At 42.7% G+C, this 58,860-nt stretch overlaps 1 protein-coding gene across 1 annotated transcript; it reads left to right on the forward strand.

Annotated features, from left to right (window-relative positions):
• Positions 1 to 15,935: 15,935 nt before the first annotated feature.
• Positions 15,936 to 54,002, forward strand: ITIH2 (inter-alpha-trypsin inhibitor heavy chain 2). Its single transcript, XM_068538365.1, has 21 exons — positions 15,936 to 16,111; positions 18,825 to 18,899; positions 21,834 to 21,866; positions 23,414 to 23,589; positions 26,735 to 26,839; positions 29,133 to 29,295; positions 30,919 to 31,026; positions 31,846 to 31,974; positions 33,371 to 33,487; positions 35,736 to 35,904; positions 36,871 to 36,996; positions 38,399 to 38,580; positions 39,461 to 39,646; positions 40,020 to 40,159; positions 41,980 to 42,149; positions 43,678 to 43,815; positions 48,875 to 48,988; positions 49,433 to 49,631; positions 50,189 to 50,361; positions 51,611 to 51,722; positions 53,696 to 54,002. The coding sequence occupies exons 1-21, from the start codon at positions 16,028 to 16,030 to the stop codon at positions 53,841 to 53,843; spliced, it is 2,847 nt and encodes a 948-aa protein (XP_068394466.1). The 5' UTR covers positions 15,936 to 16,027; the 3' UTR covers positions 53,844 to 54,002.
• The last annotated feature ends 4,858 nt before the right edge of the window (positions 54,003 to 58,860 follow it).

Raw genomic sequence — 58,860 nt, forward strand, 5'->3', positions numbered from 1 at the left:
TGAAGATGGAGAAGCCAGCAAAACTTGGAGTTCATCCACAGCATGAGTTTTCTCCCTGATGACCTGCTGGATCCTTTCCAGACAGATGTTGGGAGATGTCCAGAGAACTTCACTGAAAGCCACAGGTATGTCTTTGGAAGGGTTTTGACTAAAGCAAAACAGTGTTGGGTTTGTGGTTGATGCCAAGAGATAGATCGCACTCTCTGAAATCAAGACTTAACAACAGAGCTGTCATCGAGTTTTTTCTCCGGTGCTCACAGGCTTGCTGCCTGGCTGGTGAAGGAGAAATTCTCTTGTCTCTGGAACACATGCAGCAGGTTTGAATCTCACGGGTGCAGACTCGCTGAACCAAAATATGTAATCCTTTTTCCCCTGTATCTCAAGGTTTTCTCCATACTGAGTTCCCATCCTCCTGTGTAGAATGAACTTTACACTTGCCTATTCATGATAAACCATCCATATGCATCTTTTAAAAATCAAATTACTGTTTTCTTAGTCAATTTAGTGTTCTTTGCCTGCCTTCCTCTCCGTTGGATGGGTCCTAAGTTCCATCAAGTCATTAGGGAATGGATTGGGGGTATAAGGAAGGGTCCACTGGTCCTCAGTCATCACCTGTGTTATAGACTGAATGTTTGTGTCCACCTAAAATTCGTATGTTGGAGCCCTAACCCCCAATGTGATGGTATTTGGAGGTGGGGCCTTTGGGAGGTGATTAGGGTGAGATGAGGTCATAAGGGTGGGGTCTCCTCCTTATAAGAAGAGGAGGAGACACCAGAGCTCTCTCTCTGTCCACTCTATGAGGACACAGTGAGAAGGTGGCCGTCTTCAAGCCAGAAAGAGAGCTCTCACCAGGAACCACATCCGCCGGCACCTTGATCTTGGACTTCCAGCCTTCAGAACTTGAGAAATAAATGCCTGTTGTTTAAGCCCCCAGTCTGTGGAACTTTGTTACAGCAGCCTGAGCTGACTAATACACCCATTAATGTTGGCACGTGCATCATCCCATCTGGTTGCCAGGGTCTAGGGATGCAGGGAAGGGCTGAGCGATGGAGGGATTGGGTGTAACTATAAAGGAGTAACAATTCAAGGGAAATCTTTGTGGTGATGAAACTGTCCTGTATCGACTGTGGTGGTCGTTACACACGTCTACATGCGTGATATAATTGTAAAGAACTAATCCCCCTTCACACACACACACACACACACACACGTGTATATAAAACTGGTGAAATCTAAGTCTGTGGATCGGACCAATGACAATTTCCCTGATTTTGATCTTGTACTGTAATTATGTGAGATGTTACCAACAGGGAAGTCGAGTTCAGGGTATGTGGGACTCCACTCCCAGGGTACCCGCCTTAGGATACTGGCATATAGAAAGTATTCAGTAAATGTGCCTTGCTCGACTGGCTGATTAGTTTACAGTAAGTAATTATCCATATCTTCTGTTTTCTAAGTGCAGCTCCTGAATAAGACTTAGAAGTGAATCTCTCTTGGGTATTCATGAGTTTTATGTGTTGTATGTCAGGATCAGTATTTTTTTTTTTTTTTTAAGGACACCAATTGTACTTGAACATTTGTTACTTTTTTTAAAAAGTTAATTAATTTATTTATTTATTTTTGGCTGTGTTGGGCCTTCGTTTCTGTGCGAGGACTTTCTCTAGTTGCGGCGAGCGGGGGCCACTCTTCATCGCGGTGCGCGGGCCTTTCACTGTCATGACCTCTCTTGTTGCGGGGCACAGGCTCCAGACGCGCAGGCTCAGTAGTTGTGGCTCACGGGCCTAGTTGCTCTGTGGCATGTGGGATCTTCCCAGACCAGGGCTCGAACCCGTGTCCCCTGCATTAGCAGGCAGATTCTCAACCACTGCGCCACCAGGGAAGCCCAGGATCAATAATTTTAATACATGACGATGCCAGCGTTTTTGGAGGGAACACTGCATGGTTGACTGGTGATATTAGGCGTGTGCTTATGCAGTGCCACTACAGTAGAGCTCCTATGATTATTCTAGAATGACACGGGAGTTCGTTTCCACCCACTGCCTGGTCAGTGCTTTACTGTTCTTGGTCCCTATTTTGCCCAAGGGCCTTTGGATCACCTCAAAATAGGTGAGCACCTTGCGCCATCTAGTGGAGACACATATGAAAACATTTCCGGTTATTTACTGGCTGAGATTTGCAGATCCACACCTTCCAAAAGCCACTTTGGTTAGACTTAGGAATCGCGGTAAAAACAGAAACTTCGAATAAAACTAAAATCTTTTCCCCAGTAAGCAGGAGCTGTAAAATCATTCTTCCAGACTCTGCCAGACTGTTCTTCCTGATTTCGCACAGCAGCTTCCTACTGAAAACACCCCCTATGTGTCCTAGAAGAGACCACTTTGCTGATCATTTGACCCCAAAGATTTCTTTCCTTCACAGTGTGGTGAAGGGGCTCCTGGCAAAGTCAGCAGTGCTGCTGGGTGCCCAAGGGCGGGCTGCAGGGTGTGATGGGAAGTGCCAATTCCTGATTCCTGGTCACCCCTTGTCAGCTACTCACCTTTGCTGATTGAATGTGCTGTTCCATGCTTGATGGGAAGTTCAAGGGCCTCCCCAAATTTCTGCAAATTCTGGGCCTTATTCTTAGGGTAGTATCTACTTTTTATCCTGCTGAACCCCCAGTCTCAGTTCTAGCTTTCCTCTGCTGGTAGGCATTATTCTATACCAAAACCCAGCTTCCTTCTACTTCCAGGCATAAGGAAAGACTACAGTTCCCTGCCCCACTGAAATTAAGCCTAGCCATGTGCCTTCCTCTGGCCAGTGCACTATGGATGGAAATGACGTGTGTCACTTCCAGATAGAAACATCTAAACAATGTACTCCTCCTCACTTTTTCATTCTCCCTACCATTCCTCTTTCAGCAGGTTGTCTGAGTGAGGCAACAGGTAGCAGAGCCCTCTGCCCACCTGCAGTGGACAGGTAGTGAGTGTATCCATGAAGCACGCAAGATTTTGTTGCTTTAAGCTACGGAGATTTGGGGCTTGTTTGTTACCAAAACATAGCTTAGCCTATACTGACTAGTACACTCCCCAAAGCAATTCTCTCTCTTCTTCTCACTCTCTTTCTCTCTCTCTCTCCTTCTCTTCTGTACTGATCTATTCATGGAATATGTCTCCCTCTCTTTTTTAAAATTCACCAAAATGCCACTTATTAAAACCTTCCATGAGTATAGGGAACTTTTTAAAATAAAGCGTTATGTATTCTTGTTATTAAGGATTCTGTGTCCACTCTGTGGTGACCTAAATGGGAAGGAAGTCCAAAAAAGAGGGGAGATACGTATATGTATAGCGGATTCATTTTGCTATACAGTAGAAACTAACACAACATTGTAAAGCAACTATACGCCAGTAAAAATTAATTTTAAAAAGGGAATCAGGAAACATTTTTTAAAAAAGATTCTGTGTCCACACTCCCATCACTAGAACCATCCTTCCACCTTTTTCTCTTCTCCCCTCAACTCGTGCTGCACACACAGCACTTCAGCAATTCCTGTGTCTGTCTCCTTCTAAACCAATGGTTCTCAACTCTGGCAGATCCAGTATTCTGTCCTTTATAATAAACATTTTTAACACTCCCTTTATTATCTTGAAACAAAATTCATAGCTAATATAGCTTACCTACACACATGATTTTTAAAATTCAATATAAACTCTTCCCTGTAATAGAAGAGAGAAATAATCCATAATAAAATATGATTTTCAGTAAGTTCATGCTCAGAACCAACCACAGGAGAAGGTGTGAGGAAGGAGTCAGATCCTTGCACGCATATTGGTCACTGTGACCTTCACACTACGGAGTCAGGCTGATAAAGATACAGATTCCATAAGCACCATTGTCATCGATGATGCTGTTTTCCAAAATGGTGCAAACTTCTTGGTTCAAAGTACAATCATTCATTAATTTGCACAGTAGTTGCATTCCCACAAATTCAATTACATTAAAACATTTTTAAACTATCGTATGAAATAGAATTAGGTTGGAAGACCAAATAATTTTAAACATGCTTTTCACTTACACAAATGTCTGGTGGGGCATTCAAATGCCCTGTGGCCCTCACTGTCCTGTGCAAAGCAGGACACTTGTTATTCTTGACCTCACCCACCAATTGCTAGCAGCACCTTCCAATCATTAAGACAACCAAAAAGTGCCCCCACAAACTCCCAAAGTAGCCCCTGGTGGAGGCCCACTTCATGGTTCTAAAACGTTCCAAAGGGGGCCCCGTTTTTTACCATAAAGCAAGCTATTGTGTACATGTGTATGTGTGTGCATATTTATTTTTATTTTCATTTTTACACACACACAGAGGTGGTCCTCACTTTGCAACGTGAGACCATAAACATGACCCTAGATGCTGATACTGTGCAAACCAATCAATAATAAATGGGAAAAATGATGATTATTCCTTGACCTTTAAAATTTTTTTGTCAAAACATTAAAAACTCTCTTACTGTTGGTTACAAATGCATAGGAAAATTTAAAAAGAGTAAAACTAGTATTTATTGAATACACCATAAGTTCAGACATCAAAAACATTGAGAAAGTGTTTCACTTTTTGGCAAAAACTTAACCAATAGTAGTTGAACAGTGCTGGCTTTCTTTTTCCCGCTGTGTAACTTCTGACATTAAGTGAGCATCTTCTCTATGCCTCGGGGAATTGCCCTACCTCTTTCTAAGTTTGGGTTCGCTTCCAAAATTTCTTCCTTTGAGCTTTCAGTGCTGTGAAACACCTCCAAGGGTTTCTTTAAGTGTGTTTTTTTGGCAGTGTCACTTTCTCTAAGAGACATCCTTCTTTCCATCACGACTGCTTTCCTCATTTATGCAATAAATTCACCTTCACAGAATTTCTCTGGCTGCCCAGCTAGAGTGTCCACATCCCCCATGTCAGCTTTTCGTTGTGACTCCATTTACGTTCAAATCCAAATTCCACTCCCCAGCATGATTGCTTTTCATTTTCTTCCTGCACTTTCATCTTTTAGGCCAATTCTCCCTTTCGATCATCCATGTTTGTAAAATGTCACATGGGTTTATCACCGGGAGACAAGGAGGAAACACAAGTACATGCTTTGCTGTCTGTGTTTGAACCCAATAACAGATGCTTAGCGGCCAATCACAGAAAGACCGTGAAAGAAGTGATGTGATTGATCATTGATTATGATGCACCTGCTGTTTACAGAGTGGAATTCTTTCCCTTGAATCTGGGGAGACTGCAGACTCTCTTGACCCAGTAAAACGCAGCGGAAGTGTGACTGTGCAACTTCCATGGACGGGCCTTACCCATCTACAGCTCCCACTGTCACACACCAGGAATACTCCTGTGGAGGCCCCGCAGCCATGCAGGGAGAAGTGCAGGTCATGTGGGGAGGCCACAGAGAAGAGAGTCAAAACGCTCTGGTCAGCAGCCCCAGCTAAGCTCCAGCCAGCCACCAGCGCTGCCTGCCAGCCGTGTGATGAGCTATTGTGGATGTCATAGCCCAGCTGAGCCCCGGTCGACCGCGGCCCCAGCCAACACCGCATGGGGCAGAGTCCGCCCATCAGAACGCCGTCAACCCACAGACTCAGGAGAGAGATTAAACCCTTGTGCTAAAGCACTGGAACATTCCAGGTTCTGCCCTCTGGGAAGACAGTGATTCATCCATCTCCACAGGGCAGTTAGGTCCACTTTGCCACCAGCAGAACCTTGTCCTAACCCAATGAGTCCTGCTGAACGGTGCCTCCAGGGAACGTGCCCACAGGCGCTCAGTGGTCTTGGGGTCAGTTCCAGAATGGCCTAGCTCCATCCACTTGACCCTGCCTCTGCCCACAGCCTCCCTGGGGCAGGGTTGGTCTTGCTCATTCTCCTGCCCCAGAGATCGGCCACCTGCCCAGCTCCTTCCAGTTTGTTAATTCTTTTCCTGGGTTCTGAATTTTTCTCTCCATCTGGCATGGCGTCTCCGTAGAACAATAGCCCCATGAATGAACCTCCTCTCTGGCCAGCAGGCTTCAAACTTGGCAGCTGTCATATCCATGCCTTCGCCTCATTTTTGAGCAGCTCTTTTCCTAAATGATGTATAACATCAAGCTCTCTTATGACACAGTTTTCAAATCGCTAACAATCCTGGCTACCCTCCAGTGGTTTACCTTCCAATTTATTAGAATCCCTCATAATATTTCATTCAGATTTGAATGCAATATTCCAGGTAGAGTCTACATTGGTGAATGCACTGAGTCTTCACTGCTTCTGGAATTTATTTTGGCCTATCAAGATGTCTTTGAATTCTCGATCTGTCCTCCAGAATACTAGACATTCTTTCCAACAACCTGTCATCTGAAATTTTGTCCAGTGTTTCATTCAAGTCTACTTCAAATATATCTTATTTGAACAAGTTCTGTGAGTTTTATTTTTTATTTTATTTTTTAAATTTTATTTATTTATTTTTGGCTGCGTTGGGTCTTTGTTGCTGCCCACTGGCTTTCTCTAGTTGTAGTGAGCGGGGGCTACTCTTCGTTGCGGTGCGCGGGCTTCTCATTGCGGTGGCTCCTCTTGTTGCAGAGCACGGGCTCTAGGCGCACGGGCTTAGTTGCTCTGAGGCATGTGGGATCTTCCCGGACCAGGGCTCGAACTTGTGTCCCCTGCATTGGCAGGCGGATTCTTAACCACTGTGCCACCAGGGAAGTCCCTCTGTGAGTTTTAGAATGCTGTTTCTCACCACAAAATCCATTCCTTCAATTTAACATCAATCTATTCATCAAAGCTCTTCTGCTTGGATTTGTTCAAACAATGGGTTCTGTAATTAAGCAGTTGAAAGCTCATTCGTTTTCATTTTCCACCTCATCCATGATAAGCACACTGGAAACCATCTGTGCTTATAAGAAGTCTGGGTCTCTAGCGTAGAAACACTGGGGTAAAAAGAAGTGAAATTAGTTCAGTCAAGCACTGCATAATCACTGATCCTTTAGGCAGGAAATGGCCCTTTGCCATTCACAAGCTCACAAATCAAGGGGAAGAATTAGGCTATGATACACGGTACGGGCATGTTAATGGATTATGTGTGTGTGTTACCAGCCCCTGACTCTGCTGACAAATTAGTTTGCATCTCAGTGCCGGACTAAGCTTGGGCCCATACCTCGGGTTTCAACTCCAGCCAACATCAGCATGCACCTGAAGGTGGCTGGTTCCTCCTGCTTCCTGACCCTTGAGAAGGTCTTTACAGTACTCTTGCACCTTCCCGTGGTTTTCAGACTCCCCTTCTGCCTCCTGGGTGCCCACCTCCCAGGACTTCAGAGCCCAGGCTGTCTTCCTCTGCCATCTCTGGTCCGTCTACCCCCGAATCTCACATTGATTCCTCCCACTTTATTCCTATCCCATAGAATCTAGCGAGCCTTAGTCACCAAACCCCTTCCGCACACATGACTTTGTCAAAATGCTTCCTTTTCAAGAGTTCTCAAACCCTCTTTTGAATGGTTTCATTCATTCATACTTTTTCTAAAAAAAATAAAGTCAACCTCAAGCTCCCCAACCTATAATTTATAGAATCTAAATGGCTTCCTTTTTGGAAATTGAAGGAGCCAAATGAGCATCATTTACAAGCTCTTTCTCCAGAACTTCTTTTGGTTCCCTGGCATGTAATTAGTCTTGGGCCGAGACACGATTAATTTGAATTAGTTCAGTGCAACCTTATTACTGGTACATTCCTCCTGGGTTTTACCCATTGCTCATGCTACACCTTGCAGTTGATGATCCTATTCCAAGGAAAAACCAAGCTGAATAAACTCCCAGTTAACATTACCCCTTCTTTCCCCGGCTGTAGGCCTGGTATTGTTCTTCATTGTCCCCCACACGCTCCAAACACAGTTTTAAAGGTGCATTTTAGTGTTGGTATCTCTCACACATCCATTTATTCTTTTTTTTTTAAAATTTATTATTTATTTTATTTATTTATTTTTGGCTGTGTTGGGTCTTCGTTTCTGTGCGAGGGCTTTCTCTAGTTGCGGCGAGCGGGGGCCACTCTTCATCACGGTGCGCGGGCCTCTCACTGTCGCGGCCTCTCTTGTGGCGGAGCACAGGCTCCAGACGCGCAGGCTCAGTAGTTGTGGCTCACGGGCCTAGTTGCTCTGCGGCATGTGGGATCTTCCCAGACCAGGGCTCAAACCCGTGTCCCCTGCATTGGCAGGCAGATTCTCAACCACTGCGCCACCAGGGAAACCCTCTATTTATTCTTTTAGACTTCCCAGCACTGCTCTCACAAGTGTGCTGGTCCTCTTGACCCCTTCATTCCACCTCTCCTTCCAAGTCCCTTTCACCGTCCATCTCATTAGAAAAGAGGGTGAGAGTTTATCCTGTTGCCCCGACACCAAACTGCAAGAGGTACGTTAGGGATGAGAGTGAGGGAGGCTCATGAGGCCCCTCCTTGATGCAAGGCTAACAGGACAGCCTTTCTCCTTGGCTGTGTTCATTCCGTTTGAAATGCCCTTGAGACACCCTTGAGGAGACAAGAGATGTAACATGAAGAGAAAAAAAGCACCGATTACTTACCTGGAGATCAGAATTCCTTGGATTAAATGTGCTTTGATACCACTACTAATCATCGCTGACATTAACTGAGCACTTAATGTGTTGCAGGCACTGTTCTAGGCCCTTTACATATGCTCAGAGATGAGTACTATTTGTTATCCCCATTTTTCAGATGAGAACATGGAGGCACACAGAGAATTGCCCAAAGTCATGAAGACAGCTGGTGAGTTAGCAGGCTAGGGTTGGGGTTGGAGATGAGGAACCAGTCTGCCCAGTTCAGACACCATTGCCACTACTAGTCTGTCCCCCACCCTATATCACTCCTCTGTCCACGACCAGCTTGTATCACTCTAGCCCCGGACTTAGCTTCTCAAGCCTCACTTTCATCATCTTTTAAATTAGACTCTCAGCTAGATGACTTTGAGCATCCCTTGTGGCTCAGATACCCACATACTCCTTGCCCTATTTATACCTCAGAGGCAACCACAATAACTCATAAGGAGGTGCTTCCCAACCTGGGACAGCAATACCAGCTGTCAGTGTCATAGTGAGAGCAGCTTCCAGATGTGGTCCCTTCCCCGCCAGAAACACCCAGATTCCCTGGGAGGGATGCAGGAAGCCGCTACACTGGAATTGACCTATAACGTCTGGTCCGTCCCCAGGCACCCATGGACCCAACTGTCTCCCTTCTGGCAATGAGTTTGAATGCAAACTTCTGAGACAGGGAACACAGAGCAGAAAATAATGGGAACGACTCAACGGCAAAGCCAAGTTTTCGTGGCTCAAGAATTAACGAGGAATAGAAAACCATAATTTGAAAACATCATATGCACCCCAATGTTCACTGCAGCACTATTTACAGTAGCCAAGACATGGAAGCAACCTAAAGGTCCATCAACAGATGAATGGATAAAGAAGATGTGGTACATATACACAATGGACTATTACTCAGCCATAAAAAGAGAATGAACTAGGACTTCCCTAGTGGCGCAGTGGTTAAGAATCTGCCTGCCAATGCCTGGGACAAGGGTTCGAGCCCTGGTCCGGGAAGATCTCACATGCCTCGGAGCAACTAAGCCCGTGAGCCACAACTACTGAGCCCACGTGCCACAACTACTGAAGCCCACGTGCCTAAAGCCCGTGCTCTGCAACAAGAGAAGCCACCGCAATGAGAAGCCCGTGCACCGCAACAGAGAGTAGCCCTCGCTCACCGCCAACTAGAGAAAGCCCGTGCACAGCAACAAAGACCCAACGCAGCCAAAAATTTTTTAAAAAAAGAGAGAAAATGAAATAATGCCATTTGCAGCAACATGATGGATCTAGAGATGATCATACGAAGTGAAGTAAGTCAGACAAAGACAAATATCATATGATATCACTTATATATCGAATCTAAAAAAAAATAATATGAGCGAACTTATTTACAAAACGGAAACAGACTCACAGACTTAGAAAACAAACTTATGGTTACCAAAGGGGAAAGGTGCGGGGGAGAGATAAATTCGGAGTTTGGGATTAACATATACACACTACTATATAGAAAATAGATACTCAACAAGGACCTACTGTATAGCACTGAGAACTCTACTCAATACTCTGTAATAGCCTATATGGGAAGAGCATCTGAATCTGTATATATACATATATACGTATATATATATATATATATATATGACTGAATCACTTTGCTGTACACCTGAAACTAACACAACATTGTAAATCAACTATCCTCCAATATAAAATAAACAATTTTTTAAAAAGAATGAACAAGGAAATCAGCCCCCCACACTCTAACTTTGTGTTTTTGGCTCATGAAACCTCTACCCAATGTCTAACATTTTTCTTCTGAAATCTCTTTGTGTTCTGGTCCCAAATTACAGCAGCCCACACCTACACCTAAGAGAGAGGAAAAAAGATGTGACAGAATAATGGAATATCATCTTGAGAAATTAAAACAAATCATCTTTGAAGAACCTAAGACAGAACATCTTAACCTGACTACTCGAAGGAAGGTATGAGAGTTCAAATACGTGTAGACAACGGACCGGCTCCATATCACGCCCCACCTGAACTAGCGAAACAAGCAGGTAAGGGTCAGATACAGCTATTTGTACGTTAGCTCACCTTTGACTTTGGACTTTTAAAAATAGACTCTTCCACAATGATAGAACTAGAACTGGATTTTGTACATGTGCGATAGTTACCGCCTCACCGTTATCTAAGGCACCATGCCTTACACCCAGAGCCACAAATCCCAAGGGTATTGATATTCCCGAGAATTCTCATTGGGCACGAAATGAGTTGTTCTTTTATTTAAACATTATGAAGGGTACTGAAATTTTTTTCTCTTAGATTCCTACTGATTCTCACATCTGTGAAAGTGAATATTCTGGCAGCATTTGTGGTAGCGATTTCCATTGCTATAAATCGGGAGAATGTAAGTACCAACCGATACTTTCCATTCACCAGTGACAGCCGCCCAGGGCCAAGGCTGGTGGGAGGGCCCCAGGTGCAGGACCCCGTGACCTGAATACACACCTGCCCTGATAGGGAGCCTGGCGCTTCTGGACAGCAGGAGAGATCAAACGTGGTGGGTTTTTTTCCAAGACCTTGGAATTTGGAGATAGGCTATCAGCATAAAAAGAGAAGCGTGACCCAGGCTGCCCTTAGCTTGGCTTGTCCTGAGGTCATTCCAAATATCAGATAATAGTCATCAGAGATGAAATGACCAATGGAAGGGGCCAGAATATTGGAAATCATCCTTATATTTGCAAAACATGCCATAAGGTTTTTTTTTTTTATTAGACCAACAAAAATGTTCCACATTATCCTTGCCCACAGCCAACCACCGCCAACACACTAGAAATCTCAGAAAACAGCAAAATGTGCTAAGTAACTTTCTTTTAGACCATGTTAATTTTACTTTCTCAACTTCAGTATCCACAGTATACTATGGAATTTATTTCAACATTAATAACTGTTAAAGATATCCACTGAGAGATTATCTTAGACCTCTTAGTTGAGAAAAAAAAAGTTGTGAATGGTTTTGTTCAAATTTTGGAGATTCTGTTTGGTACTCAACCCATGCAAAGAGAATGCAAAGCTGTGACAGGGTTTTTCCGTGAGGGCTAGGCTGAGGCACCCACTGGGCTGGGAACTCCCCCAGCCCGTCCTACACAAGGGAGGGGAGGGGTGGTTTTCCCACTTCCGGTATCCAGAAGATACATTTTTCCAGAAGGTATAGCGCTGTGCAATTTCAAAGGCTGAAGGGAAAACTTAGGCAGAAAAATAGAGACAACTCTCAGTTATATGCCCTTGATTCTGTTTTACATTCCAAGCTGGTTTTCTTTTGCTGTTTAGAACAGGGACAGTAATGATACAAACACAGAACAGCCACTAGATTTGCGCCAGGCACCTATCTCGTTCTTCACTTACTCTTCCTCACAGCCGCCCTATGACGTGGATGGTATAGCCCCATCTTACAAGTGAAGAAACTGATTTACAGAGAGATGAAGTAACCTGCTGCAGTCACTAATCTAGTAAGAGGTAGACACTAGATTTTGAAGATGGCATTGAATATTATGTTCCATTATTGGGAGCTAAATAGCTCGATGTGAACATATTTTGAAAAGGACAATGTATGAAAGGAAAGAATTATTACTCTTGGGCCCAGGTCACCTTCCAACAGTGATTCAAGTCAGTGTTGATACTTAAGGGCCAGTTATGTTCAAAGGCACTATGGTGAGTACTGTCCGCAGTGCTGGGCACATAGTAGGCTGTCTATAAAGCGTGGGGTTTTTAGTTTATTTTATTGAAGTAGAGTTGATTTACAATGTTGTGTTAGTTTCTGATGTACAGCAAAGTGATTCAGTTATACATATATGCATTCTTTTTTAAAATATTCTTTTCCATTATGGTTTATCATAGGATATTGAATATAGTTCCCTGTGCTATACAGTAGGACCTTGTTGTTTATCCATTCTATATATAATAGTTTGCATCTGCTAATCCCAAACTCTGAATCCTTCTCTCTCCCACCCCCCTCCCCCTTGGCAACCACAAGTATGTTCTCTATGTCTGTGAGTCTGTTTCTGTTTTGTAGATAAGTTCATTTGTGTCATATTTTAGATTCTACACATAAGTGATATCATATGGTATTTGTCTTCCTCTATAAAGAGCGTTGAATGAAGGAGTGTGTGGTCTCTACACTGGAGAAAATGTAGCAAGGCATGGAGGTGTGTGTTGCAATTATGCCCCCAAATGACATGAATGATGAGTGTCAGCCAGAGGAATCTGCAAAATGTTGGTGACGGAAGTCGCAACTAAGACGGGCTTTGAAAGAGGGATGTGGTTTTAATAGAGAGACATTGGAGGAAAAGGTTGGAATTCCAGACAAGGGGAACTGTGTCAGGGAAAGCACTTGGTTGAAAGGTTTGGAGGTGAGCCAGTAATCTGGCTTTGTGGTGTGAAGGCTGGAGCTCAGGCTGAAAAGGTAGAGCACTGACCACCATGAATATCAGTCTTGGCCGGATCCTCTATAGAAAGAGAGTGAAAACTTTGGAGCAGGGAGTAAGCGCTTCACAGCTGCACTTGAATGCTGCTTCAGCCGTGGTGGGATAGATTCAGAAACAGCAGCCAAGACATCTCTGGAAAACATCGCTATCGTTCCAGAAAAATTCATGAGAGTAGTGACAGTGGGAATGGAGAGAAAGTACAATCCATATCGGTTGGTATGTCCCCAGAAATGCTTACCACGTTCACTCTTAGCTGAGACCAAGCATTTGGGGGGGGGGGGGGGAGGGGACATGTAAATTCACTACCCAAATCATGCAGTACACACTTAACAAAACCAAATCAACGTACACGATCCGAACCCACGTCATCTTCATTCGTAGCAAACGCCACTCTACCTTCAGTTAATAGATTTATTTGTTTAGCTTAGATCTCTATTCTATTTAAACAAAATTAGGTGGCACGTAAAACAAGGGATTTTCTTTATTCCACCAAGTTTACCTGTATTGCTTGCTGAAAATATTTTTAACTGATTTGAAACTGATTTTTTTTTTGCTCTTTAAATTGTTTTTAAAATGTTTAGTTATGAAGTATTTCAGAGAAAAGTTTAAAAATACACTTGTTTAACAGACGCAGCCTAAGTGTCCATAGCAGGATGAATGGATAAAGAAAATGTGATATATACATATGATAGACTATTATATTTAGCCTTAAATAAAGAAGGAAGTCCTGAGAGGCATTAACATGGATCGACCATGAGGACGTTATGCTAAGTGAAATAAGCCAGTCACAAAAGGACAAATACTGGATGATTCCACTTATATGATGTATGTAAAGTAATCATGCTCATAGAAAAAGAAAATAGAATGGTGGTTGCCAGGAGCTGGGGGAAGGCAGAACGGGGAATTATTGTTTAATGGGGAAAGGGTTTTAGTTTTGCAAGATGAACAATTTCTAGAGAGGTACTTCACAGCAATGTGCATACAATTAATAATCTTAGATTTAATTCTCTCTTCTGACTTTCTTTTTACTATTATTTGCTATGACATCTATTTTAACCCGATACCAACTTTGTAACCCCCATTTTCAAGTATTTGAAATAAATAAGACAGATTTTAATGCTATCTCAACTTTCAGTCTGTTTTTGTCTCTTGGAGATAAAGTGTAATTGTTAGAGACAGCATACAGTTGAACATTTTTAAAAAAATCATCAGTAACCCTTCATAATCTTACAGATAAATTTAATCTATTTGCATTTTATATTACATTTGAACCAGCACTTCCCGTTATTTGGGGCATGTGCCTGGATTTAACAAATAAATTTGTAGTTTTTTAAAGATCATTTTGCATATTTTAATATGTCAGTTTATCTTTTTTGGCACGGTTTTTGATTTCCTCTTTTCACTTGCATTGTTTTTGAAATAAACTTTAAACCGTGTCCCTTTGACCAAAATCAGAGGGCAATCTCAGAGAAGTGACCTATTTGTCCTGGGTTCACTGTAATCTTCAAGGTGAGCGTCTGAGATCCACAGAAACTAGCTGAGTCTGGTCGGCACGGATCTGGTGGAAACAGCCCTACATCACCAGGTTTCAAAGGCCATCGCAGACTTCCTGTTTGCATGTGGGTGCAAGTTCCCCTGTGGGAGTAAACTTTGAGAAAGTAGAGGTTTTTTCAGCAGCAAGACCCGGACCAGGTGATGGATCAGGGAACCTTGGGCAGGAAGCCGTAGTTCCATCCTGGCAAAGGAAACTGCCAGAAAAGACACGGGAGCTGGCCAAATTGGGGTCCACAGCATGGCCCTGTTCAAGCAGATGTCTGGAGTAGAGGGTCAAGGAAAAGTTTCATCAAGTACACTGGCCACCCAGCTTGGGAACTACAGGTAATTGTTAGTCTAAATTCACACTTGGAACACTGATCCCAGAGATGGACCCCAGGCTGCCTCTCCTGGACGTGGTCATGAACAACAAGGGATTTGAGGTCAGGCTGACCTTGAATTAAGTCTCCACGTGCTAACTATGAAATGTGGAATCAGTGATTGTTACTTAAACTTACTTTCCTCCATTGTGAATGAAGATAAATGTAGTACACATCTCACATGGCTCTTTTATAGTTGAAAAAAAAACAGGGGGTTAAAGTTAATGTAGGTAAAAGTGCATGACACCACAAAGGGCTCAATACATCCTAGTTAACATTGTTATTAGGATTCATGACCATGAGCGGGAAGGGATTCCAGGCTGGGCTGTCTCTGGTTCTGGGATGGGGAGAACTGATTTTCCGCTGACCTGAGTGAGGCTGACCAGGGGCAGCGGGAACAGACTCTGTTCGCTTAATCAAAGAGGTTCCTGAAATTTCCTTGCTGAAGGGGTGCCTAACCTCCCACACTGCTGCTTGCCCAGTTCTCTCGTGAAACAGGTTCTCGGTTTTCGAAGGGAGAGGGAGGAACACTGCCAGTGAGTGCTTTGCTCAGAAAACCGTGGGGCTTCTTCTCCCACTTTTCCTAAATCCCTCCTGCTTTCACTTAAACCAAAGGATTTTGTTTCCAGAAGCTTTTCACTTTAGCTTTTTCCTCTCTGACTCGATTTCTCAGTCACGTGCCTCACCTGGTCTTTCAAAGAAGATGATGCTGATCTTTAGGTCTCTCTGATTTTAAGATGAACAGAAATCAGCAAAAGGAAAAAAAAAAAAAAGCACTGCATATCTGTCCGACCCTGCCTTGCTCTCACAGCCCAGGGACTGCCCCCAGCTCTGCTGTTTGAATAACCTCTGGGTGTGTGATCCACCCCCCCACCCCAGCTTAAGTTTGAACTCCAGAACAAATATTTGTCCTGTTTTGGAGCAAAGTTTGAGAGCTCTCTTCTTCTCTTTTCTCTCAATTCTCTTTTTGAAAACCAACTGTACGGCTCTGTTGTCCCTCTGATCGTGGCTCAGGGAACAGTGAGCTCCTTCCAGACCCGGTGCTGGAGAGCTGGGCAGAGCAGCCTAGCACAATGAAGGGGCTCATGTGCTTTCTTGTCTGCTTCCTCCTTTCTGAATCACAGGGCTTCGAAATCCCCACCAATGGACTTTCAGAGGTAAGTGCTTCCAGAAGACTTCCTTGCTGTCGGCCCCATATGTTAGCTTGGTAAATAACTTGTTACCTGTTGCTATTCAAGGACGGTATTCTGTGTGGAATGGAAATTCACGATAAAATTAATCTGAGTAGACGTGTTCACTATTATAATTACTGGAACCTGTATTTACCCTTTTTTTGGTTCAATATTTGTATATATTGGAAAATGATCTCTACAATGTCTTTAATATCTCTCACATACATAGTTACAGTGTTTTCCCCTTGTGATAAGGATTTTTAACTTTTTATTTTATATGGCGTATAGTTGATTACCAGTGTTGTGATAGTTTCAGGCATACATCAAAGTGATTCAATTATACATGTATCTATTCTTTTCCAAATTCTTTTCCCATTTAGCTTGTTGTATAATATTGAGCAGAGTTCCCTGTGCTATACAGTAGGTCCCTGTTGGTTATCTGTTTTAAATATAGCAGTGTGTACATGTCAGTCCCAAACTCCCTAACTATCCCTTTCCCCCTCCCTTCCCCCCAGTAACCATAAGTTCTGGAACATATATTTACCCTTTAAAGCATTAACAGGTTTTGCATGAGAACCAAGTTCATAGCCCGGCCCCATAGTGTACCGTTTACGAAGTACAGCTGCCCCCTCCTTATCTAAAAAATTGGGGATAATAATTGATCTAACCCAAAGGGTTGTTATAAGAATTAAGTGACATATGTAAACTACCCAGCACAGTGCAAACCTGAGGAAGAACTTAATAATTATTAGCTCTCATAACTATTATTATGAAATATCATTATCACTCTTTTACTTAAGAGTATATAGAAAAGTCATTTTCAAAGCACTTTGTTTGTCATACCTAAGTGAAAATGATTTCCAAATTAAGGACACTTAATATTCCTGTTAAAGGGGAAGATAGGGCAAATGGACGGGCAGAGTGTAGGAATTACTCCTGGGGAGCTCAAGGTCTTCACTTCAGACCCTTGATCATCCCCAACATATTGCAAGTCTTGGACTGAAAGTCATATAAGAGCTTTTTTTTTTTTTTTTTATAAATTTATTTATTTATTTTTGGCTGCGTTGGGTCTTTGTTGCTGCACGCGGGCTTTCTCTAGTTGCGGGGAGCGGGAGCTACTCTTCGTTGCGGTACGTGGGCTTCTCATTGCGGTGGCTTCTCTTGTTGCGGAGCACGGGCTCTAGGCATGCGGGCTTCAGTAGTTGTGGCTCCCGGGCTCTAGAGTGCAGGCTCAGTATTTGTGGCTCATGGGCTTTGTTGCTCCGCGGGTTGGGTGGGGTCTTCCTGGACCAGGGTTCAAACCCGTGTCCCCTGCATTGGCAGGGGGATTCTTAACCACTGCGCCACCAGGGAAGCCCCAAGAGCTATTTTGATGCCAGAAAAGCAGCATGTATTCTGGGAATATCCTAGAAGGCGCAGCGGCTTGTGATACTTACAGAGTGGATTACCTACAAAGATGCCAAAGAACACGATGGCATATTTGCAAGAAAAAAAAAATCACCCTGTCTGCCTAGAAACTATCATATTTTCTAACACTTAAAAAACTACCAGAGTATGTTGGAAATCTCATTGATGAAGCCAGGAGTTGGAGGCAAGATATCCAAATGTGTTTGTGCTTTTTCAGTCACTTACTGGCATTCCTTTCACATCACCATTTCTAACTCAATGGATAGTGGTCCACATTTACCTAGTAAGACACCTCTGATGCCCCCAAGATCTACCCAGTACTTCTGCCAGGCACCTACCTGATCACTGGGCTACTGTAACCCCTACTGGGATATCCCATCATCTTCAGGCAAACTCAGAAATGAACTCCTGCCTCCAGCAAATTTGGAGATACTAACTCTCATTTACTCACCTCTGAGACGTAACTAGCAAACAAATATATTAAAGAAATGATTGTAGGGACTTCCCCTGGTGGCGCAGTGGTTAAGAATCCGCCTGCCAATGCAGGGGACACGGGTTCAAGCCCTGGTCCGGGAAGATCCCACATGCCACGGAGCAACTAAACCCGTGCACCACAACTACTGAGCCTGTGCTCTAGAGCCAGCGAGCCACAACTACTGAGCCCGTGTGCCACAACTACTGAAGCCCGAGTGCTATAGGGCCCGCATGCTGCAACTAGTGAGCCCATGTACTGCAACTACTGAAGCCTGTATGCCTAGAGCCCGTGCTCCAAAATAAGAGAAGCCACCCCAATTAGAAGCCCGCACACTGCAATGAAGGGTAGCCCCTGCTTTCCACACTAGAGAGAGAAAAAAAAAAAAAAGAAATCATTGTAACAGACACAGAAAACAAACTTAATAGTTCCAAAGGGAAAAGGGGGGAAGGATAAATTAGGGATTTGGGATTAGCAGATACACACTACTATATATAAAATAGATAAATGGCCAGGACCTACTGTATATATAGCACAGGGAACTCTACTCAATACTCTGTAATAAGCTGTATGGGAAAAGATAGTGAAAAAGAATAGATTATATGTATATATATAGCTGAATCACTTTGCTGTACACCTGAAACATTGTAAATCAACTATACTTCAATTTAAAAAAAAGAAATCATTGTATGAAAAAATGAGATTGCCCAGAGATATAGAAAACAAGACAAAATAATATATTGAATACAGTACCTTATGCCTGTCACCAGCTCCCTGTTTTTTGTTGATAGAAATAAACATCCTAAATTCTTTTTTAAGTTTGCAGAATATGGAGACCTTGTGGAACTGGCCCCAGGCAAATTTCAATTTGTGCCAGAGAACCGGAGGTACCAGGTACAGTAAACCCTCAGTTCCAAAAGGGAAAATAAGTGAAAGAGGTCATGATTGAAGAAATAAGAAAAGGATTGAGGTGATTTTTGCTACATTTTCTCAAGAGCATGTTTTTTTAGCAGCAAAGAGTCCGGTGGTTTTACACCCGGGGGAAACACTGTCCAGCTGAAATAAAGGGAAACCTCCACATGGCTGTCTGTTCATCTTCAAACTGTAATGGTCACCTTGGTCCCTTAGAGAATACATGGCTACGTGTTTTCTTCAAAGTTTAAGATTATGGGATAGTTTTACTGCCTTGTATGGAAGAGTTTCCTCTTAGGACACTTCCTATTGGGGCCGCACGTGCTCTCCTACCAGTCTGCGTCACTACTGTCTCGGGGAGTTGCTCAGAGAGCACAGGGGACCTGACCATGCTGGCGGTCTCCTCCCGCATGCCAGCAACAGCACAGACAAAATGCTCTAACTCATGGGGTGAGTTCTCCAGGGGGCCAAGAAGGGTTTGGCTTCTCCCATGTAGAGCCCAGGTGCTAAAAAAGGAGGTATCTGTGGAAGCAACTCTAAGCTGACCTATGACATCTTTTGTGCGGGTACGAATTTTTGACCTGCTGCAAGTCCAGGCTTTTTGTAGACCGATAATATTAAAACCCAGTAGGCAAGTCCTCACGTCAGGGTCTTCATCTAAAAGGGGAAACTTCATCGTTGGGAATTGCATTCAAAAAGTCCAAAAGACCCACAGACATAGAGAACAAACTTAGGATTACCAAAGGGGAAAGGGGGAGAGGGATAAATTAGGAAGTTGATTAACAGATACACACTACTATATATAAAACAGATAACCAGGACATCCCTGGTGGTCCGGTGGTTAGGACTGCACGCTTCCACTGCAGGAGGCACAGGTTCGATCCCTGGTTGGGGAACTAAGATCATGCAAGCTGCACAGCACGGCCAAAAAATAAATAAAGTTAAATAGATAACCAACAAGGACTTACTGTATAGCACAGAGAACTATACTCGGTATTTTGTAATAAACTATAAGGGAAAAGTATCTGAAAAAGAATAGTTATATATGTAGGTATAACCAAATCACTTTGCTGTACACCTGCAACTAACACTAAACTAACACTGCTTACCTGGTGGCGCAGTGGTTAAGAATCCACCTGCCAATGCAGGGGACACAGGTTCGAGCCCTGGTCCCAGAAGATCCCACATACTGCGGAGCAGTTAAGCCCGTGCGCCACAGCTACTGAGCCTGCGCTCTAGAGCCCGTGAGCCACAACTACTGAAACCAGCAAGCCACAACTACTGAAGCCCGCGCGCCTAGAGCCGGTGCTCCACAACAAGAGAAGCCACCACAATGAGAAGGCTGCGTGCAGCAACGAAGACCCAGTGCAGCCAAAAATGAATAAATAAATAAACTATGCTTCAATTAAAAAAAAGTCTAGAAGAAGGCAGTCGTTGGCCTCGCTATGTCACATAATACCCCCTAAAATTTCAACTCACCCCAAATCAGGCAAGCTAAGCTAATGTCCCACACCTTAATTATTACTTTAAAATCCATCTGACATTAAAGGTTCACCCATCACTCTAAAGCCAGTCAGTTTTCCATGCCCACAGGACAGTCATTCATGTGGATACAGTAAGTCCCCTACACACGAATGAGTTCCGTTCTGAGAGCACGTTCAGCAAGTCCAATTTGTTCGTAAGCGTGACAAAGTTAGCCTAGGTACCCAACTAACACAATCGGCTATAAACCTACTGTAATAGGTTTATAATACTTCTCACACAAATAATGCATAAAAAAACAAACACAAAAAATAAAACTTTTTAAATAATTTTTTTAATTTTAATTTTTTAAATTTATTTATTTATTATTACTTTTGGCTGCGTTGGGTCTTCATTGTGGTGCGTAGGCTTCTCATTGCCGTGACTTCTCTTGTGGAGCACAGGCTCTAGGTGCGCGGGCTTCAGTAGTTGTGGCACATGGGCTCAGTAGTTGTGGCTCGTGGGCTCTAGAGCACAGGCTCAGTAGTTGTGGCGCACGGGCTTAGCTGCTCCACGGCATGTGGGATCCTCCCAGACCAGGGCTTGAACCCATGTCCCCTGCACTGGCAGGCGGATTCTTAACCACTGCGCCACCAGGGAAGTCCCAAGAAAACATTTTTAATCTTACAGTACAGTACCTTGAAAAGTACAGTAGTACAGTATAACAGCTGGCGTACAGGGGATGGCATCGAGTGAACAGGCAAGAAGAGTTACTGCCTGGAGGAGGGAGAGGAGGCGGGAGATGGTAGAGCTGAAGGATCGTCAGAAGTAGGAGACGGAGGGCAAGCTGCGATTTCACTTATGCCTGATGTTGATGGAATGCACGTTCGCATCTTCAGAAGTTCGCAACTTGAAGGTTCGTATGTAGGGGACTTACTGTAATTCTCCAGCATAGCGGTTAGAGTACAGAATTTTCCACCGTGCTTGACTCAGGGGCTACACGAAGGAGGAAATGCATCCAAGTCTCTGCTCCCATATAGCTTCATCTAGTGGAAGAGACAGACACGCCTTCCCGCTGCCTGGCTTTGAGGAAAGACTCTGCTGCTGAGAAAACAATCAGTCAGACAAACAGACAGGATAAAGGTGATCTGTGCTACTCAGCTTAAGTTTGGTTGAACATTTTCATTTGAAAACATAGGTTTTAGCATTGTATCAAAGGATGATGGGCATGCAACCAAAAAGTGACTGAGACATTTGTTCACAGAAACACACCAGTGGGAAAATAGCATTCAAGAATATTTGATAATTATGTCTTGGTTCCAGTGAATGAGTTATAGCTCAGCACTGAAGGAAAAAACTATCTTTTGAGAAAGTATATTTTGAGAAAACAGTTTTTGCCCTCAAGGTAATAAGCAACACGCTTCTGAAGAATGATTATCCAACTTCCTTTCACAGAGGAGTGTTTCTGGAGAATCTGGAGAAATTATGGTAAGTTTACTTTGATTTTGTTAAAAATTGATGTCTGAATGACTTTTCTGTTACCTATTATCGAGAAATCAATACGGGTGCCTCCTTTGTCTTCATCACTGAGAACGTTTACCTGACTTTCGAAATACCCCCTTGCCCAGTTCTGTTTGGAAGTGTGTCTAAAATTCAGCATGAAAGGGTGCAGTTTGTATGCAGCCGGGAGAGCTGTCCCCAGGAGCTGAAAATGTCCCTTCTCTTTACTTTCGCAAGTTTTGCCAACAGTGTAGGTGTTTTGGGAATAAAAACTGCGTATTTATTCCAACAGAACAGTTTTGATTTAAAATAGGACACCTAACAGCTTTGGAGGGTAAAGCGTGAGTGTGGAAAAAGCACTCAAACATGAAATGGCCCGATTCCCTGAGATGTTCGGAGTAGAGCTTCCTGTGGCAAGAAAACATCAAGAGGAAGGGGTTCCCTGGGCTTCCTGCTCTGAACTGACAACAACTGTGAGAAGCTCTGGTTTAAGGGGGAAGAAGGACAAACAATGTAACCTGGGTTTTATCTCAGCTTGATGTGGGCTGGATGTTAATGTGTTGAAAGGTTTAATCTTGGATGACAGACTTTAGGGATATGACACCTAGTATTGAAATAAGCAAAACCTTTCGGAGAAAAAAGCAAAACCTAGTGGGTCACATCACTGCCATAATCCTGACAGTTCAGAGTCACCTCCTAAAAGATGTGCGTTTGCAGTACTTTGTCTTTGAGCATACGGATACTGGAACTGCCTTAAATCAGTAGAGAAGGATTGGGATTAGGGGTCCAGAGTACTGGACTGCATCAAAACGCCCTCTGCAAGATATTCTGTTCTTTGCTCACATCCATCAGCATTCTCATGTTTTGTTTTAATTTGGGAAAGGACAAGAGGACTTCGAGAAGGTGAAATTACAATAGATAAGGTTGAAGAAGGTAGGTGGCAGTGTGGGGCTTTGGGGACCACATGTGTCTTCCACCCCACCGTACCCCTGGAAGTGCCCAGGTCCCCTTCCAACGCTGCAGTCCTGCATCCTTCCTTCCCTCTGGCCCTGCATTCGAAGTTATTTCCTGCACTTTCGTAATCCAATCTTGCTTCCCCACAACCATTTTCTCCTCGTATTCTAACCTTTAAAATCATTTTTAATAGACTCATAGCGCTTGAAAGGCATCTCAAGATATCTCAGGCCTTTTGTTATTAAATTTTATTTATTTTAACTTCGTTTTTCCTCTGACTTTTAAATTTTTATTGTTGTTGATATTTATTTAATTTATGACTTTGCTTTTTTATCTTTGATCTGTTTGGTTCTGAAAAGGGCACATTAAAGTTTACTAATGACAAAAAAAAAAAAAAAAGATATCTCAGGCTTCTGCCTGAGGGGTATTCCAAGAAGTTAGGAGAATGCTTAGTAATACCTGAGTTATACGCTTAACGATGCCTTAGAATTGTTTGTAATAAAATGGACCAATGTTAGCATTGAATACGTAGTGAAGTTCTGTGTCATTTTTCTCTGAGTACAGTTGTATTTTCTCACCAGTTACAGGAAGATGTTGATCAAGTGACTCTTTATAGCTATAAAGTCCGGTCTACTATCACTTCCCGAATGGCCAACACTGTCATCCAGACCAAAGTGGTGAACCACTCCCCACAGCCTCAGAATGTCGTGTTCGATGTGCAGATTCCCAAAGGAGCCTTCATCTCCAACTTCTCCATGTGAGTAACTCCTGTGCAGAACCAGAAACTGGATATGCTCTGCTCACAGAATCAAACCCCGTCGCAGTTAGGATGGACCTTAATGGCCACCTATTCCAGTGGTTCTCGCTTTCAGAGCTGTGGACCCACTGGACATCAAGAGTCATCTTGGGGTGGGTCCCAGTATTTTGCTTCTGTTCAGAGTAACAGAATTTGTGAAGCATTTGCTTTTCTTTTCTAATAAATTAAAGCATCCTTAAGCCTATCTCTGTGGTAACAACCTCCCACTTACTTGGGGAGAGAAAAATATATGGAGTTGCCCTGGGTTACAGGAAACCATATATGAGTGTGTAGGAGGTGGCAGGTCAGCATCATGTATCACATGTTTCTTTATGGGGAAAAAAAAGTGGAGAACCGCTGATTAAATCCAGTCACGTGTCCAGTGCTTGAATTCCTCTGTGTAGCCGCTGACAAGTGAATTATCCAGGCTTGACTTGAATATCTCCTTAATGATAAACTCACTACTTTCCAAGGCAATTCACTCAGTGGTTGGCAGCGCTTAGAATTATTTCTGCCACTTAATTGAAATCCATTCCATTTCCTACTCGATGACTCTAGTTCTATTCACAAAAGAATTCTTAAAAAATTCCCTACAAAATGCATACTGAAGTGTTCAAGGATGAGATGGTCAGCTATCTGAGATTGGCTTCAGAATAAATGAGGTGGAAGGAGGGGGTATAGACAATGGAGGTTGGCTGAGTATTGATAATGGTGTAACTCAGTGATGGTTTCATGGAGGTGTCTTACATTATTGTTTTTTTGTTTGCTTAAAGATTGCCATAATAAAAAAATTTTAAACCACCCCAATGTCCTTCAAATAGTGAAGGCCAGTTATTTTGTTCCCACCCTGAGGCTTCATTCATCAAGGGTAAACTTTCCCTGTTCTGCCAATAGAGGAATAAATAAAATAAAAGGTTCAAATACCAAGCACTTTGGCTTCTAAAAATGACAGAGCCATTTTAATTACATTTTCTAAACAAAACAAAGCTTCTAAACAAAACAAAGGTTAGGGGGAAAAAAGGCAATTTGTGACTTGGAATTGGACTTATTGGAATTGGAATTCATGGATTTTGAATCCTTTGAGTTGTCTGAGAAATTTATTTCCAAAAAAAATTTTTTTAGTCAGCCTTTTCTAAAAAGCAAATGTAGAAGGAAAAGCTTTTATGTAGTGGTATTATATGACACTGTCTAAAAAATTATATTAAAACTAGTTTAATACATTCTTATTTTTAAACTATATGACTAGATATTCCAGGTATCTCACCTTTCCGTTTTCCTTCATTCTTTCAATTCGTCCGCATCTCATTCCTTAGAAGATTTGAGGTGATGAAAGACAGAATTGTGAAATATATGTTTATTTTGATCTCTCTGTAATCCCAGCTGAATGTATAAGATCAGAGAAGATAGCTCCTTACATCACCACAATTTAACATGAACTGCACAGACCTCCATCTCCAGTCAAAAAACTTCTCCTGCCTATTTGTCAAGGTTCCGAATATTCCACCATTAGAGATTATTTCCTTTTGTCATAAAAACTTTTTGGTCTTCGAACCTTAGCATGATTTGATGGAAATAGTGCCGACCTGGGCACACGGGGTCCAGTTCTAGCTCTGCCTCTGAGCTAGTGTGTGACCTCAAGCAAGTCGCTTGTCTCCTTGGCTCTTATTTCTCTCACCTACAGAGGTGAACCAAGCGTGCTCGACAAGCGTGCTGTTGGCATTTGGGACAGGAAACTCTGCCTCACGTTGCAGAATGTCTAGCACTCTTGGGGTCGTCCCATAATGCCAGTAGCCCTTCTCAGTCATCAGAACAGCCAAAAACTTCTCCACGCACTTCTAAATACCTCCTTGGGGAGAGATACTGCCCATTTGAAGGCCAGATGTTCCATTTTGCTTCTAAAATTCTGTCATTCGACTGCTCCAACTAATCATTATTGGGACAGATTAGGTGACGGCCAGCTAAGAGACAGAGGTGACATGAGCACACAGAGGTCCCTGAGGGAGATGTTGGAGAGATAAACACAAACTTTGCAGAGAGATTGACAAGCACCTATCTTCATCTTTCTTTGCTCTTTGCCACCCTCACAGGAGAGCGTAATGCCCCCAGGCCACCCCAGATCCTTAACACACGGGAGAATGATCTCATAAACCAAAAGTCAGCCAGGTAACTAGTGACTTATCAGTCACCAATCCTAGGCACATTTGTCATTCCAAAGGGATGCACAAGAGAACAACCCTTAATCTGAAGGGTAAAACTGGAAAATGAAGAAACATTTTTAAAAAATTTTTATATTGGAGTATAGTTGATTTACAATGTTGTGTTAATTTCAGGTGTACTGCCAAGTGATTCAGTTGCACATATACATGCATCTATTCTTTTCCAAATTCTTTTCCCATTTAGGTTATTACAGAATATTGAGTAGAGTTCCCTGTACTATACAGTAGGTCCTTGTTGGTTATCTATTTATATGCAGTAGTGTGTATATGATAATCCCAGTCTCCTAATGTACCTCTCCCCCTTCCACGTTTCCGCTTTGGTAACCATTGGTTTGTTCTTTAAGTCGGTGAGTTTCTTTCTGTTTTGTAAATAAGTTCATTTGTATCATTTTCTTTAGATTCCACATATGAGCGATATCATATGATATTTGTCTTTCTCTGTCCAACTTACTTCACTTAGTATGATCATCTGTAGGTCCACCCATGTTGCTGCAAATGGCATTATTTTATTCTTTTTTATGCTGAGTAGTATTCCATTGTATATATGTACCGCATCTTGTTGATCCATTCCTCTGTCGATGGACACTTAGGTTGCTTCCATGTCTTGGCCGTTGTAAATAGTGCTGCTATGAACGTTAGGAAGAAACATTTTAAACACTACAATATGCGAGAGGAAGCTTTTAGGACGGGAGCCCACCTCACCTCTCTTAATCACACCATCAGATAAAAGGACTCCTGTGAAATATGCAAACATCTCCGTGTTTCCTGCAGGTTCAAAATGATAATTAAATAATTCATTAAGTCCACCTGGTTGGGTTGTTGACTTGTTGTTTGTTTGTTGTGCTAAGACTACTATTTGGACCAACTGTAGGCCCTCTGTCATTTTTTAGGACTGTGGATGGCACGACATTTACTAGTTCTGTTAAGGAGAAAACGGTGGGCCGAGCCCTCTACTCACAGGCCAGAGCAAAAGGCAAAATGGCTGGATTGGTGAGGTAAGGGGGGGGGTCCTCATCCACTGCTGCCCCCGCTCAACCCCAAAACCAGCCTCCAGGAAGGCACAGAACCTCACCCTCAGGGGGCAGAGTTAGGTATCGCCATTCCTGTTTCCCTAAGGCCTCCTGCAACACATGAGTTTTGGATGATCTCACACGTGTTAGCCTTACATAGCTTGCCTTGCATGTAGATGGCTGTCCTGTCACTAAACACTGATTCTCAGCAGAGTACAGAGAGGAACTACAGAAGTATTGGTGATCTTGTTACAGCACTGACCACATACACAGAAAGAAAGGTTTGGAATTTGTCTTAATGATTTTCTTGGCCTATTTTTATGGGGTGGCACCTTTTTCAGCACCAGTTACTTAGTTTAGATTCTGTTTATTTTTTTCCCCTTATGGTCTTACATAAGACACTGGAAATGCCATGCCACCCTCAAAGAGGCAGCCTCTCCCACCAGAAATGTCAGAGGAATGTTCACTGATCCCACACTGTGTATCTAAGCTGCTCTCAGATCCTGCCATCTTTTTTTCTTATCTCCTCCTCCTCCTCCTCCATACATGCAAATTTCCCCTTAGTTGAAGTTCTTTTCATTTCATTCATGCGTTCATTCGTTCAAAAAAATGCACTGAATGTTAACACTGTACCCAGCTCTGTCAAAGGTGACAGCAACACTGCAACAAACACCGTCAGGCCAGTGGAGGAGATGGCCACGGAACCGACAGTGTATAGGTGACTATAACATATAGGTGACCATAACATATATAGCATATAGGTGACTATAATATATATATCATATAGGCGACTGTAATATGTATAATATTTAGGTGACTATAATACATATAACATACAGGTGACTATAATATATATAACCTATAGGTGACTATAATATATGTAACAGATGACTGTAATATATATAACAGATAGGTGACTGTAATATATATATTATATAGGTGACTATAACATATATACCATATAGGTGACTACAGTATATATATTATACAGGTACGTGTAATATATATAATATATAATGGGGTAATATATAATGGTATAATGCGCTAATGTAGAGATGGTACAAAACCCTATGGGAGTTCCAAGTACCAAGTGAACAGTTCTGCCCGGGGGTCCAGAAGATCATCACAGAAGACTCGATGTTTGAGCTGAGCCCAAAGAGATTAATAGAATTCAGCCAGGAGAAAGGACAGGAGAAATTCCAAGCCAGGGGAACATCTCCAGCATGCATCCAGGTTAATAAGTGCTTTAAGTATCATTTTGCCGTCTTTACCCATCACTTTGACCACATCATCCATCCATTTATTATTTCTTCATTCCACAAATATTTCTTTACAGCAGAAACTCCTCCAGGTACTGCAGATACAGCAGAGAACACGGAGCTCGCATTGTAGCCTGCCCCCCAACCACCCAGATACATCAGGCCTCTCACCCCACGCTCTACTCCTAAGCTCTGTACCCGGCCATGCTCGTCTTTTTCTTCAGCTGCCCTGTATCCCAAGCTCACTTCTTCCTGGTGCTTCCCTGATCCCAAACGATCCCATTATGCATGGTCTCACCTTGCTTATTTAGCCATTTATTTTTTTTTTTTAATCACCCATTGTTTCTCCTAATGCTCAAATCTCCCTCATTTGACAATCCTGCTGTTTTCTCTTTAAAACCATAAACACCTCAAGATTAATGATCACGTTGGACTTGGTGTGTATGGGCCTAAATAAGGCATTAGTGCTGGAAATACACATTCAATTTGATGAAATAATAGATGTCTTCTTTCTGAAGACATTCAAAATATAAAGAATCTCTAGAATGAGTCTCAAAAGCAGTAGAGGAAAGGCGTGCTATCTTTGGAATCATCTAAACTTGGGTTTGAGTTCCTACCGTACAATTGACTCACCGTGTGGTCTGGAGCGATTACTTACCCTTTGTGAGCCTCATCTGTCATCATTTGATAACTGAGGGTATTGGGATCCAGCTTGCAGAGCTGCTATAATAGCAATGATATGTGTGTCCAGTTCCTGGCACATAATAGGTGATCAGTAACTAGTAGCTCTTTGCAGATGACACTCAAATCTGTAAGAAGCTCTGGAAGAAAAAGATCAGGTAGGAGAGAAGAAAATTCCAGGCTGGTGGCATGAAATTTATCTAGAAGTTGCAGTTACCTCTACTGTACCTACCGTTCAGTCTTCCGAACAACGAGCAGGTTGTTAGCCCAGGGAAGCCCGGCTGCCCTCTGCGTAGCTTCTGCCTCTGATGACTCACGTGGGGGGCTCGCACCTTTAGGAGCAGAGCCCTCGATATGGAGAACTTCAAAACCGAAGTGAACATCGCCCCCGGAGCAAAGGTGCAATTTGAACTTCATTACCAGGAAGTGAAGTGGAGGAAGCTGGGGTCCTACGAGCACAGGCTCCACCTGCAGCCGGGACGACTGGCCAAGCACCTGGAGGTGAGCCCATCCTCCTACGGCCCTGTCCCTCATCTGTGCTTTCTGCCTGTCCCCACTCTTTGTGGTGTTCCATGCCACTCGACACTGCAGGTCAGGGTGGCGTGCAGAAAGGATTCTGGGTTTGGAGTCAAGCAGACCACTTCCTTGCGGATTTCAGTGCCAGCTCATCTCCTTATTAGCTGTGTCAGCTTCCTGTGGCCTGCTGTAACAAATGACCACACACTGGGTGGCTGAGAGCAACAGAAACGTCTTCTCACACAGTTCTGGAGGACGGAAGTCTGAAATCAACGTGTTGGCAGGGCTACGCGCCTAAAGGCTGCCAGGGAGAGTCTGTCCTTGCTTCTCCTGGTATCTGGAAGCTCCTGGCATTCCTTGGCTTGTGGCCACATCGCTCTAATCTCTGCCCCCCTGGTCACATCACCAGGGTGTGACCTCTTCTGAGTGTCTCGAGTCTCCCTCTGCCTTGCTCTTATAAGAACACTTGTCGTTGGCTTTAGGGCCCATTGGGTAGTACAGGATGATCTCATCTCAAGATCCTTTATTGCATCTGCAAAGACCCTTTTTCCAAATCAGGTAGTAGTCACAGCTTCCAGGGATTTGATGTAGACATGTCTTTGGGGGGGCTCCATTTAACCCACTACACTGACCTTCCAACATGGGACAAGTTATCCTGAGCCTCAATTTTCTCACCTGTGAAAAGGGTACTACAACGTTCTTAGATTCCTTGGTTACAAGTGAGATGAGCTTATGGAAGTAGGTGACAAATAATAGGAGTCAGTGAAGGTTGAGGTAGTCGTCTTCATCTGCTCCACGTTCCCCACGTTGCACCCCAGCTCTCTTCACCTCGAGAGCAATGCCTGTGGCAGGGCATTGGCTACCGATTTGAACTCACCTCTGCTGTAATCTTCACCTCTTGCCTTGAGAACTGAGCTGCTCTTTTCTTGGCTCGATTCTTATTGACATCACGTGAACACTTGTGTAAGAGGCAGAGCAGAACTGGAAGAAACCCAGGGAAGTGCACAGTTCAACCTGCTCTGCATTGGACACATAGGAAGGTGAAGCAGACAGGTTGTAATTTGCCCATTGATGTAGAAGATTCAAGGGGATGAATGAATGGATCATGGTAAAATTCTCATTCCATTCTTGTTTCTAAGTAAGAATAGAATGGGGATTTCCCTGGTGGTCCAACGGTTAAGACTCTGTGCTCCCAATGCAGGGGGCCCGGGTTCGATCCCTAGTCAGGAAACTAGATCCCACATGCCACAACTAAAAGATCCTGCATGCCGCAACTAAGACCTGGCGCAGCCAAATAAATAAATAAATATTTTTTTAAAATAAATAAGAATGGAATGGAATAGAGTAGACGAAGGGGAATTAAATCCCAGAGAAATGAAGCAATAGAAGGGGAATACTAGGTTGCCCAAAAGGTCTTCAGCCTACATGGTGAGATGCATTGTGTGACACAGAATTTAAAGAACTTGCAGAAGTGATGGTGGAGCCATGCTGGGTCATCTTTGGGAAATCCTGAGGATGAGAAGAGCAGCAGAGGACTTAGTAAGTGTGCTTCTTGCTCAATCTTGAAAGATATTTTAATGCTTTGAGTAATTTCTTTCCCACCTCTAGGTAGATGTGTGGATTATTGAACCTCAGGGAATGAGATTTCTTCATGTTCTGGACACATTTGATGGGCATTTTGATGGAGTTCCTGTCGTATCTAAAGGACACCAGAAGGTACCGCAAGCATTAATGTTACAGAGTCTAAGAGGCCACTGGCTCCTGGGTTCTGCTCTCCTCCTCTGCTGTGGGGGATAGAAAAGCCGTCAGGTGCTGAGCTGAGGGAACTATATGAAGGAACAGTGATCCCTGAGCAAAGTCTAGGGTCTCCCACAGGATATACAGAATAATATTACTGATTGTTTCATTGCATTTTGACCAGAGTCTGTCCCTTTTGGGGGTCCTGTCCCACTTCCCCCAGGTAATTTCACTTGACCAGTAGCTAAAAGACAGTTTTCACAGGGACTTGAAAACCACTGGTCCAGTGGTTAAGACTCTGTGCTTCCACAGCAGGGGGCAAGGGTTCGATCCCTGGTTGGGGAACTAAGATCCTGCATGCCGCGCGGCGCAGCCAAAAAAAGACAGTTTTCACATAATACACAGTGGATTTTCATTAATCACAGCAAGAAATACTCAGCCGAATTCTCTCTGCCTTAATGGCCAATAGTAACCACCTTTGGAGGGATCGAAGTCCTCTAAGAACCTTTCACCAACTCTTTCTAGAGCTGGTAGCTGTTTCTTCCTTGGGGGGAAAGGGAGGAATTCTTTGAATCTCTTATGAAGGACTGAAACCAGGCCAACAGCACCGCAGGCTGTTAGATGCCCCCTCACATGCTTTGGCACCATCCCTTCCATCAACAACGAGACCACCGATGCTGCCCAGATGCAGAATGGCCCTGACCTCCACCTGTGTGCACGAGAAGGTGCAGCTGTCAACTCCTCACCTGGAGAGGGAGGGGGGCCGAGACCGGGCTGTGACACTACTGTTCTTTCCAGGCACACGTCACCTTCAAGCCCACGGTAGCACAGCAAAGAAAATGCTCCAACTGCTCTGAGACTGCGGTCGATGGTGAGCTTGTGGTGATGTATGATGTGAACAGAGAGGAGAAAGTCGGTGAGCTTCAGGTGGGTGAAAACAGACCCTGGGAGAATGGCCCCGCCAAAGCCTAAGAACTGTTTTTTGTTGAATAATCCCCCCTCATCCCCCCCCGGAATAAACCTTGCCAGCCTCTGGTCAGTTCCCAGCTGCCCAGGTGAGTGTCAAGGCTGCAGACAAGGGACTAAAAGCATATTTCTCTAAGTGTCGCTGAGCATTTTATGTCAAGATAACTGAATAAAGGTCATTGGGTCTCATGCCTTTGTCCCAGGAAGGTACGTCTAGGCCTCGAATGAAGAACCATAGGAAATCACAAAATGGGAATTTTCGATAACCTTCCAAGGCCCTTTGCAATGAGATGATCAAAGAAAGCACAGAGATTATGTTCCTTGTGAGATTTCTTGAGCATTTCCCTTTCCTCTTTTGTCACGTCTTAGATGTGTGTGCATATTTCCCTGTGCTAAAGTAATGAGGCCTTAGTAGCCAAGAGCCTCTCTCTTGGGATGAGAGAAGCACTTGAGCCAAGTGCTTCTCTCCAGGGATGGGGGGTCGGGTCGGGAAGTGTCCACAGCTACACACCTGACAGCTGGACACTGTAATGTCCTGGGGGAAGCAACCAAAGGGCAGTGGAAAGAGAATGAGGTGAGCCAGTCTTTAGCACCTACAAGAGAAGACAGAGGCGGGGATCAGGAATCCAGCTCCTCCCATTAACTTCTAGAACAACCCAGACTCCCCTGGATGCACATCAAGGTCCTTCATGGTCTGCCCAGTGGGTTCTCTGCCCTAACTCCTTGAATTCATCGTGCTGAACCACTTATAGAGCCCTAAGTGTGCCAAGGGCTGCCCTGTCTGGAAGTCTCTTCCCCGGCCTGGCCCCCACCCCCCAGCTCAGTCCAACCCCGACACTGGCAGCCTAACTGCAAACTCACGAACCCACGTTGAAGTCCAGCGTAGTTGCCCTTTCCCTGGGGAAGACTCCCCTGTCTGACTTAGATGCACCGCCACTGGGGGTGTTCTCGGAGCCTTTTATTTTTCCTGATCACGGACTTAACACCCTGTGCTGCAAATTGCCTCTTTATTTGTCTGGGTCCTTCATCGCCCGCGAGCCTCAGGAGAGCAGGGACTCTTCCTGATTCACCGTCGGTTAGCAGGGTGCCTGGGACGGAGGCTCTCGATGAAGACTGGGTGGGGTGGCAGGAGTGGAGGGAAAGACCCTAGGAGGTGAACTGCTGAGAAGGCTCAGACCTTCGCAGGGAAGGACAGAGTGGGAGCAGGAAGGAGAAAGGAGAAGCAGGTGGACACCAAGCCTCTGTTCTCTCCTGCTCCCTGTGACCACCCCTCTCCTCTCTGAGTCCCCAGACCCTCGTCTTCCTACATTCCGAACATTGGTAATGGTTTGGCTCACAGATGTGTTCTGGTTTCCAGGTGTTTAATGGATATTTTGTCCACTTCTTTGCTCCTGAGAACATGGACCCAATTCCAAAAAACATCCTCTTTGTCATCGACGTTAGTGGCTCAATGTGGGGAATAAAAATGAAACAGGTAAGTACCCCTGGTGGGCAGTGGTACCCGGGGCTCCCTACCTTTTCTCATCCTCTCCTGATGATGCAGTTGTTCGAGGCCCCTTCCCCCCAGGGCTTGTCTCAGCTCAGGCTGCTAACGAAGTCACACAGACTGGGTGGCTTCTGAACAGCAGAGATTTATTCAAAGCTCACCTTTTTGAAAACTTTCATCTCAGTGTAACCTCTGCTAACTCTTCTGCTTCATATTCTTTTGGTTCTTCTGCATATAACCCTTTAATACCTTGCCATTGTTCATGAATAACTTTGACATCACTGTATGCATATATTTTCTAATTATGCTGTAATTCCTTGAGGGTGGCCATCCTGTCTCACGTCTTCCAGTTCAGAGTTCAACATAGGCTTATTCAGGGTTAATGGTATAGATGTAATTCTAAACAAACAAGGAAATTTCTTATTTTATTCATCAATCCATCCATTCAACCAATTTGAACCACCAACTAACCATTCATTCATTCAGCAACCATTTCTGACCACCCAAGTGTTCACTACTGTTCTAGGATCCAAAAGACGGAAAAGACATGGCCCTGCCCACTGTGCTTCTACCCCGGTACCCGGGTCTCCACAGTGGTGTTTTTGACAGTTCGGGCTGGCTGATCCTTTGCTGTGGGGACCACGCTATATGTTGTAAGATGTTTAGCAGCATCCCTGGCCTCTATCCACTAGATGCCAGTGACACCCACCCTCCCAGTCATGACAATCGAAAATGTCTTCAGACATTGTCACATATCCCCTGGGGAGAAAATTACCCTCAGTTGAGAACCACTGCTCTAATACAAGAGTTTTTTCACCCCTCCCTCCCTCCCTTCCTTCCTTCCTTTCCTCATTTAACAAGTATTTATTAAGCACCCACTATGTGTCAGGCACTTAGTTCATCACTGAAGTCTGAGATGACTATTACACACCCAAGTGAACACGTTAAGCAGGCTGTTGGCTCTACAGATCTGGTGCTCAGAGGTGAGATATTGAGATAGACACTTAGGAGCCACGAGTATGTAGAAGGTATTCACAGCCATGAGACCAGGTGAGAACATCAAGGAGTAAGTGTAGATAAGAGAAGAAAACCAGGAGTCACACTTACACTATTCCAGTAATTAGAATTATCTGAGGAGAAGACGAGGAACCAGCAAAGAAGACTAAGAAAAAATAGCCAATGAAAGAAGAAGAAAACCAAGAGTGTCCAAGGCTCTGGAAGAAGACGAGGAAGTTATATTAGGAGAGAGATGTGACCAGTTGGTCCAAACGCTGCTCAGATTGAGTCTGATGAGGTGAGAATAGTCCACCGGATTTCACAACAACCTTGACAAGCGATGTTTCAGTGGAGGGATGATGGTGAAAACCTGAATGGAATGTGTTTCAGAAAGAATAGGAAAAGAAGATTTGGAGACAGTATGTTTAGACAGTTCTTTCAAGGAATTTTATTGCAAAGGGAAGTTGAGAAATGGGGCAAGTGGGTACATTATGAGGTTTTTAAAGGAATGAGAAATGATAGCATGTTACTCTGTTTATGGAAATGTACCAACAGAGGGAAATTCAAGATGCAGGAGAGGCAAAGGGCAGTTGCTAGAGCCATGTCCTTCAGTAGACGAGAGAGAATGCAATCTAGGTCACAGGTGGATGGATTTGCATTAAGCGGAAATACAACTACTGGTTCTTCTACATTTCCAGGCGGGAAGGAAAAGTTTATGGGTACAAGTACTGGCAGGTGGGACTTTATGGCGGTGGGAGTTGTGGAAATTTTCTTCTGATTGCTTCCATTTCTCAGTGAAGTAGGAATCCAGGTCATCAGCTGAGACAGGAGAGGCAGGTGTTGGTGGTTTGAAGGGGAAGGAGAGATGGGAAGCAATAATTACGTGGTAGTGGATGAGAAGGCTGAGTAGATGCACTTGAGAAGTACATTTGATTTTCAGGCACCACAGAGGGGACACCTGAAGCTCATAATCCTCAACTTAAAGTCAAGCTAGTGAGACTGGTCATGCATGACAAAAGAAGACAGTAAAAGTTTAAGTATCAAAATACAGACAATACATGTTCAGAATACAGGAGAGGTAGATCTGTGTTGACTCAAGTGGATTTATATGGTTTTCTGGAAAAATTATAGCTTGAGCCAGTACTTGAAAGATGACTAGGATGAATTATTGGTCTTCCTCATTTCATCTTAGGCTTAGAGTTTATGTATTAAGACCCTTCTCTATTCTCTCTCAAAACAGACAGTGGAAGCGATGAAGACCATATTGGATGATCTACGCGCTGAAGACCATTTCTCCATGGTTGATTTCAACCACAATGTTCGAACCTGGAGAAACGATTTAGTCCCAGCTACTAAAACACAGATTGCAGATGCCAAGAATTACATTCACAAAATCCAGCCCAGTGGAGGTGAGTAGGGTTAGCCCACAGCCCAGTGAGAAACTTCCATAGGATTCAAATCTTGGTTCACTTAAGAAATACGATTCCCTACCCCAGTGGTCTTTGCCCAGTCTGCAGTGGTCTGCTTTAAATAATACATTTATTATTAAACAATGAATACTATGGTCGTGGTGAAAACGTAATCCATACCCCATCCCACACACATTTTTAACCATTCCATCCTCAGAAAAGGGTGTCAGTAAGTGATACTAGCCTTCTTATGACTCGCATAGCAAGAGAAAGACAAATACCATATGATATCACTAAGATATGACACAAATGAACTTATCTATGAAACAGAAACAGACTCACAGATATAGAGAACAGGCTTGTGGTTACCAAGGGCGACAGGGACGTGGAGGAGGGATGGACGAGGAGTTTGGGATTAGCAGATGCAAACTATCATATACAGGATGGATAAACAACAAGGTCCTACCGTATAGCACAGGGAACTATATTCAATATCCTGAGATAAACCATCATGGAAAAGAATATAAAAAAGGAATGTATATGTATGTATAACTGAATCACTTTGCTGTAAAGCAGAAATTAGCACAACATTGTAAATCAACTAAACGTCAATTAAAAAAAGAGAAAAAAATCACATGTCATAACACATAATTGTTTACAGAACAGTGTCCAAGTACGTCAGCAGGGCTGAATTAGGTGACTTCCGTTTGGTGGTTAACAAAATGACTGTTGCTTTGAAAGGGTTAATTCATCTCTAAGGGAACCATTTACTACAAAGTGAATATTTTATTCCACTGGGGGATCTGGACCAGCCTGGTCAAAATTTGGAAAGCAATCGGATGATTTGGGTACTGAATAAACTATACATGAGTCATCGCCAGACAGATGAACCTGAACCCAAGACGTGATTGTTTCTGTGGAAAGTAAGAGTATGTAACAGAACAGCACATTCTGTGGCTTTCACAGGGACGAATATCAACGAAGCACTCCTGCGGGCCATCTTTATTTTGAATGAAGCCAATAACTTGGGACTGTTGGACCCCAACGCGGTCTCGCTGATCATTTTGGTGTCTGACGGCGATCCGACAGTAGGCGAGTATCATTTACATTTTTAGTGATAAATATTTTTACTCTCGTTGCTTGGGGACGTGATTTGCTCAAAATGGGAACTCAAATGGCATTTGCCTGAGTGTCTAAGCCATTTTAAAGCCATGCTTCCTAAAAGAAGGATTCTCTTGACCCTGAAGCACTCACTCCACTTAAAGCAGTCCCCAGACGTTTGGGGGCAGGACGCTCTTGAATGCCTCAGTTTCCCCTCCACAATGTGGGGAAACTTGCATTTGAATTTGAGTTATATGCTATGAGGATTGCTGACACATACTAGTGCAGTGTGTTTATTTCCTCAGCGTAAGGTGTGTGAGGTGGTGTGTGGAGTGTGTGTGTTGAGGATGTATCCTCTGAGTCTGCAGTGACCTGTTCTCCCACTGTTCTCCAAATTTCCCCCATGTACTCACTGCACCTGGGCAGGTTACTTCTCTCTGATGCATCCTGTGTGTTTTCTTATCCACACCATGGCTCGCCATCTCCCTGCTTCTATTACATATAGTGTTATTTTCATTTGCTTCATTTGCGTCTTTACACGGACAAGCATCAGTGAGAGCGAATGCTAGATTGCGCTGCAGTCCGTCTTGTAGACAAGGATATACCTAACTGTGCCTGACACAGCTCAGTGGAAGGAGAACCAGTGGTGCAATCCTGACAATGTACCAGAGTTCTAGAAAGAGGGAGGGCGAGGCAGAATGGCAGTCGTTGTGTATTTGTCGTAGATTCAGTGCTTGGATCAGATGACTTTTAAAATTCAATTTTAGAATAAAATCCTAAGGAAAAAAAGGAAATAAGCTTAAAAAATTGTCAGTTTCTTACTCCTGACCCTCAACCATCCATTTCCTGTCCCGGGAGACAGTCACTGGTTACCAGTTTCTTGTGTATCTTTCCAGAGATATTCTATGTGTATCTGTATACTGTATATACATGTACACGCAAATATATGAAAATATATACACACTCATATATACATGTATACAAATGCATCCTGCATACACTGACCTTCACCTTGTTTTTCTCCCCTTTAAAAATGTGCCTTTGAGATCATTCAATATAAACACATAAAGAGTTGCCATGTTCTTTTTTATAACTGCATAGTATTTCACAGTTTGAATATACCATAATTTAACCCATCTCCTTTATCGGTGTACATTTAAGTTGTTTCTAATATGTTGCTATTCCCAATAACATTGCTATATACCACTGCCCGTCCTTCATTTCAACATGTATGAGGGCATCTCTAGGGAAAATTCCTAGAAGTTGAGTGACTGAGTCAAAGCATAGGTGCATTTTGAATTTGGACAAATTTTGCTAAACTGCCCTCCATGGGTTTTCCCAAATCTTGATAGCATTGCCTCCTCACTCCTTTCCTTCCTGTCATCATCTTTAGGGGAATTGAAATTGTCAAAAATTCAGAAAAACGTGAAGCAGAACATACGAGAAAACATCTCCTTGTTCAGTTTGGGGATAGGATTTGATGTTGACTATGATTTTTTGAAGAGACTCTCCAACGAAAACCGTGGGATCGCGCAAAGGATTTATGGAAACCAGGACACTTCTGCCCAGCTCAAGGTAACTTTTTTTTCTGTTCTTTTTTTTTTTTTCTTCACTTGAAATCATTCAACTAGCAATATCTGATGCCCAAAAGAATATGGCTGAATTTAAGTAAAAATTGTCATTATGTCAGCTATATTAGGTCACAAGAATCGGGGAAGTGTTCTATTCCTTTCTCATGCACCCCACCCCCACTTGTACACCTGCAGTAACAGTGAGATGAGAGGTGGTAAGGTGATGGATACCAAGTTCCCTACTCCCTGAACAGGTCTTGGGAGACACCATCACGGCTTCCTGTGTCTCTCCAGTCCTGCTAAGCCGTCGCTCCTCCTAATCGCCATGGGCACTGGTCTCCCTTTAAAGTACATTGGCATCTTGGAAATCAACTTTCTGTAATGCAACACAAATCAAACTATAGCCTGTACATTTCCTTACATATAAAGGATATCAATTACTTGTTTATTTTGACTAAATGGACAAGAAAAAATGAAGGAGAAGAAGAATATACTTTACTCCACCCTCTGTCAGTACCAGGTACCATCTATCAATAGCAGGCACCATATTTAAACCTGGGAACAGGTAAGAGACGGGTTCTAACTTGGGGATATCCACCCAGCTGACTTATTATGAGAGCCCCTGAGCTTTTCATGCTCGTCATAACAGAAAGAAAATATACTGGGCTCTTAAATCAAGAGTAATATTCTTAACAAAGTCTTGATCGTCTCTGTTTCAGTTCATTGAATAACTATGAGAATTTTCCATAGCTTTCCACAGAGATCCTGGGAGAATAAATTGAGCGATGTCTGCTAAGCACTTGAAGAATCTCAGAGAAAAATGCTTTAGGTCTATAAAGTGATATGAAAATAATGATTTCTCTGTTTTTTTCTATGAATTGTAGAAATTCTACAACCAGGTCTCGACTCCCTTGCTCCGGAATGTTCAGTTCAACTATCCCCAAACACCAGTAACAGATGTCACTCAAAACAGTTTCCATAACTATTTTGGAGGCTCAGAGATCGTGGTGGCAGGAAAAGTTGACCCTGATAAATTGGAGCAGTTACAGAGTATTATCACTGCAACTTCGGTACTTCTACTTATCTGCTTATTCTAAAAATACTAATTGTCCCCTTAGTATACAAGAGACATCTTGTATATTAACAGGCTGATACTCTGAATTCCAAGAATCTTGTGGGTATGATAAAAGCAAAAAGCGAAAGGGAAGGCCTGAGAATATCTGTGCCATCTTCCCAACTATTGTGTAAATCCTTACCTTTTTCATCCCAAACTCTAGAGGTTGGCACTTACTTCCTCCTGTATATTCTTTTGGATTATTTTGCATTCCCCTTCAAGTTGCCTGCTACCCTGATTCACTCACAGTAGATCCTTTGGAAAATGTGAATTGATTAACTACAATTCTGCCCCACTGGTGTCTTTCAACTGAACCTTCCATTGTCCAGGCTAATGCAGAGTTAGTCTTGGAAACCCTGGCCAAGATGGATGGCTTGGAGGATTTTCTATCCAAAGACAAGCATGCAGATCCTGATTTCACCAAGAAATTGTGGGCCTATCTGACTATCAACCAACTTCTGGCTGAACGGTAAGAAGACCATACACCACAGGGATTTGCAAACGCAAAAGACTTGCCTTGGATACTTGACATAATAGACAAAAAAAGAAGAGTTTGGAACCAAGAAAGGCAGCAAATTATTACAGGGTTTGGAGCATTCATTTCCACTGGTTTCAGGCAGTTTTAACTCAAGCTGGGTTCACTCTTTTTTTCTTTTTTCTTGACATGTAACATGCATACAATAAAGCATGTGAAGTGCATTCATTTTAAAGGTACAGTTTAATGAATTTTTACGCACATCACCCACGTAATCAGCACCCGATCCAGACACGGAACACTTCTTCCATTTCTGAAGTCTCCTTCATTCTCCTTTCCACTCAACACCCACCTCCCACCTCGAGTAGAAATCACTATTTTGACATCTGTCACTATCAATTAGTTTTGTCTATGACGAAATTACATATAATGCTACAAACTGTATTTTTTGTTTCTGGCTTCTTTCACTCGATGTGATGGCCATGAGATTCATCCATCTCATTGCTATGGGTATCAGGAATTCATTTGCATTTACTCCTGAAAATAGATTATTGTCCAAAGAGAAATTTACACTTATGCAATTCTGATATCACATAAGGAAGGGCTTCCCATAGGTACCTGTTTCATCTCTGGCTTCTCAGCTGACTGGTATTTAAATGCTCCAGTATAAAAACTATATTTCTAGAGTAATGTATGGTTCTTTGACCATGTGTATCAGAATTACAGGGGGGTGTTTGGATAAGAAAATTACTGTTCCCCAGCCCGCCTCCACCTATTCGATCAGATTCTGAGGAAGAGGGAGCAGGGTGGTGTGAACGGGGCTGGGAAAAATGAAATACGGCTGTATAACTGTGCTCAGAGAGAAAATCCTTAATGTCAGTAAGATTATAAAACAGACACAAGATTGTAAGCTGTGGCTTTAGAGTGAGTGGGAACTGTCCCTGCATCTTTACAGAGGCAACTGGGTGTATGTAAAGGTACATAGCAAATTGCTGCAGACGTTAAATATTGATTTTTAAGAAAGAATCCCTGTAAAGTGGATCAGTGTTTGCCATTGAGCAGTGGGTGGAAAGGATGAACAGGCAGAGCACAGGGCATTTCTCAGGGCAGTGAAACTACTCTGTATGACGCTATAATGATGGATACCTGCCATTATACATTTGTCCAAACCCATAGCATGTACAACACAAAAGTGAACCCTGGGTGATGGTGATGTGTAGATGTAGATGTATCGATTGTAACAGATGTACCACTTCTACTGGGAGATGTTGATAATGGGGGAGGTTGTCGGGTGGGGAAGGGGCAGGGAGTATACGGAAAAGCTCTACTTTCTGCTCAGTTTTGCTGTGAACCTAAAACTGCTCTCAAAAATAACTTATGTAGACTTGTTGTTTCCAAGGGGGAGGGGGTCGGGGGAGGGGTGGAGTGGGAGGTTGGGGTGAGCAGATGTGAGCTATTACATCTGCTGAACAACAAGGTCCTACTGTAGAGCACAGGGAACTGTATTCAGTATACTGGGATAAACCATCATGGAAACGAATATGAAAAAGAATGTATATATATGTATAACTGAAGCACTTTGCTGTACAGCAGTAATTAACACACAGAACACTGTAAATCAACTATACATCAGTTAAAAAATAATAATAATCTATTTAAAAATTCCTTAGGACTGCATGGATAGACAAAATACTAAGCTTCATGAAGCCAGTTAATTCTGTTTTACCTTGTGGTCCCCAGGGTCCCAGTTGGACCCAGAAGTGGTGGAGTTAAATCTAGTGATGCTGTCCAATGTCTCTGTTTCCTGAGTACAGGAGCCTGGCTCCTACAGCTGCTGTGAAAAGGAAAATTACAAAAACAATCCTGCAGATGTCTCTGGATCACCATATAGTAACCCCCCTCACATCCATGGTGATTGAGAATGACGCCGGGGATGAACGCATGCTGGCAGACTCCCCTCCACAAGACCATTCTTGCTGTTCAGGTGAGTCTGCCTACCTGGTGGAGAAATTTTTCATGAGACGTTACGGAAAAACCCAAATGAACTTTTTGGCCAACCCAATATTTTTTTATAAGCCTAAGTCCTGATAAGCCTTGTTGACATACATAAAAGTAAACAGGAATGGAAAGAACTTGGTTATAGCAGTGGCACTCACTTATCTGAACTTCTTTGAAGTCATATACAAAACTCATATAGAATCTAGTGCTCCAAAAAGTATTTTTAATGGTCTATCAGATGACAGGTCAGGCCCTACTCCAATCCTGTTGAAAGCAAAGAGTTGAAAACTGTCTGACTTACAAATAGATTTGTTTCCTAGACATTGGAGTTATTCCATTTGGGGGCACTACACCGATTTTCAAATGGACACTTAGTTCCCGGGAGGTTTTTGGTGAGGCAGGCAGGAAAAGGTGTGCCTTCCATTTCTAAACTAGGAGAAAGGGGTTTTCTTGGGAAAAATATATATGGAAGTTAAGAAGCTCAAAATTGCCATAAAAGCTATCCATGATCTCTGTGTCTTGTGGAATGTCCCAAGGTACACCCAAGGGCATGTGTGCCCACATTTAGAAGAGCTTGGTTTACTTATCTTCTTCCTTCCTCCCTTTCTTAGGGACTGGTCCTGTTATAACAATCTTGAGAATGACCAGCATTCACCGGAGGGATCGTTTTCTGCATTTTTAATTCTGTCCAAGTGAGATGCCAACTTTATGACAGTGGTCTAGGCTTCAAGAAACTCTTACTTCTGACTTCCAGTTACAATAGCCTGGAGCCTCACAGCTAAATTTATGCAGGGAGAAACTCACGCTAGATGACCTGGCATTTATAGGTGATTTTATATTCCATGGATAAGATGCCTAGGTGAACTGGCATTTTTTCTCAGAGACAAGGAGCTGACTGCATATCAGAAAGCCAAATGAATTTTTTGCAACCAGTAGGGGATATTGGTTGGTTGGGAAACTAAATCGTTCAGATTGTTTTGTTTTGTTTTCTTTTTTATTGAAGTATAGTTGATTTACAATATGGTGTTAGTTTCAGGTGTATGGCAAAATGATTCCATTTTATATATATATGTATTTTCAGATTATTTTCCATTATAGGTTATTACAAGATATTGAATATCATGTTATACAGTAAATCCTTGTTGCTTTCTGATTGTCGTTTGGTGAGTAGATAGGAATAGATCCGAGAAGATGCCGTCCAGAGTCTGGCTGGACCTCATCTCCCCAGTTTATGGTGAAGGCACAAGGTCCTTCCCCAACCTCTGAGGGCTGGTTCCTCCTACTACTGACCCTAGCCCGGGACCCAGACTCTGCAGAGAAGCCTACAGCAGGCCCTCACAGCATGATGACAGAAGGAGCTGGAAGATAGAGAACTCAGAAATAAAAATAATGGGAGAAAACCCTAGCTGAGAACCTCTGGGGTCTGTCTGCATAAAACAGATTCTTGATATTGTAAGCAATGTCCATGGAAAAGTAAACCCGGAAACTAATGGATACAGTTTTTTTCTATGCAGGTGCCCTGTATTATGGCAACAGAGTTGCTCCAAATTCATTCCCACCTTGGGTGAACCCTTCACCGACACAAATGGTCCCAATGCCCGCGGTTGGTGCTCCAGTGCTTGAGACAACCCCTCCTCCACACGTGATGAGAGGTAAGGAAACTTCCACAATGCTTCCACATCCCAGATCTCAATTGGACCATAATGCCATGGAGCATTTGTATACGTTTAAAAAATCCTGGTAAAACTGGGAGCCTTTTATAGGCATCGTTGCCTTCCATGGAAAGAAGATGGCCCCGTGTATTAGTCAGCTTGGGCCACCAAAACAAAATACCATAGACGGGGTGGTTTAAGCAACAGAAGTTTATTTCTCCCAGTTCTGGAGGCTGGGAAGTCCAAGATCAAGGTGCCAGCAAGGTACATTTCATTTTCTTCATTTGTAGGCAGCACCTGTCTTCCTGTGTGTTCACATGGCCCCTTTGTGTATGCACTGGAGAGAGAGATAGAGGGCAGGCTCTCCAGTGTCTCTTTTATAAGGGCACAAATCCCATCATAAGGGTCCCACCCTCATGACCTTGCCTAACCTTCATCAGCTCCCAAGGCCCCACCTCTAAACACCATCATGTTGGTGGTTACAGCTTCAACATATGAATTTGGGGGGGACAACGCATTCCATAGCACCCCATTTCCAACTGTACGAGGCAAACCCTCTGGGATGGAAGAGATGCACCTCTCGTGTGGGGAGGGCCCATGGGTATCAATGGAAAGGACATCTTCTTTGGAGATTGTTCATGACACTCATTTGAACTTAAGTTACTTAACATTTCTGCACTTCACTTCCTTCATTTTGAAAAGAGGCATCATGATACTTACGTAGCTGTAAGTACGTAAGTATCATGATGTAAGCTACTTACATAGCTGTCGATTAAATGGGTAACCATCTTTAAAGAGTGGCGTGTTATAGTCACTCAATAAATAGGTGTTTTGTTTGTTTGTTTTTGGCCGCACCGTGCAGCATGTGGGATCTTAGTTCCCCCAACCAGGGATCAAACCTGTGCCCCCTCCAGTGAAATCGCAGAGTCTTAACCACTGAGCCACCAGGAAAGTCCCTAAATAGGTGTTATTATCAATTTTATAATCAAAAATACTTGAATGTTGTTTCCTATATAACTGCATTATCATACATTATTTTGTGGGGTTGTTTGTTAATTTGCTTACTTGATTTTAATCAACAGCATATTTGAAAATCCTAGTTTTGCTCAGCATTTAAAAATCTTTCTACCAGTGATTTCAGTGGCAGGCATGGGTAGCAGATGCAATCGTGTGAAAGCCAGGAAAACGAATTTCCTCGTGAGAGTCCTGGCAGCTGCAGCTGGCTTCCTTGTGCAGATTCTTTCTTTGCCTTCTGGTTGTCAACCTCTGCAGGGTCTTATTTCTCAACCAGAGAGAGGAGCTGCCTGGGGGAAATAGGAAACTATCTTCTCTCCTGTTCCTGGTCTGCACTATGCCTTTCAGTGAAAGGGATTTCCACTGCCTACCCATTGGCTGGTCCCATGTAGAAAGCTTGTGCCCCTTTTCTGCCTTTTACTTAGGAGTAAATTTAAACATTCAAAGAAGGAGCACATCCCTCTCCCTCTTGGAAGTTCCAAAGTACCAGCTTAACTCAGGTGGTTTGCAGTTTAAATATCAGAGTAGCTTCTGGTGTAGCTTCTTAGAAATATGCTGCTTTTCTAGACTGCTTGGAATGTAAGACTCTTCTATTCAGAAATCCTCAGAACTGATTTCTCAGGACCGTACACCTACCACTCACCCGACATCGAATTATAACAGAGAGAACACAGCAAGGACTTTTGAGTCGATATTTATGATATCTTTAAATATCTTTAATAAGTATCTTGATAGAGATATTTTAAAACATCCCACCTCTACAACTTAGCTCTGAAATTGTTATTTGTAGGCCCAAAGTGATCTTCTTCACACTTTCATTGGTGGTGATGCTTCAGACAGAGGTCCCTCCACTCCCCTCCCACATCACCTCCAACTATGGAGCTTTGGTGAAGGGCTCTGCATGTGACTCTCAGAAGTGACAGCCTCGTAAAGTGGCACATGAGGAGGGAATCTATGTGTCCAAGGTTGCTGTGCTTGCACAACAGCCATTTTTACTATGTGTTTCCAACGAGCGGCTTCAGAGAGCAAGACCTGATTGCAGTGACAAGTTCATGAGTCACTTAAACTGTTCCTTTGCAAAATAAAACTTTCGTAGAAACATGTAGAGCTCGAGCCAGTTTATTTTGAAGTGTTCTTCTCAGTAAGAATGCAGTGCTTGCTCCGAGTTTCTTGTCTCTGCTGTATGAGGCAACCAAAAAGACAAGGTCTTGAGAGTCAGACAGTTCTGGGGTCAACCTCTGCCCCCATGACCTTGGCCTGGACACTGAAACATCTATAGGTCTCAGCCCACCTTCAAAATGGGGATGATAATAACCTGCAAGGTGGTTCTAAAGTAGGTTCCTGGTTCCTAGGAGAAGCTCAGTAAGTGCTGGCTAGTCTTACACCCATTAACCCCAGGTCCTCAATCTCCCTCCAACCTGATCAGAATGGAAGGCTGCACAGACTAACTTCAGTATGATCCTTTGTTTCTGGTAGACACCTATCAGCTCATTACAGCAGTACTGATTCGCTGCTGCTCACCAAAAGGTCTGATGGATGGGATTTAGGTTCATCAAAATGGCAAAACCCATCATTATCTTTAATGAAAGCAATTTCCTTCAAGCCAAGTTATCTCAAAACACCCTATTTGTGTAGAGGAAAGAAGAGGCTATCATAATAAAATGATTTTTTTGATTAAAAAAACAAAGAGCTGGGAACCTTTGTTGCGTGTTTTAATGATGCCCTCTCCTGCCCAGCTCCTACACAAAATCAATTAACCAAGTATTTATTGACTACAGAGCATGAGCTTGGTGGTGTGAGGGGTGCAAAGAAGTACAAGATTTTGTTCCAGTTCTGGATGAGTTTATCCTCCATTTCGAGTTCCCAAACACACACTTGAAGGGGCATATCAGGATGGTTGGGAGAATGGGCATGTAATCAGACGGCGTGGCTTTGCGTTATAACTCTGCCACTTATTAACTCTGTGATGTGACCTCGGGCAGGTCACCTGTCCTCTGCAGGACTGCTGTGAGAATTAGTAATATTTGCAAAGAGCTTTGTGATAGCATCTAGAAAACAGCGACCTCTCACTGGATGGTAGCCCGCTCTTCCAATTTTATTCTGGAAAACACAAGCACTGCAGGTCTTAAGTCAAACCTTCCTCTTCAGTTTCTTCAATTCTGAGGCTAGAAGCCTGGAAGTGCTAAATGACTCCTCTCCACTCGGTTACCAGATACTGTGGCTTCTACCAGATGACTCTTGAATTTCCCCTCCCTCGCCAAACCCATTCGCCCGCCATGCTGGTTTTTGCATTTAACATTTCTTGCTTGAATTACTGCTGCCTTAGCTGCTAAATGATCTTCCTGTGTCTACTTTCTGATCCTTAATTCATACTGCGACCAGTAATTTTCCTAAAATGAGGGTCAAATCATATCACATTTTTCTCCAAAACCTTCAATAGCTCCCCAACAGAATAAAGGTCCGTTCTGTGGCCTGGTGGTCCACGGTTCCCTACGACCTACATTCTTAGTCTTATCTAAGACTTCGCAAAAACCCATCCTCTAGTCATCTTGAGTTACTTTCTTAACAAATCATCAACTTCTCTCCCTCCATTCCTTTCCTCATTCTGTCCACTCAGAATAAAATATCTCTCTCCTGTGTCTTTTATCTACCTGTGTTTTCCTACCTTCAGGACTTAGTTCAAAAGCCAACCCTTTTATAAAGCCTTTCTCCACTTGCCTGGGTGGAATTGATCATCCTTCCATCTTCATTCCCAGAGCAGTGTGCTTGGGCCATTTTTCAATCATATACGTTAGTCCATCTCACATTAGTAGTTGTGTCTGCCTTCACGAAAGAACAAATGATATTCTGTTAAAGGAAAAAATTATTCATGACATTTGTTAAAGCACGGTAAGGAACAATTTATTCATGATGGGTGTAGGGACCACTGCATTGGGGTATTGCAGTGCAGGAGGGAGATTAGACTCAACTCTGAACACACCATGGAAAAGTGGGAATTTACAGACAAAAACCAGGCTGGGGTCAGTAAATGGAAGATTACTAAGAGGAAACATCAGTGGAAGTGGGGGGTTCTGGTTAAACTAACCTAACAGGATTCTTGCTGAAGGCAGGCCAGGTAATCAGCCCTCACTTGAGGATGGTGGGGGGAGGAGGAACATGAATAGATATCACGGGTGATCAGATTTGGAGGGCGGGGGATTCTAGCTAAACCTACTTAGTAGGATTTTTGCTAAAATTAGACAATGCAGAGAGGAACATGGAAGTCCAAAAGTTGAGGCCAAACTTGAAGAGTTCAGGGAAGCCTGAGTAGAGTTAGTCCCAGGAGAGAGTCTTTGTCACTCCTTCATTAAATTGTTTCTCTCTTGAAGGTAAAGACCATGACTTATTTATAGCTACAGCAAGCATTGCCTAATTCAGAGTTTTGCACATAGTTTGTTTTTTTTTCTTACCAAATATTTGTTGAATGGGTAAACAAACAAACAAAAAAGATCAGCCAGAATAATGGTGTCTAGTAACAAAGGAGTACTTTCTTGGGAATAGCTTGATCCTTCATTGCTCTTGGAATTGATCAATATTAATCTGTATGCCAAAAGGTAATATTATGTCTTTTTTATTTTTATGTACTGTGTACGACTACTTAAAAATACAAGTATTTTACCTATCTATACACACAGTCACTGTATATACACACATGTAGTGCATTTGTAGTATATATTATATATATAGTGTGTATGCTTGTGTTTCTTATTCCTTATGTCCTTCGTATTCATTTTTTTCTCTCTAGCCTAGAATATATGTGATAGCTACAAAGCGAGTATACACTATATTTGTAAGATAACCTAGAACTCTGATGGCAGCTCCATGAGGAAGGGACAGAGCTTGGACCACTGGGTACCTGGTGCCTAGAACAGTACCTAGCATATAGTAGGAGCACAATAAACATTTGTTGTTGTGAAATTAAAGATGTTCAGGAATAAAATACTGTTCAAATTAACCTTCCTTTCTATGATTTTGTTTGTTTTCATTTTCTTTGTATATTTTCCAGTTGAAAATGACCCACACTTCATCATCTACCTACCAAAAAGCCAAAAGAATATTTGTTTCAATATTGACTCAGAACCTGGAAAAATCCTCAACCTTGTTTCTGATCCAGAATTAGGTAAAATAAAAAGATATTATATTAGAATTAGACTACTAGATCATGGTCATTCTTCACTGTCACTACCTGGGATTTCTTTCTTTCCTACCTTAATAAAATCTTATATATATATATATTTCAAACTACTCTTTTCAAACTCTGATAGTGAGAAATGAATTATAAATATATTCCTAACTATTTGAACTATTATAGATAAAATACTCTGAGTATGAACTAGCAGAACTTGTTGTGATATGATTAATTTAAACCATAATAAAATAGTTATAAAATGAGAATTACAGAGGAAAAAAATGTTATGTAGATCCTGAAGCTAAATAAAAAAATAATTTTCCCATACTGTCAAGTTTTATAAATTTGAATTATGGTGCCCATATATGCAAAAAAAAAAAAGAAAGAAAGAAAATGAGCGCACAAGAGAGAAAAAAGCATTTTTTTTCCTTGCAGGGATTTTGGTCAATGGACAGCTCATTGGTGCCAAGAAGCCCAAGAATGAAAAACTAAGCACCTATTTTGGGAAACTGGGATTTTATTTCCAACGTGAGGGCATGAAAATAGAAATCAGCACCGAGACCATCTCCCTGAGCAGGGGCTCTCGAACATCCGTCTTGTCCTGGTCTGACACGGCCCACGTCCTTAACCAGAGGCAAGTACAGTTACATCCGAATTCAGGTGTATCCTTGACACGTGACTACATCAACAAATCCAGACATGCGTGACACAAACATAAAATTCAAAATCATCATTTTAAATGTGAAGAAGTCAAGGCTCAGGAAAAATTTTGTTACTTCCTGCCCTGCTCCTGGCAGTAGAGTCTATGTGTTTTGGTCACGGTGTGTCTCAGTGCTAGCCTGGCGCCTGGCATACAGTAAGTACTCAATAAGTACATGTTGGACATGTGAATGAATCCATCAACTGAAATCCAGCTCAGAGTGTCAGAGTGCTCAGAAACACTATGATTTTGTCCTGTGAGTAATATCTTCCCATTAGTATCTGTTCATTGTTGATACGGAAATGTATACATTGACAGAATTTCAGCACTGGGAGATAAATCAGCGTTCTGTGGCCAAAATGTTGTAAAGCTCTTAGAAAACTGGGGGGATTGTACGGGGCAGAGTGAAGTCATATTAGGGGTGAGAGAGGAATGACATTCTAAAACGAGTCTGTTCTGGGATCATTAATTCCTTTTTGACTTCCCACCAGGGTGCTTGTCTCGGTGAAGAAAGAGAAAACTGTGACTATCGCCCTGGATAAAGAGATGTCCTTCTCTGTTTTACTTCATCGCGTTTGGAAGAAGCATCCGGTCAATGTCGACTTTTTGGGGATCTACATCCCCCCCACAAACAAGTTTTCTCCTAATGTACACGGGTTGATAGGTAAAGTGTCCGTGGACCATCCGGCAGGTGTGGGACTGACCACCCTAGGTCTTGAACAACTTTGGCTCAAGGTTAGAACATTTGGTTAGAATGTGGGAAAGTGACAGGTATGGACTCAAGGGTTCAGGGAGGACCCACACTCTGTGCCCTGGTCTTAATTTATGAAGGTGCCTGAGCGGCACACAAAGAGGTCAGTGTCGCTGAGAGAGTGTAACATTTACCGTTGCTCGCGGTTTCCATAGAAACATGAGACACATCTCACCATGCAGGGCCACGGGGAGGCCAGGTTTGGGTCAGGAACCAGAAGCAGAAGCAAGAGGTAGGCCCAGGCCAGAGCCTTTATTGGGGTTTCTGTGGCAAAGACAGGACAGAGCAGGATAGTTTGGGGTTGGCTAGCTTAATAATTTCAGTGGGCATTGGGCTACAGGGTGGTCTTTCCTTGCCTGGCACCTGGCCCTGGAATGATTCCTTCTGGGGCTCCCAGGCCAGAGAGAGGAGGTCCGGCTCTGGCTTGGTTCGTTTGCAGATCCCCACCATGCTCCCGGCTGAGTCCTTTGCTCTCTTTCAGAATTGGCTTTCCCAGGGAGGCGCAGTCTCTCCCCAGCCAGACGGAGTTTTTAAGATGTCAAAACATCATAATATACAGAGAATAAAAAACATGATTCCTACAACCCAACACAGCAGTGCAGGGCAACTCGTAATGCTATAGATGGGACTATTTGCTGCTCCAGACAAAGTTTCCCAGGGCTGGGATTTCATCACATACTGGGCAAATTAAGAGAAGGGATGGATACATTGTAAGTTTTGTGCTGAAGATTTTTTTCTCACTGAAGGGAAGTGAACTGGTTTAGGAAGTCTGTGATAACAAGCAGGGCGTCCAGGTCAACCTTCCCTCCTTTTTAAAGAACGGTGGCAATTTAAGCGTACTGTATAACATCACAAACCAAACGTGTTTCTAGATTTGAGCTGTACTCTCAGGTGCTGACCTTTACCCCCACCATCAGGGTGTTCGATTTTACTTAGGGTCAAGTCGATCAGACTCATACGTCAAACGACATATGAGTGAGCAGCATGGATTTGCCCTCAGGAAGAACCCATCCCCATCTGCATCCTTTTCCTCTCAATACATCTGCCTACCCCAGAAAGTCTAGATGGGGGGACCAAAATGCAGCTTGGATCACATGACCAGGCTGTCCTTCTGTCTTCCTTTGAGTTACATGTAAATAAACGTCTGGACTTTGTTTCATAGGCCAGTTCATGTATGAGCCAAAGATACGTATCTTCAATGAGCGACCAGGAAAGGACCCTGAGAAGCCAGAGGCAAACATGGAAGTGAAGGGACAAAAGCTGAGTGTCACCAGGTATGTCTCAGATGCATACTACAGGAACAAAAAGGGCTCCTGTTAGGATTGGACTCACACAGCCAAATAGAAGAACAAGAAAAGTCATTTCAAGCTTTACCTGTGTCACACTAAACAATTCACCAGGAAGAGACACATACATGGCATTGGCGTAAGGACACTGCAGAGAGTTCATCCAAAATGCAAAAAATGACCAGGTACATAAGTACGTACCATCAAATGCCAAGATTAATTAATCTACTATTCTCACCTTTGTACATTAGAAGCCATATGGCCACAAGCTGGATAATTGAAAAAGCAGATCAGAGGAAGAAATCATAAAAATATCTACGCGCCTTAGTGCTAGCGAAAGAATGTGTAGATTTTTACGTAAGCCTAGAGCTTTCTTTTTGAGTATTTATCCACTGAATGCATGTTTGTGTTTGAATCTACTGAATACGTCTTGGTGTAGCTTTTCTTACACAAACCGGATCCATATGCTTCATTTTGAAGGGAGAACATAGATACCTGTAAAGCATCCTGAGTGTAAAATTTGTATACGTCTTTTTCATTTTTCCCAGTCTTTTACAGTTGTCTCACCCAGGCCTAATTTGGTATCATATTAAAGAATTCGGGGCCTTTTTAGAGTTTTTACAAAGCAGCCAACTTTGCTCGATGAGAAATGACTCTTTTGGCACACGGATGTCATTGGCTTCCATGTACTTCATTAAACCATAAAATTACAACAATTAAGCCATAAAATTACAATAATCATTAAACCATAGAATTACAACAGTAAAATGAAATTACCACAGAAATAGATTTGTGAACTGAAACAATGGGCTCTTAGTGAGTACACTACTCAACTAGTATGGGTTTACCAGAGATCAGTGAGTTACCACTGGGCGTCAGTGAGCGTGTTTCGTAGAAGCAACGCTGAGCACAGTTGATCACAGTAATAACAAGTTATCTGAGGTTGGTAAACACACATCTACTCTATGCTAATGACCAAAGGTAAAGGCTGGGCCCCATTTTCATCTACTGCCAGCACCTCGTGACGCACAGCGGAAACTAACTCGACCCGTGGGCCACGCGCAAAGATGTATGTTTTAAAGCTCATTAATGGCAATATACCGTATAACTTCTTTACCCTTAAAACGAAAGACATGGATGTCTCAGGAGCAGCCGGCGTCGCCCCTAAGTAGAACAGTCACCCCTGCAGTCAAGGTGAGAGGCACCTCAGACTCATCCTGCAGGGAACCTGCGAGCTGGAGCTTCGTTTCCACCTTCTTTCCGTTTGAACGTTATTTCCGCCCCGCAGCCTCCCTGCAGTAGCCTCGGCTCCCCAGAGAGCACGATGGCTGGATCCTCTTCCAGCCTCACCAGATAAACACAAGGCACCCAGGAAAGTGTGAATTTCAGATACTTGGGACATACTTCTGCTGAAACATGAGTGGTGGTTATCTGAAATTCAAATTTAACTGGCATCCTGCGTTGTTATCTGCTAAATCTGGCAGCTTCTTCCTTGCTCTGTGCTAATTTGGAGACTATACCAGCCCTAGGCAACCTTGAGGACACAGCCCCCAGCCAGTTCCCACTGCCCCCTTGTCCCTTTCCCCATGTCCAGAAAGAGGACTGCCTCTGAATACGTGGGCCTCCCCTCCGCTAAGGCGGCAGGGAAAAAATAAAAAAGGAAAGTTAATTTGCACTCTTTACCTTCCTGGAAAAGTCCATATTGGTCAATCTCTAGACAGGTTATTTGAATTTCTAAGGACACACTGCTTATTGTCTGTCTTTCTAAACCAAGCCCCAGACTCTGGTGCTTTGTATGACTTGGGGAAGACTTGGGGAATGGGGATGGGGCACGGGGGTGTTAGCAGATACGGTGCTAGAAGGGGGCAGAAAACAGAGAGGGAGAGTGTGTCTTCTTTCTGATACACAGGCTGGCCACGCCCCAGTCTGTGTCCTAACCACGCCCATCGTTCTCCTTGCAGAGGCCTGCAGAAGGACTACCGGACAGACAGAGTGTTTGGGACCGACGTTCCTTGTTGGTTTGTGCACAACAGTGGGAAAGGCTTCATCGACGGACATTACAAGGATTACTTTGTGCCTCAGCTCTACAGCTTTCTCAAATGGCCTTGAAAAGTTTATAGTTGGGGAAATTCTATGTATAAATATACATTTTTTTCCTGCCACCTTTGTAGTCATTTTTGAGTTTGAATAATTAAAAACTAACCAGATATCATGGTGGTTTATAAAACCTGTTAACACACCTGAAGAAAATAAATACTTTGCAAAGAAGTTTTAGGATGTTGTTGCGTTTTCAGATGGGAAGATGTGTTAATCGAGGTCGTGCAGAGGAGGGCTGCATTGGTGAGTGAAGCTGCCGTCCAGACGGAGTCCTGGGTTTGGCATTTACAGTAAGGACTTCACTGTTTTTAGTGTCAGGTCCTCAACCTTGCAACTGAATACATTATTAGGTTGTCAGTTACATGGGAAATTCAATTATGAGGTTATTTGGTGAACTTGGAATAAGAACAGGGGAAGTCACTTAATTGTTTTGTAGTTATATATATGTGTATATAAAGCCCTGTCACCCTCTGTAGGGATAACCTTGCCAAGGCACCTATGATGCCCATGATGCTTTGCCAAAATTCCCTCCTTAGTGTTGGCCTCAGAGACCCTTTTTAGTCCAAGAAGCCTGTATTAGTCAGGGTTCTCCTGAGAAAGAGAACTAGTAGGATGGCTATATCATATATACACACATATATAAACGTACACACATATACAGTTGGCCCTTGAACAACGTGGGGCTTAGGGCTGCCAAAATCCCACACAGTCGAAAATCAACAAACTTTTATCTCTGTCTCAAAGACAAAGGAATTGATAGATGACTCACCCAAGGGCAGGAAACTGAAACAGTATAGAACAGATCAGGACTCAAACCCTAGTTTTTTTGTTTGTTTGTTTTTTTATAAATTTATTTTTTATTTATATTATTTATTTTTGGCCGTGTTGGGTCTTTGTTGCTGCACACGGGCTTTCTCTAGTTGCGGTGAGCAGTGGCTACTCTTGGTTGCGGTGCGCGGACTTCTCATTATGGTGGCTTCTCTTGTTACAGAGCACAGGCTCTAGGCACGTGGGCTTCAGCAGTTGTGGCACGTGGGCTCAGTACTTGTGGCTCACAGGCCCTAGAGCGCAGGCTCAGTAGTTGTGGTGCATGGGCTTAGTTGCTCTGTGGCATGTGGGATCTTCCCGGACCAGGGCTTGGACCCATGTCCCCTGCATTGGCACATGGATTCTTAACCACTGAAGCACAAGGTAAGTCCTCAAGCCCTAGTTTTTTGATTCCACATACTGTGATCTCTAATGAAACACAAACTTTTCCCCATACTTAATTTTAAAGATCTGTAAAATGAAACAACAGGTGCTATATTTGTTTTTTAAAAATCCACATACAAGTTGTCCCATGCAGTTCAAACCCACGTTGTTCAGGGGTCAATGGTATATATATATATATATATATATATATATATATGAAGAGATCTATTATAAGGAATTGGCTTACGTGATTATGGAGGCTGGTGCAAGTCTGATCCATTATCATTCTTTGCTTTCGTTTGTTTATAACTTTCCTTTAAATCTATTCTGAAAATGGATATATGTTCAAAGGCCAAAGTGATGAAATTGCACTTAAAAAAAAATTTTAAGGTACATTTTTATGAAGCTTTCTCTCCATAATTTGGTAAAAACCATTTTTCATTTTAGAAAGTAGACAAAACTACCTCTTTTTGGACATACCCAACCAATATTTGAGAAAGCAAGTGATCATCTTTTGACGTAATTGCAAAATATTAAACATGTGATTATTTCTATAATTTCAAGATAACCTCAGTGCTGAAGAGGTAAATAGCATTGCCTTTTAGTTTCATTCTTCTATAAAAATTGGTCACCTATGGCACCTATGATTTTTTAAAAAATCTATTACATCTTTTCTATCCCTATTTCAAAAATACTAATCTTAAAATGCTAATATTCAACACAAACTTCAAAAGTGGGTTCTTATACTGGTTACTTTGTAAAAAATTTTGACCTTAAAACTGCTACCTTTAGCTATATAAGGTTAGTTCTATTCCTAGTATTTTACGTGTGCTCAGTAGTTTTAACAATAATGATGAAAATCTTGGGGTGTAAATTTACATGCAGAGTACTGAGCAACATAGTCCTAGCAAAAGAAACTAGATTTAAAATCAAACCCATGTTATTCAAATTATCAAAACTTTTATTAATAGCTGGTGTTTTAAGATTCATTTCCTGTAAAAATAACCTTATTAATACTGTTCACATGTGTCCCTCTTGAGACCAGAAAATTGCCTTCTCTATATAATTAATTTTGAACTATAAGTGAATAATCAATTTTGAATTTCAAATGAAGAAACCACATCAATGGGAATCACTGGAAAAGAAGGAACTATTCCACTGCCTACCTCTTGATTAGTTCTGAAAGTATTATGCTCTCAGTGATGAAGAAAATCAAGTTGACAATTATCTCTGTTTATTCGTTGAAGCACCTTGGAACCCACTGGTAATTGATCAATATTTAATTTTGTATAAAGCTGGGGTATTACAGGGCTGGTATTTGTCAAACATATTCCTCTTTAGGACAAAAGTAGCCTATCGTCAAAGCTTTTTGTAAGTATCAATCTAAACAGTTCCCGTTAAACCAATTAGATATGTATGTCTTATTGTCAGAACTGTCAGGAAAATAAGAGCCTTTGTTTGAGAAACAAGACTGCGTTCAGATCATACTTCTGTCCTAAGTTTGTTTGTTTGTGTTTTTTAATATCTGAAAATTAAACAAGGCTTCTTAGAGTTGGAAAATTGGCAATCCAAAGAAATAAGTAAAAAAAAAGGGAATTAGAGAGTGTCTCTATGTGTAGTAGAAATGAACTATGAATCAGCAGTTATTTTAGTACCTAATGGTATGAGGTCTTATGCAAATCATTCTACTTGCTTTAAAGGATCACTTAATACCATAAGGAGGAACATCTTATCTTCTCTTCAGCCTTATCCCAATCGAAAGAGATGTAAGACTCCAAAGACCCAGTAAGATGAAAGTAGAAATTACCTGGCTGCCTAGATACATAAAAATGCTTATATGCTATAATAATTTAGTAGTCTTATTCCTTTCTTAACACTTTTTCAGGGAATTCCCTGGCAGTCCAGTGGTTAGGGCTCAGCAGCCGTGGTCCGGGTTCGAACCCTGGTCAGGAAAGTAAGATCCCACAAGCGGCAAGCATGAGGCATGGCCAAACAGACAAACAAACACTTTTTCACACTGGCAAAGTCTACATGGGTGACTTTTTCTGAAATACCCATGTGAGAGAAAGAAAAATCAAGGATGCTTCCTTTTAATGGTATAGTGATTCAATTACCCAGTTAACGTTTCTGGGGTCACTTCAGTCAACCTAATGACGAACTTACAACGAAGGCTGAGCCATATTCTAATCCTGTGATCCCATTTCACCAGAGTGGGAACTGAGGTATATACGGGTAACAGTAAAGGTCTCTCACTGCAGTATGTCAAAATCAGGGCGGGTTTTTTTTTTTTTTTGGCTGCACCAGGTCTTAGTTGCGGCATGTGGGATCTAAATCCCTGACCAGGGATGGAACCCGGGCCCCCTGCATTGGGAGCGCAGAGACTTCACCACTGGACCGCCAGGGAAGTCCCAGGGTGGGTTTTTAAGTAGCTACTCCAAATTAGCTAATTTCTCTTTATTGGCTAATCATTTCATTTGAATATCAAATGAATATCAATTCACTGAACATTTCAATTCCTACACGACACCCATCTTGGGCCTACACCTGCTTCCCACCCTTTTATCTCCAGCACCTCCTGCAATCGTTTACTTACGGGAGGCGCTTTAGTAAATGTTTGTTGAATAAATTCACTCAAACGTGTCAGCAAAAACTGATAGGCAGTTAGAAGTACACAAGGGGAAAAAGAGCAAATAAGGCAATGGGATCTGACGGCATTCCTGATGAAGAAAACTCAAGGAATTTGGTTTCCTAAGATATCAATGCCAATAGTTTGAGATGACCTCAAGCAAGCTGGTGAAAAAGAATAGCTTTCCAAAAACTGAGAAGCCACAGACTGAGAGAAAATATCTGCAAAAGACATTATCTAAGACTATCAATCATCCAAAATATACAAAGAACTCTTAAAACTCAACAATAAGGAAGTGAATGACCCAATTTAAAAATGGCAAAAGAGTTGAATAGACACGATATACAGATGGCAAATAAACATATGGAAAGATGCTCAACATCATATGTCATTAGGGATTGCAAATTAAGACAATGAGCTACTACTACACACCTATTAGAATGCCAAAATCAAGACAATACTAAACGCTGGCGAGGATGTGGAGCAACAGGAACTCTCATGCGCTGCTTGCGGGAAAACAGAAAAGAACAGCCACTTTGGAAGTCAATCTTACCATTCAATCTAGGAACCACGCTCCTTGGTATTTCCCCAAATGAGCTGAACACTTAGGCCTACACAAAAATCTACACACGTAGGTTTATAGCAGCTTTATTCATAGTTGACAAAACTTGGAAGCAACGAAGATGTCCCTCAGTAGGTGAATGGATAAATATACTGTGGTATATACAGATAAGGTGGTATTATTCAGCACTTTAAAAAAAAAAAGAGCCATCAAGCCACGAGAAGACGTGTGGAGGAAACAGATGCATATTACCAAGTAAAAGAAGCCAGTCTGAAAAGGCTACATACTGTATGAGTCCAACTATCAGACATTCTGGGGAAGGCAAAACTATGTAGCCAGTAAAAAGATCAGTGTTTGATGGAGGCAGGCAGGGGAGGGGGGCTTAGCAGGTGGGCGTTTAGACTGATGAACCTATTTTGCATGACACCATAATGGTGAATATATTTCATTATAAATTAGTCCAAGCCCATAGAACATACAATCCCAAGAGTGAACCCTGACGTCAGCTACGGACGCTGGGTGAGGATGACGTGTCCATGCAGGGTCATCAGTTGTAACAGATGCACCATCTGGTGGGGATGCTGATGGTAGGGGGGCTGTGGCTCGGGGGGCAGGGGGCACGTGGGAAATCTCTACACGTTCTGCTTAAT

Source organism: Eschrichtius robustus, chromosome 1 (assembly GCF_028021215.1).
Source record: "Eschrichtius robustus isolate mEscRob2 chromosome 1, mEscRob2.pri, whole genome shotgun sequence".
NCBI classification, from domain to species: domain Eukaryota; kingdom Metazoa; phylum Chordata; class Mammalia; order Artiodactyla; family Eschrichtiidae; genus Eschrichtius; species Eschrichtius robustus.

Bases quoted from the DNA above. Each gene is read 5' to 3' on its own strand.
- ITIH2 (XM_068538365.1), top strand. From the start codon at position 16,028: ATGAAGGGGCTCATGTGCTTTCTTGTCTGCTTCCTCCTTTCTGAATCA. The intron at 26,840-29,132 runs GTAAGGGGGGGG...TCGCACCTTTAG, and splicing joins AAAATGGCTGGATTGGTGAG to GAGCAGAGCCCTCGATATGG. The intron at 42,150-43,677 runs GTGAGTCTGCCT...TTTTCTATGCAG, and splicing joins AGACCATTCTTGCTGTTCAG to GTGCCCTGTATTATGGCAAC.